This window comes from Micropterus salmoides, unplaced genomic scaffold (assembly GCF_014851395.1).
Source record: "Micropterus salmoides isolate LMB-PRFRI ecotype aquatic unplaced genomic scaffold, ASM1485139v1 Ms_hic_scaffold_2, whole genome shotgun sequence".
Taxonomy (NCBI): domain Eukaryota; kingdom Metazoa; phylum Chordata; class Actinopteri; order Centrarchiformes; family Centrarchidae; genus Micropterus; species Micropterus salmoides.
Genome location: NW_024041150.1, coordinates 50724448 through 50782105, shown reverse-complemented (window position 1 = coordinate 50782105; position 57658 = coordinate 50724448). Strand labels below are relative to the sequence as shown.

The following is a 57658-nucleotide window of genomic DNA, read 5'->3' as shown; positions in this document are numbered from 1 at the left end:
GAGAGAAACCATATAGTTGTGACCAGGTGGGAAAGCTTTCACTACATCAGGTGAACTAAAAAAGCACAAACGTGTTCACACTGGAGATAAACCATACAGCTGTGACCAATGTGGGAAAGCTTTCACTACATCAAGTCACCTAACGGTGCACCAACGTGTTCACACTGGAGAGAAACCGTACAGCTGTGACCTATGTGGGAAAGCTTTCGTCGCATCAGGAAATCTAGAAAACTCACAGACGTGTTCACACTGGAGAGAAACCATACTGGTGTGAACAGTGTGGGAAAAGGTTTGCTCGTAGTTGTGCCCTTCAAGTCCACCAACGCATTCACACTGGAGAGAAGCTGTACTGGTGTGACCAATGTGGGAAAATGTTTGTTGGTTCTAGTGCCCTTAAAGCCACCAACGCATTCACGCTGGAGTGAAACTGTACAGCTGTGACCAATGTGAGAAAGCTTTCACTACATCTAGTAACCTTAAACGTCACCAACACATTCATGCTGCTTCGTTGAACACTTTTCAGAGCCAACTTTCCTCCTGCCTCCTCCTCATGCCTGATAGCTGTGTTAGAGTGTGCTTCCCTACAAACTGAGGGATAGACGACAGTAACATTACATACTGTGCTGCCCTGCCTATCCACAAGTCATCGCACACAATGAGTTGAATGATTGTTTGATATTTGAATGATTTCTGAAATGCTTGGATTTTTCTTTCTATCCTCTTTAAAGATTCAGTGTGTAAGTGGCATCTAGTATGAATTGCAAACCATCTGTCCAGTCTACAACTGCCCCCTACCCTTTCAAAGAGCGTAGGACAACTACACTGGCAGACACAGCACAAAAGGTTGCTTCTGAGACAGCAGAGTAGCTAGTCAAGGAATTAGGTTTCTTTAGGTATATTTATTAAGAATTACATAATTATTCAGAGAGATAACATGGAAAATGTAAGCCAAGAAACTTTAAAGTTTATACAAACATTGATAAGGGAAACGCATCATTCTCTCTGTGATTATGGACCTTGTAGCAGCAAAAAATATAAATAAATACATACTTTGATAGCGGTGCTGAAATGTATCTCATGACAGCAACACTTACATAATCACTTCTCTTTAGTGGTGTTGCCTACAAAATAAAAGCTTGAGAAGCTTCTTTATTGTAATCCTGTAGTTCGAGTTGAACTGAGCTTTTACTTTGACAAATTCTGGACGATGCAACGTGGTGACGTCCATGGAAGGGGGGACCCGTGGTTATGTACATAAAATGGCTCATTCTAAGGTAATAAAAACATGTCGGTTACACACCTCTGTTAGATATTGCATTTTGTTGATAGATCCTCAGAAATATTACACACTGTACCTTTAAGTGAATTTGTATATTTGTTGTTTGTCTATTTTCTCATGTAATCTCGTTTTTGTTCCACCTTAAATGTACATCTTGTTCTGTAAGAAAATATTCTAAACTTGAAGTTCAGTTGTTAGCACTGTTCAACTAGCTCTGCAACAAAGGGCTATTTTTAGCATTAACCTGCCATGTGTTTCTTGATTAATCATTCGTAAATAAAATGTCATTCCATCGCTTTGCCAAAAGTCCAAGGAACTGAGCCGCTGGATCCACAGCATGGCTGCTGCTTTTGCCTGACAATGACTTTTGGATAAGTAAAGTATTTGTCAGTATTTTGTTGATCGATCAGTAGTTCATCTCGGCTTGAAACATATCCCAACAGCCTTCTTCAGCCAAGTGATCATGTTTGAATGTCATCACATCACCTCTGTATGACTCTTTAGTGACTGTGCTGGACTATGTCATGTGATGACAACTGAGAAAGTTCAGTTTGTTCAAGAAGGCCATGGGATGTGGTCAAAAGCCCAACAAAGATGTAGTATGAGGCTTGAGTTTAGACTCATTTATTACAGATGTGTTCCCCAAAGTCAAGAATGAAGCTCCACGCTGGATGAAATATGTTTCTGTGAGCTTCATATATTTCTTGTATTGTGTGAAACATTTTGTTATTTTGTATCCACTGTTTTATTTTTTTTGTTTATACTTATTGTGTCAATACATATCATTGATACAGTTCCTGTTTTTATTCTTGAAGTATTTGTTAGATGTGTCCAGTTGTGTTTTGGGGTTGTGACTTGGTGAGTCTTTACCATGTATCTTGGAAGTGGTGGAGGTTTCCAAGAGTTCTTATGTGTACTTTTTCTTTCAAATAGCTTCTCGCTTGCAAATATCAATAGAAGTGATCATTAGAGAGACTAAATCTTAGCTGTATCTTCAGAAGAGTCCACTCCTTCATTATACGTTTGGTAAAATCTTGTGGGGCCCTTGCCTTCCATGACTTGAAAACATCAACAGTTTGGAGTAAAATCTGGGTCCATGATTTTCCAGTTAGTGTGAAAACACTTGTAGTTTGGTTCATTGGTCCGGACCAAGTGGGGAAAAAAAGAATACACTGTTGCATTTAGTTCTGGTCCGGTTACTGTTCATTCTTCAGTTTTACAAAGAAAACAAGAAGAGAACCATGACGTTTTACAGACTGACCGGTAATTTGTTGATTGGACAGCTTTGGAGATTGTCATCCTGCTTCATCAGTAGGAGTCATGAGATGGATTTTGTTGGTTGTTTAGCTTTTGAAATGCTTAATCACATATCTGCTATCATTAAATTCTGTGGTTGGTTGGTTTGGTGCGGTTCGCTTCTGATGTGAAAGCAAAGTGTGATTGATGCATTCATACCAGCACAAAAGAACCGCACCAAGAGGGAAAACGAACTTTAGTGCGATTCAACCAAGCTAAACAAGGCAGTTGTGAAAACACTTTTTAACAGGTCATTTCTTGTTGCTTGACTTTCGTTACCTAACACATTTAAAATCTGGTGAATATTATAATAACTGTAGAGTACAAGTTTTATATATTTTGATATGTTATTTTCTTTTGTGAATGTGTTTTTTAATCTGTTGAGGTTAGTTCACACTGAAACTGGAGGAAAGAGACTAAATAAAGTGGAGTTTCTGCTGAGTTCTGAGATCAGTGTCTGAAGGACTCGGTAAATGCTCCATACTTGAATAGCGCCTTTCTAGTCTTTTACACTACATCTGCATTCACTCACATTCATCACTGAGCCTAAGAGCCAAACAGAAACTAACATTCATACACTGGAACAGCTGCCAGGGGCGATTCGGGGTTCAGAATCTTGCCTAAGGACACTTCGACATGCATCCTGGAGGAGCCAGGGATTGAACTGCCGACCTTTTGATTAACGGGCAACCCGCTCTATCCCCTGCTAAGAGGCAGCAAGACCAGCCTCCTTTCTGACGCTTGCACAGGAGCTTTTAAAGGCCGCCTTCTAAGGCCAGGTGGGCCTCGTTCAGCGATCAGCTGAAGTACTTCCGAGGCAGAACTAGGGCAGAAAAGGAACATGGAGAAAGCCCAGAGAGACACATACAGCCGTAACACAAGGCTCCTTTCTAAAGTAAAAACCCAACCTTAGTTTCATCTCTTTCACAAGGTTTTCAGCATGAACTTTGAAAGAATGCTTGTCGTCCAACCTTGTTGTTTAACATTGTTAAACGTTGCCAAAACAAAACATGTTATTAAAGAGAGAGCCATTAGTAAGGCAAAGGACATCTTGGTGGACCATTGACACCCTCTCTCGCAGAGTTTAAACTTCTGCCACCAGGGAGTTGGTACACTGTCCCTAGGAGGGCAAAATCAAATAGAAATTCTAAAAAGGGGAGGATAGAGTGGTAGATGGGGAATAAAAGGAGTAAAATAAGCAAAGGTGAGAGACCTGCCGGTTTTTATTTTCTATTTAACTTTTTTATATTTCCCTGTTGCTTTTATGTTTTACTGTTGCAAAACAAATTGCCCCTTGGGGACAATAAAGGCTATCAAAATCAAATCAACCAAAAACCTAAATACTTCTATAAGGAAGCTGTCAAAGCTCACACCGGGGTAATGGACTCACAAAGCACGACTCAAGGTGGTTCCCAAAAGATCGTTTATTGAACAAGGTTCAAAAAACTTGCAGGCCGTAGTTCCAAATCATAGGGCACTATGACACACTGGGAAATTGCTGGAATGCTGGCACAAGGAATCAAGGCGAACTGGCACAGGCACAAAGGGGACAAGGATATACAGGTGCTGGTAATATAATTAGAACATCATCAAAAAGTTGATTTATTTCAGTAATTCCATTCAAAAAGTGAAACTTGGATATTATATTCATTCATTACATACAGACTGATATATTTCAAATGTTTATTTCATTTACTTGTGATGATTAAAACTGACAACTAATAAAAATCCCAAATTCAGTATCTCCGAAAATTAGAATATTACTTTAGACCAATACAAAAAAAGGATTTTTAGAAATGTTGGCCAACTGAAAAGTATCAACATGAAAAGTATGAGCATGTACAGCACTCAATACTTAATTGGGGCTCCTTTTGCCTGAATTACTGCAGCAATGCGGCGTGGCATGGAGTCCATCAGTCTGTGGCACTGCTCAGGTGTTATCAGAGCCCAGGTTGCTCTGATAGTGGCCTTCAGCTCTTCTGCATTGTTGGGTCTGAAGTATCGCATCTTCCTCTTCACAATACCCTATAGATTTTCTATAGGGTTAAGGTCAGGTGAGTTTGCTGGCCAATTAAGAACAGGGATACCATGGTCCTTAAACCAGGTACTGGTAGCTTTAGCACTGTGTGCAGGGGCCAAGTCCTGTTGGAAAATGAAATCTGCATCTCCATAAAGTTGGTCAGCAGCAGGAAGCATGAAGTGTTCTAAAACTTCCTGGTAGACGTCTGCGTTGACCTTGGACCTCAGAAAACACAGTGGACCAACACCACCAGATGACATGGCACCCCAAACCATCACTGACTGTGGAAACGTTACGCTGGACTTCAAGCAACGTGGATTCTGTCCCTCTCCTCTCTTCCTCCAAAAGCAAAATTTACTTTCATCAGAGAACATAACTTTGGACCACTCAGCAGCAGTCCAGTCCTTTTTGTCTTTAGCCCGGGCGAGACACTTCTGACGCTGTGTCTTGTTCAAGAGTGGCTTGACACAAGGAATGCGACAGCTGAAACCCATGTCTTGCATACGTCTGTGCTTGGTGGTTCTTGAAGCACTGACTCCAGCTGCAGTCCACTCTTTGTGAATCTCCCCCACATTTTTGAATGGATTTTGTTTCACAATCCTCTCCAGGATGCGGTTATCCCTATTGCTTGTACACTTAGACTGAAATTTATCAAAGATATTATGGGAATCCAAAACATTATGTAGCTGGTTCGCAACAACCTTTTCTAGAATTTTCAAAAGATTTAGAATTTAGAAATAGGCCTTTAGTTTCTAAATGAAGCTGCATCAAGATTGTTCTTTTTCAAGACAGGCAGAACAACAGCATGCTTAAAACAGCTGGGGACCTGGCCCAACTGAAGAGATAAGTTTAAAATTGAAACCAAACATGGGCCAAGTAGATGTATGGATTTTAAAAGCAAAGATGTGTGTAAAATATCAACAGGGCTTTGTGAAGGTTTCATCATGCCCAGTAACTTAATGTCATTCAGGGTAATGGGGCAGAAAGAGTCTAGTATTGAAAGTCTGTGATGTTTAACTAAATGGGGGTTTGCTGATGGAACAATGCCTGCCCTGACAGCTCTAACCTTGTCCACAAAGTGAGACAAAAAGTGGTTGCAGTCAACATTTGAAAACACAGGGACAATACATGCAGCAGGAGAAACAATGTTGTTAATGGTCTCAAACAGAGCTTTAGGGGGGTTTTTTACAGGCAGATATCAGGTTAGTAAAGTAAGAGGATCTAGCATCCTTGATCATTCCGTTCAAGTCTATTAAGAGCTCTTTAAGATGCAGGTGGTGGACTTGTAGCTGACTCGCTTTCCCTGCTCAGTTCTACGACAGACACACCTCAAGCTGCGATTGGCGTCATTCATCCACAGGGATGTATTAACAGAGGGAATTTCTGTAGTGTTAAGAGGCGCCACTTTGTCCAACAGCAGGGTGCAGTGATCATTAAATGCCTGTGCACAAGCGTTCCCACGTCATTCGAAATTAGAACCGAACTTGCGTCAAACGCAGCTGAAGCAGTAAGCTGGTTAATCAAACGTGAGCAGGACGCTCGTTTAGCAGGCAGAGAAACCTCATAACAAACAAGATCAAATAAGATGCATTTGTGATCACTAACAAATAAATCTTCGATGCAAACATTATTAATGTTTAAACCATGAGAAAGAACAAGATCGAGCGGATGTCCCTTGCTGTGCGTAGGACCAGAGACATGCTGAGTGAAGTTAAAAGATTCAGTAACATTTAGAAATTCAGAAGCATTTTTGCAAGTATCATCATCCACATGAATATTAAAATCGCCAACAATGATTACTCTGTCCAGCTTAATAAAAACCACAGCAAGACCTCCACCACGGCCTGTGAGTCTTGGCGTGCTGATAAAAGTGCAGTCCACAGGACAGAGCTCATTCAAGTGATAGTATTCCATATCCCGTTGCCAAGTCTCCGTGATCAACAAGAAGTCCATGTTCTTGAAGGTAAATAAATCACTGAGCAAAAGAAACTTGTTTGCAATTAAAGGGCATTTATCAGACCCATCCTGAGCAGTGCAGGAACATCTGAAGCAGAGAAAGAGGCTCGCAGATGCACGGAACACACACCGCGACCAGTGATAGGGTTTCTCCAGGGCACCAGGACCAGAGTCCAGGGGACGTCAGGGAAGACAGAACGAAGACATGAAGGTCTGGCGTCGCTCTCAAAGACCCCCAGCTTCAAGAGTTTTTTCAGATGAACTTGCCTCCCTGCCCTTTCTCCTCGCTTTCTCTGCCGTCTATTTGTAGGTTGTATTAGGCCCTCTCCCTGCCGCAAACACGCAGCAGTTGCAGTTGGGCGTATGAACGGGGCTGCAAACTCACCTGTACCACTCCACCATGGAGGATCGGATCAACAGCATTGTTTGGCGATCGTACACCCATGCTGTAGACACGTTTGTTGATAAACTTAGTAGCAATATAGCGCAGGAAACAAGCAAAACGAGTCGGGACGAACAACCCAGCGCAGTGGCGAAGCCAAACACAGGCGCCATGCTGGAACCAAAAGTCAGTGTGTGAAATATGCTTGTAGCTCCTGTTAGCTGCTCTCGAGCACGAGTCGACAACTGGAGAAAGATCAAGGAGGACATTCACATCTGACACCAGAGAGCATCTGTGAGCAGAGACAAAGGTTCATCTCCACCTGAATACAACCAAGTGTTATCATGTGACTGTGCTGGCCAAGAGTCATGTGACGACAACTGAGGAAGTTCAGTTTTCTTAAGAAGGCCATGAGATGTTGTCAAAAGCTCCAACACAGAGTCAGTCTGTGAGGTTTGAGTTTAGATTAATTTAATACAGATGTGTTCCTTAAAGTCAAGAATGAAGTTCCACGCTGGATGAAATCTTGTATACAATGAATGTAATACTGTTGTTATTTTATGTTGCAGGATGTGGTTTTGAATCTGTTGAGGTTTGTTCAGACTGAAAGCAAAGCCAACTGAAGTCAAAGCAACGAGTCACAGATTCGTTAAAGACGGCGCCAGCTGAGGTACAGACGTGTCTGCTCAAGTCTGAAATGTTTCAGCTTAAATGAAAAATCCAGCTTTGTCTTTGACGAATGAACAGACAGAAGAAAAACAGAAACTGGAGGAAAGAGACTAAAGAAGTGGAGTTTCTTCTGAGTTCTGAGATCAACGTCTGCTCCATGGTTCCTTGTTCCTCAACGCATCCAGTATAAACTCCTTTTTCTTAATCACAGAGCCACTTTAGTTCTTTAGTTCATTGATACAGTAATTCATCATAGTTCAAATAAAGTTATAAAGGTTATAAAATGGAATAATTTCATTTGCTGTATGAGGAATTAAAAACCAGTTACTGACCACAAGCTGAAAGTAATGCTATGCACAAGTGTGAATTACAAGCGTCACAAAGAAGTGTCATAAAGAAAAACACAGGAAGCATAAACAAGAGAGAATTCTTGCTAGTGCAATGTAAAAGAAAGAAAATGCTATTTCTTTGTTAATGTAATGTTGCACAGTTGTTCAGTAAATGCTGACACGTTCAACGTGATTTTCTGGTCATTTTTTTGTAGAAGTTAGAGCTTTTTATGTGTTGGTCTTAACTGCTTCACCAGTTTTTAAAGTGTTAAACTGTTGAACTGACTGGGTCACCAAACCAGTCAGACTGCGTAAAGTTATGAGGAAACACTGATTTACTGTCACTTATCTGACAGCAGCACAGAAGGAAGGGGAGTCTTTGGGCTGTTGTTGAGCATCAATGAGATATCCATTTGTTCTCAGGCTATTTAAAGCTGATAACTTGGAGCTGAGTTCCTTCACACATTAAACAGGAGCAGCTCAGTTCTTCTCATAGGGAGAACATTTGGGGATTTGCATATTAACATTTCTTTCAAAACAATAAATATATATGCCGGCTGTGTTTTGTTTGCCATAATACCTGTGCTAAAATTCAATAATCCAAGATGACTGAATGAATTCAGACCAGTGGCTGTAACATCCCTGTGATGAATAAGTTTGAGAAAATGTTGAAAGATGACATTGTCTACCCTTTTTGATGGCAAACTAGATCCACTTCACTTTGTTTATTGAGCTGGGTATGGTTGATATGGGTATGGATGACACAAAGATTTTTATTTTAGACACATCATACAAGCGCCTTGAAAAACCCAATTCACTTATTTTAATTGACCAGATCATACATTATTGCTGCTTTAGAATTTTTAACAAACTTTAGCAGGTTGGTCAATGACGTGATGCCTATATTTTGTGTCCAACTGGATTTTTTTCACAAAAAAAAAAGGATGAAAGCATAAAAGCATACCATATAAACGCCGGACCTCTCCCATATATGTACTCACCTTTAACTTTAAAAAAAATTAGCTTTTTGTAATTTTTCTGATAACTGAAGTGTCAAAATGTCATGCGGTGCGACCGTCCGGCCATGACTGCTGTTTTGAAAACTTTACTTTAAATCTATTGAAAATTATGTTTTGACCTATTTGGCATGATTACCAAATCGCAAAGCATCTGTATTTATATTTCCATAATAATACATAAGCAAACTTTGTCCGATGATGTCCATTTTATGAAATATCATGTGGTGCGACCATCAACATTTTATGTTGAAATCCATTAGAAGACAGGAAGTTGAGTAATATACCAATCTGCCAAGGACCCACTGAAACAGCAATTGTAACAGCTTGTATGTAGTTGCCACTTTTGGATATCATGTTGTATGACCTCAGAAAAATAATTAATATAAAGTTATTTCTACCAATATTTGTTTTGATTATAAATTTCATCGAGTCCTTTTGTAGGAAACCTGCTTGTTTTGTTCAGGTGGCCCATTCTCTGCCTGTAAATTTTGATTAAATTAGAAAATATCATGTGGTGTGACTGTTGAAAGGTGGTTTCCATGATTGGTAATTTAGTTTTTGTCCTTTTTATTTTCAATTTATGACTTTTACATATAAAATACTTTTATTGTAGTATAGTTTGGAATAGATTTTTCTTTTTTTTATATTGCAGAAAAAACGGATTATTTTTAGTCTTTGTACAATATCATGAGAAAAATGCACAAAACAATTTTTAGAACTTGTAATTTCACTTTGGTAACTATGCAATATTAGTAATATTTAATTAATTATAACTGTTTTACCAGATGCCACTCCCAAGTAAAGAAAAACTGCTCTCCATGGACAGCATGTTAATTTTGACCCTACAGCAAGAGTGTAGTCGCCAAAAGAAGCAAAAAATATTGCGTCTTAAAGAAAATTTAAAATGAAAACTGAATGAAGCAACATGTTGCTTGTGTGTGTTTCCATTTCTTAGGAGGAAATGCATTTTTTTGTGAACATGTTGGCGTAGGAGCCCGTCCTCACTTGATTTATTATGCTGCATTACGACTCTTGTTGTGTTGTTGTGTCTTTCACACGGGAAATCAATCTGCGAAATCAAGTAAATTTAGAGTTATTTTTAGTTTTAAGCCAACCTTAGTCCCAACAAAATGTAGCAAAGCATTTATTTTTCTAATCTGGCTGAGGACCTGGACCTGCTCAAGCAGAGGTTGGTTACAACATGATGAGAAAGAAAGAAAAGTATACATTTTTTTGTCCTCTTCATTCCAATATTTCACTGTTGTGAGTTTGTCATTCGTATATGTTGATTCATAGGTGTGCTCGTTTTGGTCCCGGCTGCGCCTTATTAACATTTGTGAAGTGGTGTGATGATAACTACCTGGACCTTAATGTGACAAAAGCTATGGAGTTAATCACTGATTTTAGGAACATCCGCATTAATCCAGAAGCTTCTTTTAATAATAATAATAATAATCTTTATTTGTAGAGCACTTTTCAAAAACAAGCTACAAAGTGCTTTAACAAGTGTAAAGACAATAATACAAAAACAATACAAGATAAAAGCATGAAAACATTGAAAAGACTAAAATACACGTTTAAGATAAATATAAAATTAGTAATATACAATAAAATAAAAGGGATAAAATAAAGTCAAATAAGATCGGGAAAAGCTCTCCTATAAAAGTATGTTTTAAGAAGGGACTTAAAAGAGTTCACTGACTCAGCTGACCTGATTTCCTCGGGCAGGCTGTTCCAGAGCCTCGGGGCCCTGACAGCAAACGCTCTGTCCCCTTTAGTTTTCAGTCGAGACTCTGGAACAGACAACAGACCTCTGCCCGAGGATCTCAAGGTACGTGCTGGTGTGTATGGGACTAAAAGGTCAGAAATATAACAAGGCGAGAGGCCATGAAGAGCTTTAAAAGTGATCAATAGAATTTTAAAGTCAATTCTAAAACATACTGGGAGCCAGTGTAATGAAGCTAAAATAGGAGTAATGTGGTCATATTTCTTTGTTCTGGTTAAAAGCCTGGCAGCTGAGTTCTGGACAGTCTGGAGTCGATCAATAGATTTTTGGGTTAAACAGGTGAAAAGGCTGTTGCAAACAGCAGCAGGTATTTCTGAATGGTCCAACATCATTTCTTCAAATACAGTTTCTCTGCCTGGCTGTGTCCTTTCTCCTCTGCTCTTTATTATGTGCATAGACAGCTGCAGGACTGCAGAAGTTTTCTGATGACACTGCCTTACTGTCACTTCTTCAGGTGGCTCGTTTTGGTCCCGGCTGCACCTTATTAACATTTGTGAAGTGGTGTGATGATAACTACCTGGACCTTAATGTGACAAAAGCTATGGAGTTAATCACTGATTTTAGGAACATCCGCATTAATCCAGAAGCCAGCATCATTCATGCAGAAAATATCATACAAGTTCTAAGGAACCACCATGTTTGACTCCAAGCTCAAGTTTGATAAAAACACAGTCATTTGCTAAACTGGGACAACAAAGGATCCACTTGATGCAGAAGTTGAATTCTTTTAGTGTCTCCAAGAGTATCTCGTGTAATTTTCATCATTTGTTTATTTGTTTCTGTGACTTGCTAATTATCCAACCATCGAGTGTGTATAATTTTATGTTTGTATTTAACATTTGTTTTTAGTGAGTAGCATAAAGGGAACTACAGACTTCATTTTGTTACACAACCCTGTGCTATAAAATTACCAACATATCTACCTTGTACACATACACACAGTCTGGCGTCCTGCCACATGCTCTGGTTAACAGAGTGGAACAGTTCAGACAGAGAGTAAGCAACAGAAAGTAAGAGCGATGAAAGCACAGAGAAAGTGTCTGTCTGAAGAGTAGGGAGTGGCTCGAGCTTGTACGCTGATGAGTGAGAAAGGAAGTGCTTATGTGGGTGGGGTGAAGAGACATGGGCGAGGGGAAGGCGTGACTATAATAGGGTAGCCGGCTTTGTTATATAAACAATCCCAGCACTCTTCAGTCTGATGTCCTGTTGCCTTATGAGCAACTCCAAGCAGAACTACTCCAGCATGTTGGGGGCTCAACAGAAGTTCCGGCCCAACCAGGACCGTCACCGCGGCTATGACACAGTGGACTTCAAAGAAGCTGAAGCCGTGAACCAGAAGTTCCTAACTACACACATAAATGAGAAGGCCGAGCTGCAGGACCTTAATGACCGCTTTGTCATATTCATCAAGAAGGTGCACTCCCTGGAAGAGCAGAATGGTACACTGCAGGAAGCTCTCAACCAGTACAAGGGTCAGAATCAGTATGGTCAGCCCAACGGCATCACTGACCTCTTCCAGGAGGAGCTTAGGGAGCTGCAGTGCCAAATGGACGCCATCGGAAAGGAGAGAGACCAGTACCAACTGGAGAAGTACAACCTGGCTGAGGACCTGGACCTGCTCAAGCAGAGGTTGGTTACAACATGATGAGAAAGAAAGAAAAGTATACATTTTTGTCTCCTCTTCATTCCAATATTTCACTGTTGTGAGTTTGTCATTCGTATATGTTGATTCATAGGTGTGCTTATCATTTACTGATGCTGTTGTAATATACATGATCCACGTTAAGTACAGATAAGGTAGAGAGTACCTGGGCGTTTGCCACTTGGGTAGAGTAGTGATGTTGGAGTAAGGCATTGTACATCAGCAGACTGAACACCACAAAGCAGCAGCATGACACAGGACACTGCAATGCATCCTGCGCATGAGATTGTTTTTATGTATTAGTGTATATGGTTTTTGAACAGACTTCTGTCTGACAGGACAGATGGAGCTGAATTCAACCTCACATCCAAACACTGACCAGCCCAGCAGTCAGAAAGTGTCAGAGAAAGAATGTATAATGTATTATATACATTGTGGTATAATTTGTGCTGACTCATGAATTATTACAAACATTGTTTGTAGGTCCATTAGGAAATATTCATCTTCATTTTCATTTTGCACCGTTCTGCAGGAGCACCAAGTGAAATTTTTTGCTGAAGACCAGCCTCGAATGTCTGTTTGCTTAAGCAAATCCCACATGCTGCAGATTTTATATAGCTGCCCTGTAAATTACACACCCATTACCTGTACTCCGCCATTTTTAATCATTGAAGGGTTGGGTTTACATGACCTTATTGAGTGTTTGCAGATTACCTCATAGAACTATAGAGAAAACGCATTAGTTGAAAGGAGCTGCAGATCCCACTAGGGGCACTCTAAATCCCTCTTTACAGGACAGTGAAATGACAAATTGGTCTTTGTCCTCAAGGTTCGACGATGAAACCCAGAAGAGGGCAGATGCTGAGGAACATCTACGTTCTTTACGCAAGGTAACATTCAGCTCACTGGACTGTGATTACCATATTGATAACAGCTTAGACAGCTTTCTTCTTTTGCCGTACATGTCCACAATAGTGTCAAAGTAATATGACAAGACAGATTTCTAAAGTGTCATTGATCTAGAGTACTGCACAGGAGATACACTTTCCCCCTAAGGCTGCAAATGGTGTATACCCGTGAGCAATTGCAAATCAAAGAATTCTGTTGTTGTTGATTGGCAAAAAAACATTTGAATTATAACCTGGAGTTCACGTTTCTAATTTTATACAGAAATACTTCTAAATCAGAACTTAAAATATTTATGTGCACTAAAGGAAACTTCTAATTACATTTTTCATGTCATAGTTGTAAAATAACATACTCTGATAATGATATCAGCGTTTTGAAATGTAATCTTTGAAAAGTAAGTTTATGATGCTGAGGTGTTTCAGCTAGCAACACATACTCTTTGTCTCATAAAAACTAGGCCTTAAACAATGCCACATTGTCCAGTCTGGAGCAGGAGAGGAAAACTGAGTTTCTGATGAAGGAGATTGAAATCCTTAAGAAGCTCCTTGATGTGGTAAGTGACACAACGTCCTCTGCACTTTTCAACTGTGCTTGTACAAATGGAAAAGTCCTTTCTCTCTCTAGTCACCTATCACAATGTTGTCCAGAGAACTAAAATAATAATACTCAACTTTTGCATGCACATATGTCCCAAGCGATTGACACCTAAGTATTTGTGTTAAACCAGTAATTAACTGATTGATTTTATTGCAATGAACGATAGCGCAAGATATACTGCAGAGATTCCTTCTATGTGATGGACTAAAAAGCTTCAACTTATTCTCAACAGCTGATTTAAATTTAAGTTGTATGAACATTGTCAAGTGTTTAATTTGTGATTTTATTATTGATTTTATTCTTTAATGTTTTTTATATTTAATGAGTAGATGGTGTAGTTGTTTGATTAAACTCAAAAAAGTTGTCAGTTCAGACATATTTTGAACATATGGGACAAAAGTCTGAATTTGAAGTCTGATGTGAAGATCTGTGCTGGGAGAAAATGTCCACAAGGCAAGCATTTGCTGAGTTTCAGATGGATGAAAAGAAAATGTGTTTGAGTGTCATCTGTTTAGAAGTTGGAGGAAACTCAATGTTAAGTGATTACATCAAACAGCGATCTTTCTGTAAAAAAGAGTGGGGGTCCCAAAACTGGACCTTGGAGGATATGGATGTTGAGATACACAAGGCCCCTTGCACCTACTGTTTCAGCATGGAAGAATGGGTTTGGTTCTTATTTGTATTTGTGGACACACTCTTGATATGTAGTTTTGTGTTTCTAACAATATTTTGCCATTTTTGACCATTTGTCCATATATTGGTTTTGTCAGGAAATCAAGAATGTACCACTGAGCTACCCGACCCAGCAGAAGAATACTGAGGTGGACAGCCACAGGGTCGACCTAACTGGTGCTCTAAAGGAGATCAGGGTCCAGTATGAGAGAATTTCCCTTAATAGCATGCAGGAATCTGAGGCCTGGTACAAGTCCAAGGTAGGCAGAATCACAAACTGTCACAAACAAACGTACAAACACATAAAGTATACATTTTTGTGTGCTTCACCTTTTGTTCTTGCAGTTTGATGATTTGACTGAGTCTGCAAAGAGCAATGCTGAGTCTCTAAGGCAGGCAAAGCAGGAGGTCAATAAGTCCAGGGGGCAGATTCAGTCTCTGACCTGTGAGGTTGATGTACTGAAGAACAAAGTGAGGCCCAACACCACCTGTCATTTTTCTATAGTAATCTATAATCTATCCTTAAACACAGTACACCCTCTTAACAAAATGTTTGTGTGCTGTGGTTTTAGAATGAAGCTCTGCAGAAACAGGTCCATGAAATGGAAGAGCAGTTTGACACTGATATTGGTAACTACCAGGACAAGATAGGCAGACTGAAGGACGAGATGGCTTGCCACCTTCAGAAGTACCAGGACCTGCTCAATGTCAAAATGATTCTTGACAATGAGATTGCTACTTACCGTGAACTGCTAGAGGGGGAGGAGAGCAGGTGAGGGAGAACATACTGTGTATCTTTACTGGACCTATGGGCCCGAGTATGATGTGAAGGACTGACCCTGACAAATTCAGAAATAAATACATAAATAAATAAATGCTCAATAAATAAATAAGCATCCGATAAAATGTACAAATATACAGTATCTATTTTAATTAGCTTCTTTACTTATTCACCTTTGTAATAATTACCTTATTTATTTATTGTACGTTATAATCTTCAACTTTATTTATTAATTACTTCTTTTTAAAATGTATTTATGCATGTGTGTTATAATATTTTTGTCTTTTTTATTTTTCCGTTGCATTTACAACCCTATTTATTTCCACCTATGGTATTTATTTCTGTCTGTCCTTTTTACATTTCTGTATGCATTTCTGCCTCATTATGCAAATGAGAAGGGGCTGTGTCTCAAGGGGTGAACCGCTCCGCTATCAGTCAGATGGGAGAGCTCTAGGCCTAATCTACCTGCACACATCAACAAGCTTGCTCCTCACACAGTCAGATGACTTCCTTCAGTGCGCTGAGGTGTTTAGCAACTCTATTTGGAGACAACACTACCAGCCATGTCTTTCTTCCCTTTTCGTGTGGACGCTCAGACAGACAGTGTTTTCAGTTCGCTGTACTGTACAATTTAATTACTGCCTAAATGTATTTATTTACTTAATTGTTTTGTGCATTTAATCGGATGCTTATTTATTGACCATTTTTTTATTTCTGAATTTGTCAGGATCAGTCCTCCATAAGTATGAAACATGAGGATCCTATTGAAACTGAAAGAATTCTTTTTCTTCTTTCTTTCTTTCTTTCTGCAAATGAAGCAAATTTTTTTCTAGTTGTTTCATTCAGTGCACGTACATGTAAATCGTATGTACCTGCCAATTCTACCTAAGATTGTAACTTGTAATTGTATAACTTGGAACAGCACTCCTGAAAAACTACTTTGGGAAACCTCAGCAGAAACAGATAGGCCTACTATACAGTATATGGAATGACTCAGACGCGAGGAAATGCCGGTAGATCGTGCTTCATCCATCCAGAGGGAACGATTACCAACCGTCCGCACTTTGTCAGACTGTATATAAGAAATGGACGTAGTCATCGTGACGTCACCCATTGGTTTGTGGACTGCCGTACAGGTACAGTTTGAAAAGGTATTTATTGATGGCAAAACAAAAGGCAAGCACACTTACAACTGGAGTGGCTGGAGTCCAAAGAAATCCAAATTAAACAATCCAAACGAAACAGGTAATCCAACAGGTACAGATCCAAGACTGACAGGGGACGAGACAAAGCAACACATGACAGAGCAACATAACACTACAATGACCGGACAAGGACTGAAGACACAAGACAACATATTTACACAGGTACTAACAAGCAGGACGGGAGCAACACAGGTGACCAGGATCACTAACGAGACAGGCAGGCAGAGAGACAGCAGGTGAAAACAGAGAGACAGGAATGCAGGGGGATAACTCGGGGGAAACAGACATAACACTGGTTACTGAACACTAAACACAGGCCATATCAAAATAAGATGTAACAGATCAAAATAATATATAAATAACAAACTAATCCACATGCAAGCAGACAGATCACAAATAAACTACAACCAACAGGGAAAACAGACTGAAGCTAGGATAAAACAGAACTCAGAGCAGACAAGTCCAAAATAATGCAAACACAGAACTAGGAATAAATACAAATACATTAACTAAGACACAGAACTAGGAACTAAGACCTGGAACCAGAACACAGACTAAATAACAGACACCGAACTGACCAATATATAAAAAAGTGACGAGACAGCGGAGCTAACAGCCGTGTGCGGCACTAGCTAGCTTGCCTAGCTAGGTGCATCTGTAATTCATGTTAATTGTCATTTTAATATTTAGGGATGATAATTTTGTCTAGCGAACAACAGGCTTAAAGCCCCTTCCAGCCAGTTTTAACTGCCATTTTTGGTGAATGTTCTTTTTTTCAAACAGAGAATGGGGGTGTGGTTAATAGGCGGACATAATACATTACCATGACAACCAAAAACTGACCGGCTGGGGTGTTCACTAACGATATGCTGTCACTACACTGTAAAGTTTAGTACCGTTACACTTTACTGTCTGGCAGGAGTAGCTATTACTTACCCATGATAGAAACTAATGTGTGCGTATCAGCTGTTATCAATCATACAGTCGATGGTCTTGTTACGCATCGCACACGTTAACTCCCACTACGTTTTATGGTGCGCTTACTTTACCGCGAGGGTGTGGTGGGTGCCTCCACCCATGCATTGGTAAAACAGTCGTCAATAAAATATATGCTGCAGACTGTATCTAAGACTGGCAGGACAAAATTAAGTTATTTGTCAAAAACTATTTGGCGAACAATGTGGGTAATCAACATTGTAAGGAAATGACTCAGAAAAATATGAAATATCATAGAAATGTCAAAATACACTGGAGGGTTTAACTAAATGTACCCACCAGAGAAAGTGAACAGCCAACTCCTATTAAGCTTTTTCAATGGCGCTGGTTAAATTTACACAGCGCCGTGGTACGAGTCGGCTCTAGCCTGATTGACAGGTCACCATGGTAATGATTTGTCAATCATAGATAATCCCGCCCTGAAACATACTCTGCTTTGTGGTCTGTTTTAAAATAAATGGGACCATTATATACTAAACGAGCGTCATTTTGTATTGAAGAAGACTTGAAACTAGAGATTGAGACCATAAACTCATCAGGAAAGTGTTTACTGGGGTAATTCTTCAGCTGAGAAGTAGGGTAATTTTACCATTATTTACAATCGAGCCAGACTTCTTTTTGCAACCTGAAGAGTCGCTCCCTGCTGGCCGTTCAACAGAATGCAGGTTTCAGGGACTTCCGCGTTCGCATCAGATTGCCTACAGTTAGTGATTGTTCCCTCTGGCTGAATGAATTCTGCGCGTGATCCATCCATTACTGCAGCTAGGGGTTCTCCGCACTTTTGGAAGACGTCATTCTCCGTGCACACCGTTAGTAGATCGACTTACGTGTTAATTTGCTGGTGATATCAAGTTTGCACATTTTTACTCACGCACAACTTAAGTAAATCTGGCCCATAGTGTACAAAAAAGCTCAGAAGTGTTCCACACCTGATGTACTGGGACATAACATGTAGTTACCAGGTGCCTCATAGGGGACACGGGAAGTAAGGTTTAAGTCCTTCATGCAGAGTCTAAAGTCCATGAAAATTCAGAGCCGCGTCGGCAGAGCTGTGGCAGCTGCAGCACAGCCATGGCAAGCTTCTTGTGTGGGGGCCATCCAAAACTGCTTGTGACTTTAATGTTATCGTTGACCTTGTGGATGTTTAAGTTTTTATCTGACCAGAATCTTACATTTTTGTTTCTTTTATGGTCTAGTCTTCAATCTGTGTCAATTATCAATCTGAGAGTAATAAATATGCAAGATTAACACCCAAATTTTATATTCCATGTTTAGGATTAACAACTCCAACCTTGACACAAGCAATCCATTTGATGACCAAGGTAAGTTATAGTTCTCTTTTTATTTGATCAAATATACCAAGTCTCTGGAGTCTTCCCATTTAAAATTTTTCTTTGAGCAATATCCTTCATCCTTCATTATCACACATTTTAGATGCCTCACAAAGGAGGCCAGCTGAAGGCCCGATCCTAACCCTCACCACTTAAGGAAACTTTAGTCAAAAATAATCTATTATCTCGCCAAAGTAGTCAAGAACTCATAGTTAAAAACTTCTCTGGAGACAGTCAAGAATCGGTGCAAAACAGTTTTTATTCTAATAAAGGACAAAAAAACCCGAGCAAGATCCTAGAAAGCATCAGGATGGAACTGAATACACAGTCATCGAACATCGCTTTATATTCACCTCAAACCCCACCCTTCAGGTGGGCGTTCTACCTAGTCTCCTCCTAGACTCCTTGATGGTGGATTTCTTTTCCTCTGCTGCCATCTACTCGAAAACTCACCAAACTTTGCACAAAATTCAGGTGTGAATTTTTTATCTTGTAATTTATAGGTTTAGCACATGGGCGTGGCAAAATGGCTCACTAGTTTCACCTACGTGTACGAAATTTCTGTGGTACGTGTATCATGTCCATATGTATTTGGAAGGGGGGAGTGTCAGTGGGGGACCCTGGCCTTGTTGATGAGGCTGCAGACGGGAAGAAGCTGTTATTGTGGTGAGAGATTTTGGTCCTGATGGACCGCAGCCTCTTGTCAGAGGGGAGAGTCCGAAACAGTTTGCGTCCGGGGTGGGAGCAGTCAGCTGCAATCTTTCCTGCTCGCCTCAGAGTGCTGGAGGCGTACAGGTCCAGAAGAGAAGGAAGATTGCAGCCAATCACCTTCTCTGCAGAGCGAATGATGCGCTGCAGCCTGCCCTTGTCCCTGACAGTGGCAGCAGCGTACCAGATGGTGATGGAGGAGGTGAAGATGGACTCAATGATGCTTTGTTAAAGTCCCCAAGAACAATGTGTCTGGGTGTTTTTTCTCCACGCTAGTTATCTGGTTGGCCGGGTGTAGTAACGCCTCACTAACACAGGCCTGAGGTGGAATGTAAACAGCGACCAGAACAAACGAGTCTGTTCATCTTTTTAACGTAAATAACTTGTAGGTAGTAATTACAATGAAAAATACATTATTTATTCAAAATAATGGTTGTTAATAAATTAATTACTGACCCCCACAGATGCATGATTTTATCGAACCCTGTCTGTGGTTGAAACAATCAGTCACATCCACATGAAATAAGAGAAATTTGTCTTTTTTGTGTGTGCATAATTAGGTCTCTCTTCATCAGGCTAAACCACTTAGCATGACTAGTTAAATGCAGACTGTTCATACACATAGCTTGAATATTGACATTATGGCAGAAAGCAGGAGTTGTTTTAAGCATGATATACTGTGTGTAGCTATTTATTATTAAACATATTAACATTAACTTAACAGACACTGCTGTCAGCTGTGTCAACCTAGTTCTCTGATGTAACGTTACTGACTTCACAAACGGAGCCCGCTGCACCAACACATTCCCAGGGCATCACACACCGAAGCTTAGAGAGTTGACAAAGCGTCGGTATTGGACGCTCTGGAAAGAGACCAGATAGGTAGACAGTAGACAGTGCACTAAATTTTCATCTGTAAATATCAGATAGTAGCGCTATTTGAAAGCTATACTACCATGGTGCATGTGGAGGCATGACTGTTTAACCACCACATCTCCATAATTCAGTCTGCCTCTTGTCATTATCACCTTCAGGTTTCCTTCTAAAACCATTATATTCCCTGTTTTCTGTCTAATGGCCATTGCCATTCCTGCACCATGTTGCAGCATGTGGTTAGCAGGTTTCTCCATAATCACACTTTCAGTTACTCTCAGGCAGTAAATGTCTGCTTGTTCACTTCAAAACTTGTTAGAAATCCTGCAAAAACACCACATTTTACCGTACCATTATTAGGCAACCACAACTGCGAAGGTACGGACAAATATTGTCTAACAACTGCATTGCAATGTGTCTTGATTTTTTTGCCCTCTCCATCATATGCTCTGCCGGGGTTGCGGGAGGTAGTCCCTTTGCAGGCTCATCCTGACATGGAGATGGTGGTTGGGTGGGTGGTTCTATCCAGAGTCTACTCATGTCTAGATATTTAATGTCAATGCGTAACAAATGGTTCTCACCCGCGCACTGTTTGAGCACGGTAAATCACACTTTGCTACCTTCCTCTCCTCATTCATCAAAGGACATCTACGTGACAGGTGCTGTTATGCGAGCAGCAGGAGTTAGGTCTTTTAACTGCAGTGCAATGTGTTTGCATAGCGAGTGAGTGGACGAGTGAATGAGAGAGAGAGAGAGAGAGAGAGAGAGAGAGAGAGAGAGAGAGAGAGAGAGCGGCAGAAAGTGACGCTGTAAGCAAGCGAGTAACAAGTTGTCAGGTTGGCAGTAAATGTAAAGTATAGGTCACAGTCTGTCCATTATTAAAAGTCTGTCTGTTGTTTTCACAACTGCTGGAATGTGAAGGCTGTTAGTTCAAGCAGCGTTGGGTGGGCTCTCGCATGTGTAGTGCGTCGAAGTGTGAGGTGGCTACATTGCCAATTCTGGAGCTCTGTCCGTGCAGCTGCGAATTTGCTACACTGCACTACAGTTGTTAATCATGACTTCCTGTGTCCCCTTTGTGGCGCTGCAGAGCCCTTGACGCTACGACTAAAGGTGGATATTGGCGTGTAGATGTTTTCAGGGCGGGAAAGTTATGAAACACGCAAAGATTGGTACAGATTTCAGCATGTACAGTTAAGTTACAACGACTTCCTCTTTCACGGCAAAGCATGGAACTTTGCCACCCCGCCAAGAATACGGCGTTGAAGAAAAAGTTACAACAACATGACATCATTAATATGTTAAAAGTTTTCTGAGATAGTTTTGAAGTACATATAGCCAACCTGCAAGAAGTGGTTAATGACAGCATAAATGTTGTCACTTCCTGTTGCCAGAAGGTGGCGCTGTGACTATGGGGGAATTGTGGCTTGTAGATGTTTTCAGGGCAGGTCTCTTATTAAACGTGTGAAATTTGGTAGAGATTTCGTCACCGCCACGCCGTTCATTGAAAACTCACAAGTTTTGGAGTATGTCTTCATCAATGTGTTAAGGATTTTCTGGATATGTTGATATGTCCAACCTGCTAGGAGTCAATTCCAACATAAAACGTGTCATTTCCTGTTGCCAGCCGCTGGCGCTATGACTTTAAGTGAATCTTGGCATATGGATGTGTTCAGGGCGGAGCTCTTAAACTGCATGCAAATGGTGCAGATGTGAGCATGTAGACTTAAGTTACAACAACTTCCTGTTTTCTGGCAAATTATTGATTTTGGACGCCACGCCACGGGCACGCTGTTCCACGAAAATTCACCGTTTGAACAACTTCTAATTGTCAGTGGGTTTACACAGCACAGATCTGAAGTCGGTTGGACAAAATCCCTAGGAGGAATTTGTTACGGAGCCCTCTAAATCATCCAGAAATTCAAAAACAATTCAAAAAGGCCGACTTCCTGTTGGGATTAGAGCATCGCTCCAAGAGGCTTTTTGGCACGTTTGAACATGATACATGTGCCACAGAAATTTCATACATGTTGGTGAAACGTGCCGCGGGGCTGCTTCGTTAAAGGTCACTTTCTGTTGCCAGCAGGTGGCGCAATGGCTTTGAGTGAATGTTGGCATGTGGATGTGTCCAGGACGGGACTTATCAAATTTAGTGCAGATGTGAGCATGTACAATGAAGTTATTACAACTTCCTGTTTCATGGCGAGTCATCCATTTTCAACGCCTCGGGCACGCCGTTCCACGAAAACTCACCGTTTGTACAACTTTTAATCGTCAGTTGGTTTAGAGTGCACAGGGAAAATTTGAAGTTGATCAGATTAATTCTCTAGGAGGAGTTTGTTAAAATATGCACCCTGTAAATGGTATAATTGTTGTCGGCAAACAATAATTCCTTCAGTTCCAATAAGGTCCTCGCATGTTCACAGACAGTGAACAAGCTCCAGGCCCTGTGAAGATTCCAGATGTAGGTACAATGATGTATTCAAATGTTACATGATAATGCAAAATGACTTGAGCTGCCTTATTTGCATTAAAGAAATAGTAAGAAACAGCTCTATTTACTTACACAATATCAACTTGACCAAACCTGTTTCTTTTCCATCCGGTGGTGAAGGACTCCAAGAAGGAGAATGAGAAAGAGACCTCGGATGACTCGGACAAGAGCAACATTTAGATAAAAACTGATTAGGAAATGTGAAGGCCACAGCCATGAGAGAAAAAAACAACAAAAAAATATATAACCACACCAGCAATGATCGGAGCCGCAAAAAAATGCAACATTTGATACCTTCAGAGAAAACCAGATGCAGGTGATTTAGGACATTAAAGTGATGAAACAATTTGGACTTGAAGCCAAGCCTTTTTTGAGAAAATTGCAAAAATCCCAAAGTGATCAGAGAGTGTCATTGTATGACTAGTGGGTGAAATTTTCAACCCACCTGCAAAATTGTGTGTTTCCAAGTTTTAAGGTTAATGCTGCACAAACACTTTTTAGCAGAGAAAACTAAGAAAGTGTCACAGGATCCAAGTAGAATATGAAAACCCATTTGTAGCAGAGCATTAAACTACAGGCTAAAAAAGGAAGTTTAAATGCAGAAATTTAGTAGTTTGTGTCAACATTCTTCAGAAGACCAACTGAGTCATAAATTAACCTGTTTGCATTTGTTTTAGAAGCTTTCTATCCTCTTGTTGTGCAAACCAACAAATCACCAGACATGGATTCTTAATAAACATGTTACACTCTGAAAATAAGACGGTCACCAACTGAAAAGACTTTGCTGAATGTGCTTTGCTGAATGTTATGTGTATCTGACATGATTGAACAATGAATATGTTGCAATAAACATAATTGGAGCAAATGTGTTGTCTGTCCACATCACTCAGTGTGAATGTACTTAAAGATATTTTTTGGGTTTATACTAATTTCCTCTTTTGTATAAGCAGAGGTTTGTTCCTTACAAGTCAAGGTCTCTAGCCTATAACCCACACTTTAAGTCCAAGAGCACATTGTACTTGTAAACAGGGATGGGCAAAGATACATCAAAATATATTTTAAAATAAGATACCAAATAACCTAATTTTAAGTGTATCACTATAAACTAAAAAATACAGCAGCCATGCCATGTATCAAAATAAACTACTGCATTTTTGCTTTTCAAAAATACTAAAATGCTTTTCCAAGGTACTATGAAATCATTCGCAAACCTTGGTGATTACATGGACAAAGTTTAAGGTAAATCTGACACATACAACCAGTTAATATGTCAAATATTTACATATCCCCGTGATCACCGAAATGAAGGTTAGTTTCAATGTAACAGTTTATTGTTTATCAAACTGATTACTCATGACTTATAATTGTATCCTAATTGAGTGACATGGTGTTTGGTAATGAATGGCCTACTTACATCATCTGAGCTGGTTTGACAACCAGCTGTTTAATGGCGTTCGAAGGAAACCTACACATTTCTCACCTTGACCTTCTTCATGGCTGGATTAATTTCCTCTTCTGATCTAAACAAGTCTGGGCACCTATCAGAGTCAGCCTTTTTATGATGTCACATACAACCACAAAGGATCTGAAGTGAATGTCTAGGTTAGTTGATTTAGTCGGTTTGGCTGCTGGAGCAAAGTGAGGTGTTGAAAGAAACCAAGAGTTGAATGTAGAATAACCCCAGCTTCATGTATTTGAGTAAAATATATAAAACAAAAATTGTAGATGGTACCAATGATAAACAACAACAACAACAAAAAATGACTAAACAAGTCAATTAGTGATATCAAAATAAGAATATGTCAGTCTATAAAAAAATGTTAATTTCCAAATTTACAGTGTGATAATGATAACTGAGAATACAATAACAGTAAACAATGTGAACACGTTGATGAATCTTTAGGTAACAAGCTGAAAGCTTTCCCACACTGGTCACCGCTGTACAGTTTCTCTCCAGTGTTAAGTCTCTGATGAATCTTAAAATATACAAATGTGGTGAAGAATTTGTCACAGTGCTGATCACACGGTAATGTTTGAGTCACTCGCTTCATCCCTGTTTCTAAAGCAACCGACACATGCAGAGAGAAAGATGATTCGTGAGATGATGGTGGAGCGAGTTAAACTTTTAATATATTCTAGATTCATTACACATGAAAGTGAAATATTTCCGGCCTTTTTTTTTGATGATTACAGTTTACAGCTCATGTAAATCAAAATTACATAACTCAAAATATTCAAGAATCCATAATACAGAAATGTTGTTCTGAGAAAGTTTAACTTATGCACTAAGTACTTGGTTGGGGCACCTTTTGTATTAATTACTGCACCAGTGTGGCCCAGGTTGCTTTGATAGCGGCCTTCAGCTTATCTGTGATGTTGGTTCTGGTGTTTCTCATTTTCCTCTTTACAATACCTCGTAGGTTCTCTTTAAGGTTCAGGACAGCAAGTTGGCTGGCCTACCAAGTAGTTTACAGAAACCCAACAATTCCCACCATCCTTTTAAGAGGCAGAAACCTTAACAAGTAGTAATACCATGGTCAGTAAAGCAGTTACAAAGCTTAACCATGACATGTTTTTACAGGAAAAATGACCTAAAATAGTCACTGATTAATATTCTGTCACTCAACTAATTGATTAATCGACTAACAGTTTCAACAGCACTTGGATAAACTGTTGGGAATTAAATTTGTGTAAAAATCTTAATTTGTAAAGCAACTAGTAACTAAAGCTGTAAGTAAAAATACAATATTTCCCTCTGAGATGTGGAAGTATCTGAGTGTTGTACATAAGTACAGCAGTGGAGTAAATGTACCTGTTATGTTAATGTAAATGTTATTTGAGGAGCTCTCCAGTTTGTCCTGAGGGACGAACAGACTGACAGTGACAGGAAGCAGCCAGCAGGAGGCAAACTGTGTGCAGAGGGTTTGTATCCTGTTACCTTTAATAGAAACAACCAGTCCTCCTATAATGGAAGATCAGCAGCCCAGTAAGGTCGTTGTTATTTCATTAAACACCACGCATAGTTTCTAATAAGGGGTTTGGAAAAGCTTCTCTGAGACCTCAGACCTCAGTTAATAATATCCTACTAACATTGGTGGTTGAAAATGAGTTTTCATAGTTTGGTAAGATGCTTTGCTCCAAATAGCCAAAAAGACATTGGTGCATGACACTGTTGGTTGGCATTAGCAACCTGCTGGTAACTAGTTATTTGTTATACTAACGCTTATGATATCCCATTAAAATGACCACCTGGTTGAATGTAAATAGGGATATGACTTTATATACAGTCCAATGTTTCCCCATTTTCCCAGTCCAGTATGGCCTGCCAGAGTTTAAATTCTGTTTCCTAATGAAGTGAAAACATTCTCAAACTTCCCATTATAACATTAAATGTCATTGCTTTTTGCCATTGATTTGTAAAAGTATCTGTCAAACAAACTAAAATAGAAAGCGCCATGTGGCTTTGGTCCCTTATCAAATTGCAAAAGACTGCAATTTAAATAAGTATAACAATAAAATAAGTAAAATAAAATAAATAAAAAACAAGTTATTTAAGGAGGTTAGGAGTACATTTTAAATGAGCTACTCTTTCCTTTTACTTGAGTAGATTTGTACTTAAGTAAAAGTTCATCAAAGTAATCAAACTTTTACTTAAGTAGAATATAGTTGTACTCTTTCCACCTCTGCATGTTACTAACTCGACTTCTTTCCTTTCCCTTAGTCTTGTGCTCTCTCCTCCTGCTGCTTTCTGCAGGTGTTTCTGAATCTGTGGTCTGTGGAGAGAAACCTTTTGGCTGAAGAAGAGGAAGCAGACAAAGTGAGTTTTTAGGATTCATTTCTGATTAGGATTCCACACACATGGAATCATTTCCATTTGCTGAATCATCATGAAGATGTTCAGAGCCTCTTCTACTGTTGTTGTTCCCTTTTACACTTCTGCAGGAATAGCAATATTATATATTCCACTTTTTCTGTCCAGATCAGCCGACAAATCAACAAGCAGACTGTTTCTCCTGGATGATGGAGGAGCTCTATGGATCTCTGGGTCACCAGCTGGAGGAAGGAGGAAGCAGAATGATGAAGATCAAAGAATATATGGCCCCACTCTGCCACATGGGGGCGCTGTAACCAAAGTCTTTCTGCCTGGTGAATCCATCAGTCTCACAGCTTTAGATCCATTTTCATGATGCTGAGTGGAGAAATGCTTTCTGTACATTGGAGGTTGTATTTACAGTTTTCCTCCTCAGAGGATATTCATGCTTCTCAAAATGATCCATAACTCGTCTCCTCACAACACCTGATGCATTTCTTGTTGTTTCCCCACAGAAGTCAAAAACACCTGAGCCGGTCTCTTCAGGTGATCCAGTGAATCAAAGTGCATCACAGTGTTGTTCTAACGATGTGGATCACTGTCACGTGTTCATCAACACGCTCACCTTGCAGGTAACAGTCAGAAGCTGTCCAGCAGAAACGTCTCAGGAGACAGGTGAGGACAAGGGCTTTTATTCACCACAGAGAGCATCCTCGCTCACTGCAGTCTCATTTACACTCCTCACCTGTCACAGGTTTAGAAATCACTCAGTGTCAGTTTCAGACAGCTGATGCTGCTGCTCCAATACTGATCTCAGATCTGTGTCTGTGTCAGGGACAAGAAGCAGCAGTTAACTACTGAAGGACCAGAAGAGACACATCAGTGGCTTATCCTGCTAACTTCAGCTTAAACACACCTTTTAAAAAATGGATTCAACACATTTGATCTTTGGTTTCTATCACTTTGAAAATAATTCTAGGAAAACTTGTCAGAAACAAACACGTCTCTCACGGCCACTTCAGCATAAACGCACTTTCATGACCCACAAGTGTTAAATATGGAACAATGAGGACAAAAAGAAATGACTGTTTGAAATGAACTGAATCACCAGAACTCGTTTTAAGGCTGTTTGCAGTCTGGAGAACAGAACAGAGTCTCCAGCTGCTGATACAGTAACGATGGTTTGTGAATCTCTGCGGGACAAAAAGCTTCAATCTGCTAAGCGCTTAGCAACAGTAACTAAGGGGGCGTAAAGCTCCACGAGGTCCCGCAGCGCTCCTGAATCTGAAGAGCTGCTGGATCTCAGAGACCAGGACCAAGAGCGGGATGGAGGAGGACAACCAGGACCCGGAGCCCCGGAGCAACAACGTCCCCGGAGGACAAACAGCAGGCTCGAGCTCTGATAGCACCGATGTTCAGGTCAGTGTTCATGAACACAGCTAGCAGCTAACAAGAAGCTAACGTGGCGTTAGCTCGGCCTGGTTCCGACACGTAGCTTCATATTGACTGTAAACAAGATGTAATGTAGCAGGATTCAACAGTGGAGCCATCAGAACCCCGTATCTCTACAGAACCCACACTTAATGTGACGGTCGGACCCGGAGAGGAGGAGGAGGAGGAGGAGGAGGTCTCTTGTAGCATGTAGCCTGCTGCCTGGGTGTTAGCATGCTAGCTAGCGGGACAAAGCTGAAGTTAACTTTTGCTTTCCTTAATGACTGAAAGAGGCATTTCATCTCCTACACTGAAGGAGAACATGTTCAACCGTTTCTAGTTGGTTGCACGCCCTGTATCAGGATCTTTGGAGCCATCTGTAAATATAAACGCGGAGTCTGAAATATGCAGCTCAAAATAATTCTGTACTATGCATCATTCTGGAAGTTTCTTTGACATATCCTTTAATTCCTGCTGTTTGTTTAGATCTACACTTGGTGTTGGGAATAACCAGGGAGGAATGGAAGACATTATAGGACACTATAGGGCTGTAATCTAATTGTCGTAATCCTATGACTTCTGCCTTTGCATCAACAATCCACCCAAAACTTGTGACATTTGTCTCATTGTGTTCCCTGCAATCTATTAAAAGACTCTAGGCAGGATGAGAATCACATTGCCCCTGGAGATCAACCCAGTATGCCGACATTAACTTTACTCGCCTGATTCTTAACGGCATTTCTCCCATTTCCACCTGCATTGCTGACACACCGGAGATGTTCTGACTGATCCACTGCAAATTCTCAAGGCCTGAGCTTGTAATACATCCAACTTCTTAAGGTTTGATTCTGTACGCTACACATCCATAATCAAAAACGGATTTCATGAGTGCCCAGTATATATTTTGTAGAGCTGCTCTGCTCGCTCCCCACTCTTGTCCTGACAGACAACAAAGTATATTGATGACCTTTTTACACTTGTTCTTAACTTTGTCTAAATGAGTTTTCCATGTGAGCTTCTCATCAAACCAAACCCCAAGACATCTAACTGTTTTGACTTTCTCAAGTGGTTGTTCATATAACTTCATGGAAATTGGCGTGACTTTATGCCGCCATGAAAAACAAATCACCTGTGTTTTTTGCTACAGATAATTTGAATCCCCATTTATTTGCCCATTTTTCTACAGCAACTATTGCAGCTTGCATTTTCTTACTGACGTGCAACACATTGCGGCCTCTTACCCATAGAGCCCCGTCATCTGCATGCAAAGATTTCCCTACGCTTTGTTCAACCTGAGAGAAGATGTCATTTATCATTATGTTGAATAACAACGGGCTGCACACTCTACCTTGCGGAGTCCCATTCTCCACCTTATATACACTGGAGTATTCTGCGCCTACTCTTACTTGTATTTCCCTGTCAAATAAAAAGTTCATAACCCAATTTTATATTCTACCACCAATACCCAATGACTTAAACTTAATTAGTAACACTTCTTTCCAACGCATATCATATGCTTTTTCAATGTCAAAAAATACAGCTATCAGTATTTCTTTGTTGCTCTGTGCTTTCCTGACCGAACCCACTCTGGTTTGGGCACAGAAGAGCTTTACTCTCTAGGAAATATGTCAACCGCTCGGTGACCATTTGTTCTATAATTTTGCATAAATGTGAAGTTAATGCAATTGGTCTGTAACTAGAAGGGTTTCACTGATCTTTTCCTGTTTTTGGAATGGGCACTATTATTGCTAGTTTCCAAGCTACAGGAAGTTGGCCAACATCCCAAACTTTATTAAACAAACCCAACACCGTGTCCAGTGCACACATCTGTCAAGTGTGCCAATATTCCATAATCTACACCGTCTTTCCCTGGAGTGGTCTGACGAGCACTCATTATTGCTCTTCTTAGCTCCAAGATATTAAACGGTAGATCTAACGCATTTCTTCTAATCCCCTCCATTCTTCTAATCATGCCCCACACATCTGACAGCTGTACTTCCCTTCCAATAGTGCTACAATACTGCCTCCAAAATGTTGGTTTTTGTATTCTGATTGTCCTCCTTACTCTTGCTTGGGCTCTTTTATACAGGATCAATGCATCCTGAGAATGAAGTTTCTTGAGTTCTCTAAATGCTTTATTCCTGGCCTTTATGGCTTGACTACAGCTATCATTCCACCAGGGTGCACTCTTGGTCCGTTTAGTTCTTGTACTCTTAGGGATTGTTTCCTCGGCAGATTGAATAATCTCATTAACTATTTTACTATTGATTATGTTTACATTTGTCTGGTTCTCCTCTTTGAGTTTCCTGAATCTGTTTGTACTGATCTTTTGAAAAACATCCCAGTTTGCATTTCCCAATTTCCATCTGGGAATTTTCTTTCCCTCATCATAAAGACCTTCAATGCCAACTTTAGTTACCACAGGGTAGTGATCACTTCCTATTGTGGCATGTTTGATCACGCTCCATGTGCTTAAACCTGCTATTTCACTAGACACAAGTGTTAGATCAAGCGCTGCCTCTGTGTTTTGCACACTATTGTATCGTGTTCCTTCTCCATTATTAATACATACCAAACAGTGATTATCTATAATTCTTCAACTGCTAAACCATTTAAATCTGTTTTATTGCTGCCCCATAGTGAATTATGTGAATTAAAATCCCCACACTGTATCACGTTATCTTGCAATAGTCCTCCAACATCCTCTAGTTATCTAGACTTATTTTCCCACAAGGATTATAGTAATTCATTTTGTCAATATTACCTCTATTAGTCCATACCTGAACCACAATTGATTCATGATCTGTACATATACATATAACCTTATAACTCATTCCATTTTGTACGAAAGTGCCTCCACCTTTACCAGATTCTCTACCTCTCCTAACAGCAGTATATCCCTTTTTTTTATAATGAAGTCCAACTGTGGCTTTAACCATGTCTCCTGTATACAAATTACATCAGGTTTCTCTTCCAACTTATCAATATACTTTTTAAACTCTTGGCCATTTGAAATTAAGCTTCTTGCATTCCACTGGAGTAGAATTAGCACCATTAAGAGGATCCAACACATGTCTGAGATTATCTTCATTAAGAATGTCTTTAACTGTTTCCCAGTGCAGCCCCCTCACATCAAGGTACTTCTCAGCTGATTTGACAATTATTTTGATCCTTTCATTTCAGCTTTTTGTCTGTGCTGAACAGTTGACTGTATTCTTTATGGCAGATATAAAGTAATTCTTGTTCACAATCAGTTTCCTCCTTCAACTTATCACATCCTCCACATGTCCCTCCATCTTTATTTCTAGTGTCATTTTGCCTTGTCACCTGCACGTCTCCTGAAACCTTCTTTGCTGCCTCTGCGTAGCTTATTCAGTACAGAGAAACTGTCACTTTTAATCCCATTTCTGCTTGCTTTAAGACGTCTGACTTCACTCACTTTAGCGTTTGTTACATTTGTTCATCTGCTGTTACATTTACCGTAATCCCTGTAATAACTCTCCTGACCAATTGTCTCAGTCGTCAGAGAACATTATACTTTCTTGACATTTATTTTATTCATTCTGACTGCTTGTCTTTGTTGGACTCTGTCCTTACATATAATTAGTAATGATCCATTTTGCAATATTTTAGCACTCCTTACCTCCCCGATTTCCTTACTTATGGATATAGTTATTCTCCCCTCTTGCACAAGTTTTACTATTACCTTAAAATCCTCTCTCCTCCTTTCTGTTACAGTTGCTCTCCCATCACTGTCACTCCCATCTGATTTTAGGCTCTTTTTACGCTTATTTTTCCTACCTGCTATATTCCACTTTTCATAACTCCAGCCACCTTCGACCATCTCTCCTAACTCACTTCCTGAACCGTCACTTCCTTCTGCCATCTCTCGTCCAGTCACAGTCCAGCTCAGTCCAGGAGCTGTAATGAGATCCATTTAAAGCAACGCGCATTCTCAAACAATAAAATGTAGCAAAATCCTTCCAATACAGACGCACATTATGATACCTGAATAAAACTCACAATTACCTTCTTTCTTTTGTTTTGGCTGTTTTAACACCGTTTTATGTTTCTGATTGTTGAAATAAGCTACAAAGTGTTTTCTACAATAACTTTAAAAAAAGAAATCACCGACCATGACAGATAAAGGATGTTGATCACCATGTAAGTTACCATTGGCTATTAGCCTAAGCCTTTTCTCTCTTATGCCATAAATTGCTAAGATGCATATCTTAAACACACATCACAGAATTTTCCCCTCGGAGATCAATAAAGTGTTTCTGATTCTGTCAACAATAACTGAGACCCATGCGAGCTGTTACTGGTCTTATGCCATGATCAAAGTGTGATCATGGTTGCAGCGTGTAGCCTCACGTTATGTAGTGCAGCCTTCAGCAAAATCATTAAGTTTGCAATTTCCCCACTGTGGGACAAATAAAGGTTTTCTTATCTTATTTTACTTCAGTCACAGATGCTGACACCCTTGCCCTAATAAAGGCAACGGTCATGCTGGATGAACCCTACAGTAGGCGTTTCCCACACATGGATTTATTTGTGGTGGCCTGCCATATTTTAAACATTAGGCTACTATTTTAAATGGGTAAAATCGTATTTGATCACAGGAGATCTGTGCAGCACACAGCTCAGCTCACTCAGCACCTCCTCTCGCCACAGTGCTCTGTCATTCTGTGGGAAACACTGTATTTACAGACAATAGCCTAAGTGGGATTCACATTGATGAATGTGGGCAGGAGGGTGAGTGTGAGCAAGAATTCTCAATGTGACAACAACCCTCATTATTTGGTGACTGGTCTACCCTATGTGCCTTTTTGCTCCACGGTGTTTTCCACCTTTTTAGATGGCAGTGTCAAAGATGCGCTTTTTAGTAGTCCATCTTCAGAACATTGTAGTTTCATCAAGGCAGTTCACATGAATAACATCTGCCTTTGCATAATTACGTCGCTTAGAAAAGAGCAGTCGGATTCTCAAAGCCCCGCTGTCCTCTTTTGCTAAGTCCTTATGGATTCTCCTTCACATCTTGCCTTGACCCCATAACGTTTTCCATCGAGCTCAAGGAAAGGTGGTTAGGAAAGGAGACTTTTTTTACTTTTCGGATGCAGCCTACAAGTGGTAGCTGAATGACGTCACACAACAATGGCAGCTCCCATGGAAGCACACACATAACATAAACTAAAAGGCAACATAAAGTATATATCCATGTATTTCAATTAATATAATTCATGCATTCATATAGTAAAACTTGTCCTGTAATGCACAAACTGCATGTTGGAAGCACACACATAACATAAACTAAAAGGCAACATAAAGTATATATCCATGTATTTCAATTAATATAATTCATGCATTCATATAGTAAAACTTGTCCTGTAATGCACAAACTGCATGTTACTTCTCCTGTCATAACAACAAATATAAAAGAACTGCTCCTTTGAGAACAAATCGATTCTATTGACTTTTAACCAACAAACTTAAGTGTTAAACAAACCATTTTTGAAGAGCAGCTGAATCTGGTCTACAGACTTGTAGTGTATATACTGTTTAAATTATTATCAGAACCAATAATTAACTTGAAGCTAAATTAAATAATATTATATTGATAGCCTTGCTGGCTGCAGTCGTTCTCGAGTGTCATCAGCTCATCAGGAGTTGAGCAGGTGACTTCAGGTGTTTCACAGTGTGTTCTGGTTTTCTAATAAACCAAGGGAATGGTCTTTGCATTCAGCTTCGTCTGTGCTAGGATGTGTTTTACCTTGCACTTTGTCTTTTCAACAAGGCTGTTGCTTTGAGGACATCGGGGGTTGTTAGTGTTGTGTTTGAAATCCGGTACCTCTGTGATGTGCTGAAGTTCCTCTGAGCTGTAGCATGGCCCGTTGTTGCTGATGACAGATTCCGCAATGCTGCGAGAGGCTTGAGTTTGGTGCTGATGTTGATGCAGTACAGTGCTGTAGTTTCCTGCTGTAGTGGTCTACTATGACAATGGGCCTTTCTCATTTCCCAAATTTGTGCCTCCTCACCTCCTCGAGCCTGTGACCCAGAAATAAATCTCAGCGCGCCATCTTGAAAGACATCTCAGTTCCTAAAATGCACATTGAGGAGCGAGAAACGAGGATCGAGGAGGCTTGCTGGAGGAGCTATAAGCGAGGATACATCAGTGTATCCTTTGCGGAAGTCTTTTCAGCCACTGTGACGTATAGAAAAGGTGAGACATGCAGCTTGACCAACAGGACTCAGCAGTGTTCCTGTTGCGCGGTTGAACTTTCTGCCCTTCACCGTTTGTATAGCGCTGCATAAAGCGCTGTTCTAACTGCATTCCTTAATGACATTTTGATTTGACTTTATTATCACTGATGTTATTGCTGAATGTGATGTGTGGATGGGCAGCAGAATCGTAAAAATAAACCCTGAGTAGCAGCTGGATGAAGTGCCTCTCCAGAGAGCTGTGCACATTTACGCATGAGCAACAGCAAAAGAACATAAATATTTTAATCACCCGACACACTGACGGGATCGGTCAGGAGCTAATGTTTATTCATGTTCTGTGTTCTTCTACACATCCAAAAGGTCTCACTCACTGTCCAGTTACATACAGTGAAGCTGTTTGGAGTACAGCAGCCGTCCTGATCAATCCTCAGCTCAACAGAGCGTCTAAACATGGATTATAGAAGCTGAAAGTTTAATTCAACACATCCCCCAGTTTAAAATGTTTTGTCTGTCCTGTCAAGTTTATTACTGCAGGTGTTTTTGTTTTGTCCTACGATATTTGCTGCGCGGATGGAAACATGCAGTAATGGAAACAGACTGACAGCAGCCTCTCTAATTATCAAAGTAATTTGTAAAAGATAACACTCATAGCACATCAGTATAACACACAAGAAAGAAATCACCTGGAAAGCTCCAGGTGTCCATGCAGGTGTGGTCTCCAAATCTGAAAAAATAATTAGTTTGTGGGGGGCGGGTGGATGACCTTTGCGTAGCCTATATGAGTATTCTGTTAACCGCAAAAAAAGTAGTGCTGTGTAGCCTAGTGAATGATTAAGCTGCTGTAATCCATGACTGTTTTCAACAGATGCTCTATTGTTTATTGGAACCTTGAGATGTTTCTGTTATAATGTTGACAGAAATGTTTCTGGATTGTGAAGAAATTATCTGTAGCCTTTAGTGCCAAAAGCTGGTCTGCTGCTCTGACAGAGATCACAGCTCAAACCGTGCACAGATGATGCAGCTGTGCAACAGGTCATATTTAATTGCTTTAAAATGACGGCACCGAGGAAAGGACATCTCATTTCTTTAAATGCCTGTTTGAGCAGTCGAGGGGGCAGAAATTTAGGAAATGAGAAAGGCCCAATGTAGTCTTGTGTGTTCCTTGTAAACAGGTCTGTACCTGCTGGATGATAGCGGGTGCTCCTTGGGGTTTCCGCTGCGTCTCTTTTGGTATATGCGTTGCTCCACTGCTGCCTCGATCTGTTTTCCCATGGCAGGTGTCCTCGGTGCTTGCTTTCTCCATCTCCATGCGACGGCATGTATGTGCAGCAACATGTTATCGCACCATATTTTTGTCATTCTGCACATTGCTGCAGCTCCTCTTTTCACCTTGTGTGTTGACGACATGTCTCTAATAGGGGTGTAACAATCCATCGATCCATATCGATTAAATAATCAGCAATCTAATATAGTCGATTTAAAATGAAAACATCGATACGTATCATCATTTATAATATGCGCCTTTATTTTGAAATCCCCATAACACCCCTGCATCTTTATTTCCGTTGGCACTGCTCCTTCCTAAACAATGTTAGCGGTGCCATGCTCATGGCAGGTAGCCAAGAAAAGGACGAGGAAATTTTAGCACACGCTGGAACAATTCGTTTGACAAAAACTAAACTAAGGAAAGCAAATGACGTACATACACTCAACGAAAGTGACATCACTACAGCTGAAGACTTGGTGAAGCTACTTGGACCAGTGAAAAGTGCCACCATCATCATGTGTGAGGAACATCAGCCCACTGTGTCTGTCATTGCACCACTTAAAGCTAAATTGTTGGAGCACTTCAGTGTCTCAGAGAAAGACTCCACTTTAGTAACAGAGATAAAGCAGACTATGGCCAGGGAGCTTGAACAGCGATACGTGGATGTGCAGCAAGTCCTACATAAAGCATCTGCCATTAGATCCAAGGTTCGTGAAGCTGCCATTCAGAAGTGAGGAGGAGAGCGGTGCAACCTTCCACTGTCTCATACGTGAGGCTGCAGAGCTGTGGGACCAGAAAGTAAGATCATATTTTATTTTGTCTATTTGTAGTAATGTTTTAGAAATGCAAAAGCTATTCATGAATAAAATGTTCTTTGCTTGTTCTTTTCCATTTGCTTTTGCGTGTATATGTTTATTTTTGTTTAAATCATTTACAGAGTGACACAGTGGCACATATTGAGAATACACCTCTTCACTCATCTGGTGACCAAACTTCTGCTGATCAATCTGAGTCGGTGCCAGTGTCTCAGGCTCAAGCCACTGAACAAGGTGTGTGTGTGTGTGTGTGCGTGCGCGCAATATTTTTCCTCTTTGTGGTAACTGAAAAATATATTTTGTCTTCTGAAATCATTAAGTCTTGTGTTCTGTGTCATTTTGGAATATGTTCCTGCTTTGAAGAAGTCAAAGGCACTTGAAGATCTCTTTGGTGACACCTTCTGCACTGTGGACACTAGCCAGACAGTCAAGACCTCCAGAGAACTAGCCCATGCTGAAGCTACTAAGTATAAAGACACTGCATCTTTGATCCTGGGAGGTAATGTGTTGGAAAGTTCAACAGGATGAGCTTCCTCTCCTGGCAAACCTTGCCAAAACATAACTTTGCATTCCTGGTACTAGGGTACCTTCTGAGCGTGTATTTACTACTGCAGGTGACATTGTTCGTTCAAAACGCAGTGTTTTGTCTCCTGAACATGTCGATCAGTTGTTTTTTTGAAGAAAAACCTCTCAAAGAAGAACACTGATGGACATAATTGACTATTGTAGAGATTCCATAGTAAGCTATGATCCAAATAGTCATCAAACCTACAGATGACTACATGCAAAGGACTTTAAGTATTTGTACTTGTTCAATATGCACAAATTTGGAATTGTTTACATTTGCTTTGTTGTGATATTTTGATTTGGTGAAGAAAACTTTACATCCCAAAGTAGTAGTGGATAGCTATGATGCAGGAAGACTGTACTGCATTTGCACTTTAAATGCTGACCTTTGTTTCTGTGAAAAATATATTGTTTGAGACTCTAAATATGAGTGAATGTTTACACAAGCTTGAACTCTTTTGTAAATGTGAAGTTAAAGTTATTTCACTTTTCATTTATAAGATGGGATGAACATGTTAAAGCTCATTATCTCTAAACCTCTGAGTGAGCACACAGATGTAACCTTGTAAATCCAAGGTACTAAAGCATATTATGTACACAGTTATGTTCATAATTAAGAAGTCATAAAGGGCTCTTTAAAGTTAGTTAACTGATTTTGCACTGAAACATGAGAAATGTGGCGCTATAGTGAACAACAGGTTATCTATTTTCTTTTATTAAAGAGATTGTTTTTCTTTTAAATGTATGGAAGAGCTCCATAATAAATTTTGTCAAATCATATTTTAGTTGTATTTGTTGTGAATTGGAATAAATCTAACTGAAAGTGTTTAATGGCCATATGATATTGTCTAATATTGATTGCAGGCCCCTGAATTGAATCGAATTGAAATCGTATCGTGGCAGGCTTTGTGATATCTGCAAATATCGTATTGTTACCCAAAGAATCAATATAATATCATATCGTGACAAAACTTGTGATCTACATCCCTAGTCTCTAAATGATGTTTGTTGGGAGTTGCGCATGCATAGCTAAGGACTACTAGCCAATCAGAAGTAGAGAAGGGCGGGCCAGCGAGAAACCCATAAACTGCTTCGATTCAGCTGTAGGCTACATGTTACCGACCGGCTTAGCAACATGGACTGAAGCAAGATGGATGGAGAATTTATTGTCATTGCACATGAAATACAACGAGATGCAGTTTAGAGCAAACCATTGAACTTAGCAGCTTCTATAAATAAATAAATACGCCATAAAAGGATTGCATAAAATGAAGCAGTAAAACATACATTAAAAGAATGCAACAGCAATGTTAGCATTAAGAAATAATTAACTGGTCCAGCAATTGGATAAAGTGCAGTCAGTGTGTGTTAAGCACAGTTTGATCACCTGAGCAACATTCGAGATTGCAGCAGCATGTCCATAGCTCTTGGGAAAAAGCTGTTCTTTAGGTGGTTTGTCCTTGCTCTGATGACGTTGAGCCTGCCAGAAGGAAGTTTGCAAAACAGATGGTGACCTGGGTGTGAAGAGTCTCCATTGATGTTCCTCGCACGTCTGAGAAGACTGCTAGAGTGGATGTTGTTCAGATGGGGAAGAGGGGCACCGACGATCCACTGAGCAGTCTTCACCACCCTTTGTAGGTCCTTCCTTTCCTCTGCTGTGCAGCTTAAGTACCACACTGTACAGTAGTATGTCAGGACACTCTCAATTGTACATCTGTAGAAATTTTTCAAGAGGTCATGGGGGAGTTTTAAGCGTCTGAGTGTTGCAGGAAGAAAAGGCGTTGCTGCCCCCCCCTCTTCTCTCAGGGTGCAATAAAGAGAAACATCTACATTATAACCACGGGAGACTTGACTTGAACTCCAGCTCAAAGACTTGTGAGCATCTCTGCATCTGGTGCTGAAAGTCCATGCAGAGACGTAAAATTTGTTTTAAAAGATGCACAGCGAAGACCGAAAAACAGAAAACATCATGTTTTGGGTTTTCTGGTCTTAGTAAATGATCCACATATCTTTATATTTCAGTGGAAACAGACTTGTCTTTTGTGTCCAATACGGAGGACATTATTGTTGTCTTTACAAACTGTTTTCTAACTGGCTTCACCAGGACCATTAGGAAAAACTGACCTTTTAAGCAATTGGTTATGAAAGCTCTTGTTTGTTGATGTAGTCCCATGGCCCATCATATGAACTAGTTTGTTTGAAGCACCCCCCCAGCCTACAAGGGGCACTTCGGATTTTTAGTGGAACAGTTTTCTTATGAAAGACGGGTTTCATAAAACATGTCAATCTGAGTCGGAGGAGATATCCTAATTTAGTCTGTAGTGTGGGTCAAGCTTTATCAACACAGGTAAACAACTCGATTATGTGATGTTGATCGATAATTAAGAAATGTCAAGGAGGGATCTGTGGTGACAGTCAGATTCCTATTTAGGTCTGTGTCATCCCATTTGTTTGTCACATGTGCTAATGCATTAGTCAGACTTGAACATTGTGGGTTATGTTTCACAGACAGGCTCTAAATGTCATATATAGATAACTTGCTCCACCATGACATCTCACTCACTGTCTTTCTCTCTGTATGTCTGTTGATATAGAAACGGAGAGGACGTCACTTCTGTCAGCTCTGTGACAAATCCTTCACAAGATCTGGATCTTTAAAGATTCATCAGAGACTTCACACGGGAGAGAAACCGTACAGCTGTGACAAGTGTGGGAAAGCTTTCACTACATCAGGGGACCTGAAAAAACACCAGCATATTCACACTGGGGAGAAACTGTACAACTGTGACCAGTGTGGGAAAGCTTTCACTACATCAGGTGTACTTAAAGTCCACCAACGTGTTCACACTGGAGAGAAAGCATACAGCTGTGACCAATGTGGGAAAGCTTTCAGTACATCATCTAAACTAACAATCCACCGACGTCTTCACACTGGAGAGAAACCATATAACTGTGACCAATGTGAGAAAGCTTTCTGTACATCATCTAAACTAACAATCCACCGACGCATTCACACTGGAGAGAAACCATACTGGTGTGACCAATGTGGGAACACTTTCAGTAAATCAGGTGACCTAAAAGTCCACCGACGTGTTCACACTGGAGAGAAACCATACAGCTGCGACCAATGTGAGAAAGCTTTCATTACATCATCTCGACTAACAGTTCACCGACGTGTTCACACTGGAGAGAAACCGTACTGGTGTGATCAATGTGGGAAAGCTTTCAGTAAATCAGGTGACCTGAAAAAACACCAACGTGTTCACACTGGAGAGAAACCGTACAACTGTGACCAGTGTGGGAAAGCTTTCTCTAGATCAGATGACCTAAATGTCCACAGGCGTGTTCACACTGGAGAGAAACCATATTGGTGTGAGAAATGTGGGAAAGCTTTTTCCAGATTAGGTGACCTAAAAGTCCATAGACATGTTCACACTGGAGAGAAACCGTACAGCTGTGACCACTGTGGGAAAGCTTTCCTTACATCACCTCAATTAACTGTCCACCGACGTGTTCACACTGGAGAGAAACCGTATAGCTGTTACCAGTGTGGGAAAGCTTTCCTTACACCAGGGGAACTGAAAAAACACCAACGTGTTCACACTGGAGAGAAACCACTCTGCTAGGTCTGAAGAAATTCGATAACAGTTTCTATTGGTTTGACTGAACAGTCATGGGTGTGGATTGACCACGTGGCCACGCCCACAATCCCCATGCTGCCTTGCTGTCTGTCTGCTAGCTGCCTCAGAAATTGACTTCTCAGCCATGTTTGTTCCTTTTGACATGCAAATACAGGGGCAAATAATGTTAGTTGCTATTTGGTTAATAGTAATATCAGACCGTCCAAGAAGCCTGTACTTTCGTTTCTTTGGTGAGTAAAATTCTAGAATTTTATTTATGTGATAGCAGTAAATGGGTATTGGATTCTGCATTCATACCATGTTAGATTAGCTCGTTAACTAGCTAATTAGCCAACTTCAAAATGTGCTAACTATACTAATTTAATGGGAGTGTATGCTAGCCGCAGTTATTAAACCAGCGTGCACAAAAGTCAAAACGTAACGTTAAAACAGAAGTGTTATAATTTAGGGCGATAATACTTTTGAACAAAAGGCATCTGTGTGAAGTTGGAAACTAATGGTCCTGCTTGTGTGTTAGACGACATAATGCAATGTTAACGTTTAACTTACCAAACGGGCAATGTAACAGTAACGTAAAGTCAATGCTAGCCGTGGCCAGGTACTGTAACGGTGGGGGAGAGGAAGGATCTGCGGACAATATTAGAATAAGTGCCTGGGCCTATGAGGACAAGAGGGACGGACCACGAAGTGTTGAGGGGAGAGAGTTGAGGTGGACAATGTTTCTCCGTTCTGGGAAGCGGTGCGGACGGCCAAGCCTAGCAGGGCACTCATTGCTGTGTGTGGCTGCCAATGTTATACTATTCAAGATTTTTCTCAGTGTTAGCTCCCGCGAGGTGCATGCAAAACTTGGTAAATCAGCGTTCGCATGCCAGTTAGGGCTGCTGGCAGAGAAGACAGGTAGCTGTTGAGGTTCCGGAGTTATGTAATGCTAGATTACGTAGAGAAATTAGGCGTCTGACAGATGTTTCTTAGTTGGGAGAATATGCTCTCCATCTGCACGTATTTCTAACCTGTCGTCTGTCTCTTATGTAGGACGTGTGACGGCCCCTGCTGAGTCTACTTGTGTGTGTGTGTGTGTGTGTGTGTGTGTGTGCGCATTGTCAATCACTGCATACCCATGTTGTCTTTTAGGTGCTAGAAAACTAGATTTGCACTAATATATAATATCGCCCAGGACTGCTCGAGGTGAAGCTGGTGCAGGTCCTCCGAGCTTCATGCCTAACGTCAGCTAACTGATATACATGTCATTCTTTAAAAAGGAGCCATGATAGACTGTGACCTTGACAATTGTAAATGTAAATAATCATTCAATCACGGCATACTACATCTAGCAACATAATGTCAACTTACCTTCTTCAACCTTTACACTTAACAACTCCGTCTGAGCAAGGGGATTGTGGGCGTGGCCATGCCATTGAAACAAACCCATGATTGGTCAAACCCACCGATACTGTTACCACTGAAACTCTTATCTCGAACATTTTTCACTCGCAAAACTTCTCCACTTGCAAAACTGTTTCACTTGCAAAACTTAACCTGTAACACTTTCTGATTTGCAATCAAAGACGACAGGTTAGGAATCATAATTAGGTCTCTATGTTGTAATGTGCCATAACATGTTTAATCTATTTCGTAATGAATATTGAAAATTAGTTAAACTTAAAAAATTCAACACAAATCAAATCTTAATCACAGTATTTGGCAGAAATATTGCAATTAGATTTTTTCCCCTAAATTGTTCATCCCTATTCTCTAACATTGCTTACAGCAGCTAATGCTGCCCCATTGCTAAATTAAATTAGCCACAAAGGAAGCTAACACCATGTTTATCAGTGGAGCAGTGCTAACGTTAATGAGTGGTTGAACTACAGTATTTAACGTATTCTAAATATATATGGAAGCCGCTTGTCTGTAGTTACAGTCGTTGCTTCAGAAATGATAAAACCAGAGCAGATATGTAAATAAACGCAAGCTGAATAAGTATCAAACCACGGCTTCCTGCCAAAGAAAGTTATCTATTTCCTCTTTCAAATGTGTGACGTTGGTGTAGAAAGAATAGTTTCCACTGTGGCACAAGGCTGAGAAAGGCTTTTCTCGTAGACTCCACACATCTTCTCTAGCATTAAATGTCTTATCTGCTTCTCTGGGTCAGATTTTCTAATCGACCTCGCGTGTATGAGCTGTGACCTTTCAGCTGAATCACTCTGTTATTCTTACTTTTAATAAATATCACAAAGACAAATGTTTGTTGTTACTGCTTTTTTTTTCATTTCTTTACAAGGAAATATACAATGTATTGGGGCAGGGTTCCATCTGTTCAGACCATAGCAAATATTTTGGTATATGTATTTGTATGAAGTGTGTTTAGAGGGACCTGAGTACAGCAGAGAAACAGAAGCACATACAGCATCAGAGACAGTCACAGACATCACTACATATTGTAAAGATGAGAGTTTAGTTTCCATCATGTGGTCTTATGGAGATGGTGTTGCAGAGCTTTGTCTCACATGTTGCTTCAAAATCTTCCACAGGTGTGAAATTGGGATTGAGATCTGGTGACTGTAAAAGCCGCAGCATTTTATTATTCGCTCAGCCCCTCCTCTCTCATTTCCTTCCTCTCTCTCTCACTCACAAACATCCATCCATAAATATAGAAAGACTATTGCTAATATGCCTCATTTGTTTATTCATATGTTTGCTGCATAATTGTTACGTGTAACACAATACAGGCATGCTGGCTGCGGTCCTGGCTCAGAAGCAGATGAAGTCGGACTCCCTTTCCGGCTTCGTACGTTTTATACAACGCAGCTAGCCAGCACACTGGCACAAAACTCCCATAAAATAAGGCAGAGCTAATACCTTTTGATTTTTCAGCCTTAAAAATATTAATTACATAAAGTTTCTGTTATTTTAATGACTCATTAATGTAAAAGCAGGATTTTACTGCTGTAGTTGTTGAGCTGGAGTTCATTTTGAACTATTTTGTATCAGACTGCAGATAATCATTATTTTCATTATGGATCAATCTGCTGATTATTTTCTCCATTAATCGATTGATTCTTTGGTTTGTAAAGATTCTGTAAATACTGAGAAATGCTGTCACAGTTACCCAGAGCCCAAAGTGACACCTTCACAATGCTTGTTGTGTCCAACCAACAGTCCAAACCTCAACACTATTAACAAACATTAAAATTAATCAGACTGTGTTTGAGCGCCACCTGCTGCTCATTAAGTCTGTTAGCTCACATGTCTTTGACCTTTACACCTCAGCTCATGTCAGCATTGATATTCCCTCCCTTTAACAGAACAAAACCAGAAAGGCCAGGTTTGAACACAGTCATGTCACCCAAGAAGCTGACACTGCTGGTAAGTTATATGTTTTAGTTAAACCTAAAATAGAGATGCCCTGTTCTTTCATTATAAATCAAATTCAAATCTGTCAGGTAGGGACTGTGTAGAAGCTGTTTTAAAGGACTGATTATTGATCAACACCATGGAGCCGCCTCCAAAGCTGCCAGTGTTGAAAAGACATCTTATCTAAAGTCACTTGTAAAAGGATACAGCATCAAACTCAGGCAGATTGTCTTGAATTATAAGATATTCTAGATCTAAGCTAAGAACAAAACAGTCATGTCAATTTATTTATTATTATTTCGTAGCAGGTCCACTAACCTTGACCTCTACCTCCATCATATGTGTCATCCAAGAAGCTGACAATGCTGGTATGTTTAGGCATACATCAACAATAAATGAACAATTATTCACCTCAAGCAACACTCAGTGTATGAACATGTCAATTTACTAAAACAACTTTATTTTCTGTGTTAATCTCCCTCACAGGTCTATCCTTAATTACCAAATACAATTTGATGTGGTGAGTAGGGAACCAACACGGGCTGACAGAGACATTTTTACTTTTCCAAAAAGACACTCAGACAGTAAAAGTCTTTTCTATCATTAAATGTTTAGATCACTCAAAGAAGTTGATTGAGAAAGATTATGCTAATGGTTTTGTAGTCTCTGCAACTCTTGTGTGGTTGTTATTAATGATTTGAGCTTTGGTCAGTCATAATCAGTTTATCAGTGTTTTTATTCAGAACTAAGTTCATTAGCGTCTACTGGGTCTTGCACTGGCATTAAGCTCAGGTGCAGTGGTGGTATCATTTGTTAAAATAGTAGATATAATAATATGGAGTATAGTCTAGTTATTGTTTTTCATCAGAATCAGCTTTATTGCTAAGTATGTTTAAGAAATTTGCTTTGGTGTTTTTGTGCTAAACAAACATGGCAGGATTAAGAATATAAGAAAGACTCGTCGGGTCTTATTTTAAAACAAGAGACGTTTCTGTGTCATATATAGTGACAATGCCTGACAGTCAGAGGGGCCGCCAATTAAACTTTAATGAAGGCCTAGGGCCAGCTCGGCTTTATCAATTTTCTCCTGTGTTATTAATTTGTTGTTTTCAGTTTCACCAAAAACCTGCATTTTTTTTAAAAGTGGTATTCTATCATATGGCATGAATCTTAAATGCAACAATGCACATGATATAATGTAATTTTCAACTAGCCCTGGTTATTCTGAAAAAGGAAATGTGCAATACATCCACACATGAGGCTGATGAGACTTTGAGAGGCTGAAAAATGTACTCCTAACATACTGAACAGTGGGTGGTCCTGACATGAAGTCGAACAAATGCACTCACGGTTCATATGTGCAAATAAACCATATTGTTTCTTGCTGAGAGCAAAACCACACAGCCAGCAAAGTGCCCAGCACAGAGGAAGGAGGTGGGTTCGACTGCTGCATCACTGTGCGCTACAATGGGGCCAACATCTCATCTGATCCGTGAGTACAATGTGTACTTTCTACATTTTAAACAATTTCATTTACAGCATGTTGGCGAAGAGTGGAAGAAACAAGATGTTAGTGATCATCACAGGAAAAACATGCAACATAGAGGAATTAATGCAGCAAAAAATGCAACACATATGCTGACCAAAGAGGAATTCTTCGGTCAGAAAATGTTTGTTGTTCCAACAAAAAAAGTAGAGAAAGAAAATTCAGGCATTTATATAAATCTCATTTAACAGGGGGTGCAATACTTTACTTCAACTTTTAAACTTCATAAAATGTCACATTTAATGAACAATGCTGCAGACAAACCTCAGCAGTGACACTCTCATCCTGCCACAAAACACATCCTGCCTCCACAAGATGATTGTGTCGATGTGTTTACAGTTAAAGATCAGTAACAGAGCTTTGGTCACTCCAGGTTTCTCCCTTGATCCACTATTAGCTGATAATTGGTGTTTAAAGCAAAAACTCACAATAATTTGTTGAACGCAACTAAATTTGGATTTACTGTAAACAGATACGTTTTTATTTCATTTTAGTGCCAAGTTTACATCTTCAGAACCGTTTCTGAATGTTTAATTATTTTAGGTCTTGTGATTTAAACTGAATGTTCATTGTGAATCTCAAACCAACCAGAGTCTCATTTCACTTCAGTGCTGATGTTGCTGCTGTGCTGCACAACAAACCAAGGTGAGTTTGTATACGACAAGTTAAAAGTGTGTAAAATAAAAGTGCTCCTTCACATTTAATACCACAAAACACACACCAAGAGCTTTCATGTGTATGTTAAATATGAAGCTACAGCTAGCAGCTTAGCCTATCATGAAGACTGGAAACAGGGATACAGCTAGCCTGGTTCTGTCCAAACGTAATTAAACCTACCAGCTATATAATGTCATATCTGGTTTGTTTAATTGGTTCAATTGGTTTGCTTAAGCTGGACTCTTGAATTGTGTTTCACAATACATTTCCTCCAGCCTCTCTGACTGTGAGACCGAGCAGCTCTCAGTTTTTCGACTGGACGTCTGTCTCTCTGAGCTGTGAGGAGGACGACAGCTCTGCTAGATGGACGCTGAGGAGGAACACAACCAGAGAAACCAGGACTCAGTGTGGAGCTGACTGGGGAAGATCAGCTGGTTCTTCCTGTAACATCAGCTACATCGTCCCGTTTGACAGTGGAGTTTACTGGTGTGAGTCCAGAGAGGGAGCAACCAGTAACACCATCAACATCACTGTCACTGGTAAGATCAGACTGTGGAGTTAGTGTTGATGAAGCTGTGTGTAAATGATGAAATGCTGTAGTTTGTCTCTGTGTTGAGGTGGATCACTGATCCTGCAGAGTCCTGTCCTCCCTGTGATGGAGGGACATGATGCCACTAAGTACTGTAAAAAAGAGACCCCTCCCTCCAACCTCCCAGCTGGTTTCCAGCATGTTTCCAAGTCTGATGAAAGCCTCTACAAGTGTGAAATCAGCCATCATGGAAAGCTTCAAACCAACTCTCTCAAAGGTGAGGAGCTCAAAGATAATTCTCAAAGTGACCTTATTGTTTTCCAAGGTGGACAGAGGTTACGATTTCACTTCTGTGTGTCCATCTGTTAATGTAACCGCACTCAGCTACACTTCACTGTAACTGGCTGGTTCAATCAACCCCTCGACTCTGCGTTGTGTGTTTGGAATAATGAGTTTGAGGCGCTTTTATCTCTCGATGCAGCCGTTTATTATCTGGACAGGAACAGAATATGTACTGGTCAGTCAAACAGTTGGCTCGCTTTAAGCAGCTCACACACAGCACACCACAAAAGAACGGCAAGTTATTTTAGCACCGATGCTGGCTAGTTTAGAGGATTTTGTCGTTACTTAAGCACTTCAAAAAAGTACAACAACCTACTCATAACTCGTCTTATCAATCTCTCCATACGTTACAGTGCACATGTGTTCATGTAGTTCATATATGCAGACATAATACACGATATTTGTAAACAGTGCTGCATTTAGACGTCAGCTTCCACGAGGTACGACTTCCCTCACGTCTGTCTGAATTTAAAAAGACGTCACTGAGGGCTCTGATTGGTAGTATGAATGTTGCCATTTAATCACGCGGGAATAAAATTGTCGTGGAAATTATATTCCTGGTGAGGGGTTGAGCAAAGAATTGAGGTACAACCAACCGTTGAATAAACTGAAGTACTGAAACACATATACAGCTGGTCCAGCTAAGGCGGCTTCAGGCATCTGGCCATGAGCAAAGAGATGCATCATCGAGAATAGTAATAATAATAATAATATTAAAAGATCATACATAAAAGATTAACTGCAAGAGGACACAATTTTCTGTCATAACATTAATCATGTAACATCCCAACAGTTGTGACTAATTATTGGACGTTCCCATGATCTCAGGTGTGAAGAGGCCTTCTGTTTAAACAAAGAAGGTTCTCCCTGTTCTTCCTTCTCAAATGTAAATACTTTTTCTCTCTGGATGGATGTTATTGTTTTTAGAGGTGAAAACCGTGAAACCTGGAGATAATGTCACTCTGCCATGTCAGGCTGCTGATGCCTCCATCAGAGCTGCAGAGTGGACCAGACCTGACCTGGAGCCACCAGAGTACGTCCTCTTTTACAGAGACGGACGCTCAGATCCAACCTACCAGCATCCATCGTTTAAGGACCGGGTGCAGCTGGTGGACAGAGAGCTGAAGGACGGAGATGTGTCTTTAGTTTTAAAGAACGTGAGCAGCAACGACACTGGAACATACGAGTGTCGAGTTGCAACAAGTGGATCGAGACAAAAGAGAGCCAATATTAAGACTGAGCCAATCAGAATCTACCAGCTGGAGGTTTCAGGTGAGTTTGTGGAGGTCAGTGTGTCTGTGTGCCATGTTGTAGCTGCAGTTTATTCCATGTTGATTCTGAGAGTCAAACATGAGGAATATAGAAGATATAGAAGAGTAAATGGAGGCTGTTCCACTGTTCACTCATTTCCTGACTAATATGCACTTTGATCTTCAGGGTCCAACAGCGGAGACGTCGAGGAGGGAAACTACAGACATTACTATGGACTGGGAGCAGCTTTTGTTCTGGTTTGTTTAGCTGCTGTTGGATTGGCTGTTGTCTTGAAATATAAAAGACAAGAAACCAGAACAGCCTGCTGATGATGAAGCTGTGAACGATCCGTTCTTCTGACTTGTCACAGATCCCTTTCCACCACATTTCATATATTCAACATGATTTTGATTCTTTCTGTGGGTGTGAATGTGTTAATCTGGCATTTGAGGGTTTTCCACCATGATGGTCTGGCTCATCAGTGCAAACAAATATTTTTTTCTGTTCATAGATTGCTACCTTTCTTACCAGAAAAGAGCCAAAACTCTGACAATGAAACAAAACTGCCTGACAGTAAACAAAAAGAGCTGTGGACACTGCAGCAGGTGCAACACGCTTCATTAAGCTCCATTTAATAAGCTGCTACTTCAACAGCAGAATAAAGCATTAATAAGGCAGCACAGAGATCTAGAGACAATATAAACTCCACAGCAGCTGCAGGATGTATAAAACATAATTAGGTACATGTAAAATTATAGATTTTTAAAATAGTAATCAAAGAGCAGACTGTAAAACGACTTTGACACAGTAAAGAGAGTAAATGTCATTGGTGGCTTCCAGCCCCAACCTCAGCACTGATGGATCACAGAGACCTTCATGAACAGACGACTCTAGAAAATTGAAAACAAAACTAGGCCAGGACCTCATTTGACATTAAGAATAGACCTGTGGTCAAAGCACCCGATGCAACTCAGAGCCACAGTCTCAAATCTGCGGAGAATCTACAGACGGGATCATCACTAAATAGGACAGCTGGTTTAAGTACCTACTGATTTATTTCTACTGTTGTACAATTATTTTACAAGTAAAGTATTTAAAACTTCATAAGCATTTCAACCTTAATGCAATGCATGCTGGGAACTGAGTAATGAAGTAAATGATCATTTGGAAATTTAGTCATTGAAATTTATTACGACACACCATATAAACATGAAACTGAAAAAACTGAGTTAATAAAAGAAATATTGACTAAAAATAACTTATCCTTTCCTCTGGTTTCTCTATAATAGGGCTGTCCTCGATGAAGGATTTATATATTTGAATCAGAATTGTTGAGTCTTGCCTATAGTTGTCTGATGGTCGAGTCATGTGTATGTTTTTGCACAGACATTGTGTGCGGGGGTGGGGGGTTAACACAAGGAAGCTCTGCTTTCATCCGGAGAAGCTGCAGAGCTGCAGTCTCTATTCACGAGTGTCTGCTGTAACTTACACTGTACATTTCCAGCTAAACTGAGACTTATTGTTTGCCCGTTTTCCTCTGCTCGCCATTCACCGGTCTTGTGCAGAGTTTTGCATGGATGCCCTGCAGCCGACAGCTGCGTGCACGTCGCGGCTCCTCGCTTCATCTATTTCAATTCATCCTATTTAAAAACTATATAATATTCTTTGTGTGGTTCATCAATGGTGATGAATGATTCGAATGTCCTGCCAGGTGCGGGCAATTCGGCACAACACCGGTGAAGTTTAGGCTCTGTCTCTACAGCAAGTTCCTCTTCTGCCACTACACACTCTCACACCCATAGACACTACCTCCACACATGCGCACTGACCCCCGATTTTTAAGGGTTCTGGTTCCAATTTAGGATTTATTCACACACTAAACATTTATTTAAACCCTTTTATCTTTTGAAATGTTTATTTACAGCATTATATGTTGAAATTTATATTGCAATAGGCTGTATATCAACTTAGGTTGTCTAAATATTTAACTTTTAAAGCTGTTGAAGTTGTTTTTCTATTTTTATATTGTATATAAATGTATATTGAAAACTAGCAGGTTCTGTTTTGTGTGAGTTGATGGTTTCTTGTAACTCCATTGCATTAGGTAAAATTTCATGAAGATCTTTTTGTGTTCTAACTGTGACTTTCTGTTTCTGTCAATCTAAAAGTAACAATAAACTGTATGTGAAGCCTGAACTGTTGATTCCTATGTCATTACCTGCAACAGTAAGTGCATCGAGTCCACAACACACCACTGAGCTCTTTTCAACTTGTTACTCATTTTTAACAATAAAATAAACATAAATGTATGAAAAGTAAAAGTCATTATGATAATACCCCACTCAGATGGTTGTATCATATATGGTACAGTGATTTTCCCTGATGTTGGAAGATTAATCTCTGAGTGCATCATGTTTTATGTAAAATCTTAATTGGCAGAGGAACCTGTAACTGCAGCTGATTAAATAAAAATGCTCAACTACACATACTTATCATTCTCCTTAAGTACAGTAATTGAGTTCAGACCTGTTAAACCGGTTGATGCAGATCTGAGCTGGAAATTAAACCTCAACCTCAAAAAACACCTGAGCTTCCAGGTATCAGGCTACACCAAGGCAAGTGTTATGTCCTCAGAGAAACTCTCAGTCCAGTCTGACTTTTCTTTCAGATCAGATGTAACCAAGTGTCAAAAACAATCATTCACCTTCCTTTAATCTGTAGCTGAGAGATGAAAGTGTCTCAATATGCCTGCCAGGGCCTGTCCCTGTGATCAGAGAACAAAATGGCACGGCATTTAAAGGGCAGAGTGTGGTATGAAGAAGCGCAGAGCTCATTTTAACTTCACAATCCCCCATGTCTGAATCAGGATGTGGCAGTCGTCCCTCGTGACTGTGGGCAGGTAGAAACTGATGAACACGACAACAGACCAGGCACGTGCACACATAGCCATCAAAAGGGACTTCAGCACCTGCCTTTTTTCTTCTTCAAGAGAAAGTGCCCTTTTATCTGGATTACTTTTTACTTTGGAGTTACTGATGCCCTCTCTCTCTCTCTCTCTCTCTCTCTCTCTCTCTCTCTCTCTCTCTCTCTCTCTCTCTCTCTCCCTGCATCTCACTGCGCAGCTCACAGACAGACAGCTTCTCTCCCAGCAGTGTTTTTCTTGGCTTGTGTGGAGGTGAGTGGTGATGAACAAAAGACTAAACTACCAGTGCCTCCAGTTTACCGCCAATTAAACAAAAGACAAAAGATAATACAGGCTAATAACGTCATCACAATCGCCACATTGACATGCAAATTAGGCGTTAACTAATTAAAATGCGTCAATTTGCACACATTTGACAAGTCACTGCAGGTAAATGTGATAAAGACACCACAGAACTTCCCCAGTTAATGACTTGCATCAAGAGTATTTTCCTCTGAGATGTGCTGTGTAAATATGCAGATTAGCTTGTTTTGGTTAATATAGAATAAATCTACAGATGCAAATAGACCGAGGGTATTAGGCTTTAAACCAACACCATCTAAAGGTGCATTCTTGAAGTTTTATTTCCATTAGAGTAACACGAAGAAAACTCCTCATCTGATAACTCTCTATTCTGTAAGTTTGTTGTATGCTGATAGATCCTTATATAATACAGACAGCCCTCCCTCCCTTGATCTGGTGTACTGCATGTGTTCTCACGTCTGTGTCACGCTGAATTCCTCCCTGACAGAGCAGAACGGAAGCCTGACCTTATTGCTATTCCCAAACAGCCCAAGCAAAAGCAAAAATAAAACGAAGTGCTTAGAGGTTTACATGGGATTTATAATTAGTGCATTCTCTTTGTCTTTAGCAAATGATGCTTATTAGTTTTAAAAAGGAAGTACTTTAAAGTCATATTGTCACAAGTTGGTACGACTTCTCATTTATCTCTGAATTTAAAGAGACGTCACTGAGTGGCTGTGTGAATGTTGCTGTTGGAGCTATATTCTTATTTTTGTTTATTTTGGGCTTAAGTTAATTTATAGCCCAATTTATTTCTTTTCTTTTCTGGTTAAAGTTAATTTGGTTTATTTTGTATTTATGCTTTACTTGCATTGTGGTTTGTTGGTCACATGGTGTTATGTTCATTTGCATAAGTAGGTCAAGGTGAGAGGTGCCGCAGGCACGAGGGCATATGGTTTTTTACCAGCGTGAGAGAGGCAGCAGAAATGTCTGTAAGCTTGCTTATGTGTGTGAATAAACCTCCTCAAACTCAGTCTTGTTATGAACATCACTTTGCTTTGGTACCTCTGAACCTGCGTAAAGCCTAACCATGACGTAGCCTCAAGTGGCCATTTGAGAAGTTTGTTATTATTTGTTTTTGTTTAAGTTTATGGACAAATAGCCACTACAGTTGCCATTTAATCACATCAGCATTTTGACACAGCTTCATGTTTCACAACAAGTCTAAACACTGTGGGAGCAAAATCATGTAACTAATTATTGAATGTTCCCATGATCTCAGGTGTGAAGAGGCCTTCTGTTTAAACAAAGATGTTCTCACTGTATCGTCCTGTGGAGTCCTTTTGAAATGTAATTACTTTTTCTCTCTGGATGTTTTTATTGTTTTTAGATGTGGTATGAGTGAAACCTGGAGATGATGTCATTCTGCCATGTCAGACTGGTGAAGCCTCCATCAGAGCTGTAGAATGGAGAAGACCTGACCTGCAGCCAGAGTACGTCTTCCTTTACAAAAGTCGACTCTCAGATCCAACCTACCAGCACCCATCATTTAAGGACCGGGTGCAGCTGGTGGACAGAGAGCTGAAGGACGGAGACGTGTCTTTAATTCTGAAGAACGTGAGCAGCAACGACGCTGGAACATACGAGTGTCGAGTTGCAGCAAGTGAGTCAAGTGAGAAAGCTGTCATTGAGACGGAGCCAATCAGAATCTACCAGCTGGAGGTTTCAGGTGAGTTTGTGGAGGTCAGTGTGTCTGTGTGCCATGTTGTAGCTGCAGTTTATTCCATGTTGATTCTGAGAGTCAAACATGAGGAATATAGAAGATATAGAAGAGTAAATGGAGGCTGTTCCACTGTTCACTCATTTCCTGACTAATATGCACTTTGATCTTCAGGGTCCAACAGCGGAGACGTCGAGGAGGGAAACTACAGACATTACTACGGACTGGGAGCAGCTTTTGTTCTGGTTTGTTTAGCTGCTGTTGTTGGCTGGAAATATAAAAGGAGGAGCCGTGAGCGAATGTAGCCGATGTATTAATGTGATAGTTTGGAGGTTTATAGCTTCCAGTTTGCTCTTCTGTTAATGTTGTGTTGTTTCTTTTATGTGTATACCTGCTATGTATACAGTTTATTTTTGGGGAGTTTTATTTCGTTAATTGTGGGACTTTAGCTTTGACCTTGGACACTTTGGTAACTGTGGGGAGAATTGAACAAATAAATGAAATACAACAGACTGCTGTCTTTTGTTTTTATTAAATGATAAATAACAGATACATGAAACCACTATCCACCGGTCCAGAGATCTACCACCGAGGGTTGGGTTTCCAACCAACAAACAAATGATGATGAATGTTTCTGCTGCTGCCTGTTTGTCCTCTGACTGCAGCTGTTCTTCCTCTGAAGATCAGTTTCTAATAAAGTTAAATAATAAGTAAATGACTGACATGGTGTTGCAGGTGTGGATGTGACTTGGAGCCATAGTTTTTCATATTGTGGACTCTGCAGCAGCCTACACTACACACTTTTGATGCACCGTTACGCAATAGTTTCTCTAGTCTGACCTCATACTGATCTTCTCATTATACTTCCTAACAGTGCTCATGCTGAAGACCGTTTGTTCATCTGAGCTTTTATGTCCCCACCACTTTTCAACACAAAGTGACGTCCTTTCAAATGTCTGTCTCTGAGCAACAGTGAATCCCAACACAGCTGACTGTGTACTGGCCTGTCAGTGGTACTTTCAGGGACAAGATGTAAGTTTGAAACACCACAAAGGAACTATCAGGGGGGACACAGCACATCTGAGTTACAATCACATTAATTCAATTTAGACTCCTGTAAGGGAAGACATTTCAGCATTTAGCAGTGAATCAATATGATCATTTAGCTTTCTGTCTTGCTGAGAATATCAGCAAGCAAATAGCAAAGTGTTTCAGTGTCAGTGAGCAGGAAAAATAGAGAAATAGTGTTTTTGTCAGGGTGTCTGCAGCTGCATGTGCATGCACGCCATCACCAAAACTGCACATATTGACAGTTTAATTTTATTTCAGTCCTGGTGTGTTTGTAAGAAAAGAATCAGTCTGAAGTATTGAAGAAAAGAGAAAAAGCACCTTCTTTTTCTGTCGCGTGTTTCCTGGTTGTAACTTGAGACACCGCAGAACCACAACAGAGGAAGTTTACTCGAAGCTGCAGACACTGAGTAGAGTGGAAAACAAAGCCATATATGAAACCGTTTCCTGTATGAACAGTACGTGTCGTCTGAGATAGTTTCTGTCGTGGAAATTATATTCCTGGTGAGGGATTAAGCAAATAATTGAGTAACAACTAACCTCTGTCTTAGAAGAATTTATTAATAAAAGAGAATAAACAGAGAAGTACTAAAACAAATATACAGCTGATCTAGAGACCTGCTGCATGTCTGCCTGTCTGTCCCCGAGCAAAGGGATGCATCATCATTTACACAGTGTAGGTTTCTATGTTTTGGGGAACAGAGATCCTCTCTCGGCCTTGAATGAACAACAAGAGAGGGGAAAACACCAAAACAAACTAACAGCTCAGACCTAAACCCCAGTAAATGTGGACAGACTAAAATAAGGAGTATAGGAGAGGAAAGGTTAAGGATAAAACACAATATATATATCTAGAAGCTATAAAAAAATTAGTAATGACATTAGTAATAATAATAATAGTAAAAGAACATGCATAAAAGATTAAATGTTTAACAGTTTCCTGTTATGAAGCAGATGCAACACATAGACCTTCTTCATGTATAAAGAAAGAGTGCAGAAAGAGGAAGCTGCTCTCTGCCTGAATCTCTGCTGAAAGTTGATTGTGCAATAAGCAAGTGTGACAATAAAACAACAGATCATTTACAGAAATATTTGACTTGTATATAGACATCATGTTGCTCTGTTCATTGTTGCTTTTTAGTTATGTTTATTCTCACCTCTTTGTTCAGCTTTGTTGTTTTTAGCTTAAGTCTGAAACGTCTTGATACTCAGTAACGTTCGGTCGGTTTTCTAATCTCCTTCAAATTAAAAACAGTCACTTTTGTCACCTCACTGTGACCATTTGGATGGATTGTTGATCACACTGTAGACATTATTATGTGGACTGCATGAAGGTGTGTCTGATTTTATTTTAGAAGATTTGTCAGTCACCTTTGTGGTTGAGTCTTTTCCCAGAAACTATTTTTAGATCAAATAATATGTTGTAACTGATCTGAAGTTCCTTCCCTCTTGTTTAGATGCAGACAGACAGGTGCAGTGAAACTGTCACATAGAAACGCTGCAGGAAGCTCTTTGCATGTCAAATATTGCTGCAGCAGGTCTGATTTCCTCTTTCTTCTGTGGGTGTTTCGTGTGGTATCTCACTGCACATTTCTCTGCTGTCAGCAGTGATGATCAAGCATAAAATCATGTTTCTACTTTTGGAGTGAAAATGACCTATGAACAGAGAGAAGCTCCTGTGCTGCCCCCTGCTGTCTGTCTGTCTGCATGTACATGGTGCCCTCACCCAAAGTGCTTTACAAAGTGCGTCTCATCACAAAACAGTCTAAACATATATCTGGTTTTACAGCTGTTTCTAAGGTTCCTGACTTTAGAGATAACTCGGAGCCAGTTGAGAGCAGGTCGTGGTGAATTTTGTTTCTAATAGTTTGAATTTTATCATTAAAGAAGCTCATGAAGTCGTAACTACTGAGAGCTATGGGAATACACATAGATACAATAGAGCTGTGACTCTCTGTCAGTGGTCGAATAAAGAGGGATTCTGTCACTATTAAATGTTCAATTTCAATACCATACACCAGAACAAGGTCGAGGGTGTGGTTAAAACAGTGAGTCGGTTCATGAACACTCTGAGAGAAGCCAATGGAATCTAACAGAGAGATAAACGCAGTACTAAAGCTGTCATTCTCAACGTCCACATGAATATTAAAATCCCCCTAGAATAATAACTTTGTCCGTTTTAAGGACTAAAGTTGACAAAAACTCTGCAAACTCAGATAAGAATTTAGAGTACGGGCCAGGTGCTCGGTACACAAACATAACAAAAAGAATTGGTTGCAGTGATTTCCAACTTGGGTGCGAAAGACAAAAAACAAGACTTTCAAATGAGTTATAGTTTAGTTTAGGTTTAGAGCTGATTAGTAGGCTAGAGTCGAAGATAGCTGCAACTCCACCTCCTCGGCCTGTGCCTCGAGGAGTGTGAGTATTAATATGACTGGGAGGGGTGGATTCATTTAGGCTAACATATTCTCCATCACCAGCCAGGTTTCAGTAAGACAAAATAAATCAACATCATAATCTGATATTAGTTCATTTACTAGTACACCTTTAGAAGAGAGAGATCTGATGTTTAAGAGTCCACATTTAACTCTCCTATTTGTTTGCACTACTGCTCTTGTGGTTTTAATTTTTATGGACAGGTGGTTGGGGTGCAGACACCGTCACTGTGGGGTTTTTGGGTGGGTAACTGCTGAAAAAGAAGGGCAGAGAAGTGTGTTAAACTGCGACTCTGCCTCCTGGTCTCAACTCTGGGTTGTCATGGATTTGGTCCACTAATAAACTTGGCCAGATTTCTAGAAATGAGAGCTGCTCCTTCCCAAGTGGGATGGATGCCGTCTCTCCGGATCAGACCAGGTCTGAAAGTCTGCCAATGATCTACAAAGTCCACATCGTTTGCTGGACACCACCTCGACAACCAGAACGAAGCCAGTAAGTGAACCTTTGGCACAGATTAGTTTGGACTGTTTCCAAAGTGAAGACTGAGCCTTCACGCACATTATGAAAAAGACCCTGAAGAAGCTCGGCGTGCTTTTGGTGGACGTTTCTCTTTAACCATAAAGCACAAAGACTTTTCTGTTTGTCGCTTTCCTTCCTCGTGGACGGTAAGACTGAGGTTTGAAACACGTGTGTGCTCATGAAGCGTTTCCATTATTATCTCCGGATGCTCCCGTCTGCTTTTAAGAGTCCTCTGTTCATATTTGATGATGTTTAAACAACGTTATGAAGAGTTACAGATCGAATGAAAGTGAGTTTTGACTTTAACGTGTCAGAGCCTGAGCATCTGCTCTTGGG

At 40.2% G+C, this 57658-nt stretch overlaps 3 protein-coding genes and 2 long non-coding RNA genes across 5 annotated transcripts; all 5 read left to right on the top strand.

Annotated features, from left to right (window-relative positions):
* The first annotated feature begins 11919 nt into the window (after window positions 1-11919).
* On the top strand, window positions 11920-23796 carry LOC119912642 (plasticin-like). Its single transcript, XM_038731927.1, has 8 exons — window positions 11920-12365; window positions 13208-13268; window positions 13745-13840; window positions 14655-14816; window positions 14902-15027; window positions 15129-15328; window positions 18814-18860; window positions 22874-23796. The coding sequence occupies exons 1-8, from the start codon at window positions 11935-11937 to the stop codon at window positions 22942-22944; spliced, it is 1194 nt and encodes a 397-aa protein (XP_038587855.1). The 5' UTR covers window positions 11920-11934; the 3' UTR covers window positions 22945-23796.
* Window positions 23797-27995: 4199 nt separating this feature from the next.
* Window positions 27996-42937, top strand: LOC119912650 (zinc finger protein 239-like). Its single transcript, XM_038731935.1, has 2 exons — window positions 27996-28171; window positions 39649-42937. Exons 1-2 carry the CDS (start codon window positions 28079-28081, stop codon window positions 40678-40680), a joined length of 1125 nt encoding a protein of 374 aa, XP_038587863.1. The 5' UTR covers window positions 27996-28078; the 3' UTR covers window positions 40681-42937.
* On the top strand, window positions 35373-38324 carry LOC119912811. Its single transcript, XR_005446263.1, has 3 exons — window positions 35373-36470; window positions 36610-36721; window positions 36851-38324. It is a non-coding gene; the product is annotated as an uncharacterized LOC119912811 (long non-coding RNA).
* Window positions 42938-45423: 2486 nt separating the features above from the next.
* Window positions 45424-50569, top strand: LOC119912667. The gene is made up of 6 exons (XM_038731954.1): window positions 45424-45541; window positions 46205-46240; window positions 46528-46791; window positions 46870-47058; window positions 48051-48395; window positions 48561-50569. Exons 1-6 carry the CDS (start codon window positions 45517-45519, stop codon window positions 48701-48703), a joined length of 1002 nt encoding a protein of 333 aa, XP_038587882.1. The 5' UTR covers window positions 45424-45516; the 3' UTR covers window positions 48704-50569.
* A 2530-nt stretch (window positions 50570-53099) lies between these two features.
* Window positions 53100-53809, top strand: LOC119912756. The gene is made up of 2 exons (XR_005446206.1): window positions 53100-53308; window positions 53474-53809. It is a non-coding gene; the product is annotated as an uncharacterized LOC119912756 (long non-coding RNA).
* The last annotated feature ends 3849 nt before the right edge of the window (window positions 53810-57658 follow it).

Bases quoted from the DNA above. Each gene is read 5' to 3' on its own strand.
- LOC119912642 (XM_038731927.1), top strand. From the start codon at position 11,935: ATGTCCTGTTGCCTTATGAGCAACTCCAAGCAGAACTACTCCAGCATG. The intron at 12,366-13,207 runs GTTGGTTACAAC...TTTGTCCTCAAG, and splicing joins CTGGACCTGCTCAAGCAGAG to GTTCGACGATGAAACCCAGA. The intron at 15,329-18,813 runs GTGAGGGAGAAC...TTCCATGTTTAG, and splicing joins CTAGAGGGGGAGGAGAGCAG to GATTAACAACTCCAACCTTG.
- LOC119912650 (XM_038731935.1), top strand. From the start codon at position 28,079: ATGGAGGAGGACAACCAGGACCCGGAGCCCCGGAGCAACAACGTCCCC. The intron at 28,172-39,648 runs GTCAGTGTTCAT...CTGTTGATATAG, and splicing joins CTGATAGCACCGATGTTCAG to AAACGGAGAGGACGTCACTT.
- LOC119912667 (XM_038731954.1), top strand. From the start codon at position 45,517: ATGGGGCCAACATCTCATCTGATCC. The intron at 45,542-46,204 runs GTGAGTACAATG...ATTTCACTTCAG, and splicing joins GCCAACATCTCATCTGATCC to TGCTGATGTTGCTGCTGTGC. The intron at 46,792-46,869 runs GTAAGATCAGAC...CTCTGTGTTGAG, and splicing joins CATCAACATCACTGTCACTG to GTGGATCACTGATCCTGCAG.